The sequence below is a fragment of the Platalea leucorodia genome (assembly GCF_965183815.1).
Source record: "Platalea leucorodia genome assembly, chromosome: Z".
NCBI classification, from domain to species: Eukaryota; Metazoa; Chordata; class Aves; order Pelecaniformes; family Threskiornithidae; genus Platalea; species Platalea leucorodia.
The window spans coordinates 64,268,369-64,329,316 of record NC_138858.1 but is presented as its reverse complement, the minus strand read 5'-3'; the positions used below and the strand labels follow the sequence as shown (position 1 = coordinate 64,329,316).

General features: G+C 40.4%; 1 protein-coding gene across 5 annotated transcripts; it reads right to left on the bottom strand.

The window, feature by feature from the left end:
* Positions 1-3,364: 3,364 nt before the first annotated feature.
* Positions 3,365-44,949, bottom strand: WDR36 (WD repeat domain 36). Of its 5 annotated transcripts, none has more exons than XM_082336763.1 (24): positions 44,774-44,852; positions 44,010-44,122; positions 43,586-43,613; positions 40,572-40,672; positions 39,988-40,105; positions 38,962-39,094; positions 37,210-37,264; positions 36,232-36,364; positions 34,362-34,537; positions 33,659-33,779; positions 31,440-31,505; positions 30,386-30,469; positions 28,747-28,901; positions 27,488-27,602; positions 26,046-26,211; positions 25,656-25,764; positions 24,793-24,872; positions 20,861-20,968; positions 19,564-19,661; positions 17,902-18,044; positions 17,125-17,241; positions 16,801-16,882; positions 14,320-14,507; positions 3,365-12,554 (listed from the first exon to the last, which is right to left on the bottom strand). In XM_082336763.1, the coding sequence occupies exons 4-24, from the start codon at positions 40,626-40,628 to the stop codon at positions 12,405-12,407; spliced, it is 2,454 nt and encodes an 817-aa protein (XP_082192889.1). In that variant the 5' UTR covers positions 40,629-40,672; positions 43,586-43,613; positions 44,010-44,122; positions 44,774-44,852; the 3' UTR covers positions 3,365-12,404. The 5 variants fall into 5 exon arrangements, with proteins under 5 accessions (XP_082192889.1, XP_082192890.1, XP_082192887.1 ...); XM_082336764.1 differs by lacking the exon at positions 44,010-44,122 and adding an exon at positions 42,667-43,245 and having other exon boundaries at positions 44,774-44,816; XM_082336761.1 differs by lacking the exon at positions 44,010-44,122 and having other exon boundaries at positions 44,774-44,949.
* Between the last annotated feature and the right edge of the window lie 15,999 nt (positions 44,950-60,948).

The window sequence follows — 60,948 nt, the reverse complement described above, 5'->3', positions numbered from 1 at the left end:
TATATCTACATTACTTAGGTAGAAGGTTTTTCTTCCCATTACAAGGTCGTCTTTGCAACTGTTTCCTTTTTAATTTTACCCAAACTAAAGACCTAGAAAATCAAGAGGGGGGGCAGGGCAGGGGGAACCCAGGACAGATAAGGATTAGTTGTTTGCTGCTTTTTTTCAGTGAAAGAACTAGGGGGAATAAGATAGAGTTAGCAAGCAACCAGCCTCAAAGCAAGCAAGAGGAGGTAGCTGTGCGCAGGCAAGCTGTGGAACTCCTTGACATGAGATACCGCAGATGCCAAAAATGTAGATGGAGTCAAAAGATGCCAGGCAGATTCATGAAAGAAAAATCCACGGTTCAATATCACAGAACAGTTAGAAACCACCTTTGTCTCAGATAGTCCATTAATTTCAAATTGGTAAAGGCTGAGAAAATATTTCAGAGGAAGTTTCAGGTATGTTTGCTGTGTTTCACTTTTCCTTGGCATCTGCCTTTGGCCCCTTTGGTCAGATCTAACAGAGCCATTATTATTGTTACATACAAGTTTCACATTTATTATCTCAGCATAAAGCAAAACTTAGACAGCAGGCTGGATAAAAATATGATCTTACTGAAGTGATTTTTCCTATAGGTTATTTTCCTAAATAACTTTTCAGTTCATCACATCACAGAAAAACTTTGGCCAAGAAAATCTCCTGCTGTGTGGGCACTTCTGAAAACTGATGGCTTTGGCTCACAGTAAGGAATTTGCACAGTTAATTAGTTAGTTACTAATTGTTTATGTATATATCCTGAAGCCCACCAAGTTTGGAACTCCATATGGTGGCTCACTATGGCCTAAGAGTTGCAAAGAAGTCTGACATGGGGGTTCTGATGCCATGCGCTACATGTGTGATTGAAGTTATGTGCAAGTAAAACCAGAAACTTAGGGGAAATGTTAGGCCACTTCAATAACGCATCACACTACTAGATCTGCAGATAATGAATATCCTGAAAACGAAGCACACTGAAAAGTCAGACAAAAGCATATCTTCTTGCCTTTTTGTTGCTCCTCCATGTACATTTACAACCCTTCATTATATGAACTTCAGGGACATGATTTGTGGGCTCTCAAGCAAATAATCAGGGCCCCACAGCACAGGAAGGGAAGTAAATGCATGGCTACACTTCATCTTCAGGTCTTTGTCCCTATCTTCTAAATGTAAACTTCCTTTCATCATGTGTGAAAGAGTGAAATAGCTGAGGGACAGCAACACATTCTTTACTATCACTTTGGCTATCCAGATAGAAGTCTTCATAGGGGAAAAGGAGAAAGAGAGGGGACAGCTTTTAACAACATTATGACTAGATTTGTAAGCACTCAGATGACAACATGATGACTCACATGACTGAAGTGATTTGAATTCACAGAGCAATTCCTCATTCATTGCATTTCTGGGTAGAATCAAACCCAGATGTTGCTATCTATCCATCTATGAATATGAACACTATTATATGAACAGATCTTACTAGGAGACAGCCTTGACCATTTAGTATTCTTTTACTCTTGCTAGAAAGAAATTGGTTTGAGTTGAAGTACAGCAAGGCTGTAAGCATTTGACTGGGTGGGTAACTTATTTTGCATAATGGTGATGTATCACTCTATTTCCCCTACAAACCTAGAAGTGCTGTTTGGAGTTAATACAGGTGAGCACTGAAGGCTTTTGCCAGAGATGAAGATAGGTTGAGTTATTAGGAACTCCTAGGTAAAATGCTTGAGCAGTGATCTTCACAAAAACACAGTTGGTCAGATCTCAAAACCACAGGTCGCAACATGGAAACTGAAAGACGGGGTTTGCTCTTTTTCCAGCTTACCATGAATGCAGAAATTTTGATTTTCATCACTCCTCTTCTTCTAGCCCCAACTATCTCAAGACTGGACTAATACTGAGTGGTAGGACAAAGAGCCAAGAGTTGAAATTCCTCTGTACTATTTCTGATTGTTCTGCTGACTTCTTAGAGGACATTCAGCAACAACGGATCTATCAAGACTGCATGATGAAAAAAACCAAGAGGTAGCAAGCTAGCACCAAACTGTTTAGGCCTGGAAGCCATAACTGGGACCCCAACCTCTAGCTAACACTCCTATATGACAACATACAGCTGTTTCTACATGGTACTATACTACATGGTCCATTTCCCTACATGTCACACAGTTCTGATAACAGTTACCTATATTCATGGTTTGCTGTCAAGCTAAATTTATCCAAGTCAAGTGCTTTAAGTCTTTGGATGAAAGGACCTCCCATTGAGCAAGTGGAAATTATTACCAACATTATAAAATGAGTGGGTGCTGCTTAGACTGAGAATTAGCTCTTCAGAACACGGTTGCTAGCGAAATAACAATGGGAAAAGAAGCACTTGCCTTTCAAGTTAGTCTCTAACAGGAATAGAAGCAGACTGTAACAGAGGATAATTGTTACAGTTTGACTCCTAGAGTGGAAATTAAAGAGATTAATGGAACAAATAAGATTTTTCCTTTATCTTAGTACAATCTGTGGAACAATCCTGTCATTTTAGTAAGACACCCTCCCTTTTAGTTAAAGGAGAAAAGCATAACTAAGCAATGTAAAGAGAGAATCTTGTTTAGAAATATGGAACATAGATGATAAAATGCTGGATTGACCAGATGTGTCCACAATGTTTTATTCAGCTCTTAAAATTTCTGTAAATGATACATGGAAGCAGTGGGGTGAATACTGAAAGAACAATTTCACAGAAATTGAGAGAGGATTGGCAGAAATAATCGGAAAGGTCAACAATTAATGCTAGTAAATCTTTGCTTTTCTGGTTTGGGGAGGATGATAGTTATAGTTAAGAAGATGATCTCAAGAGTGTCTTTCTGGAAAAAAAGTAAAAGCTGATTGGAGAAGGAGGAAAATCATACAATTCTCTTAAGCACAGAATTTTTATATTTTATTAGATTTAAAATCTGTTTTCATTTGTCTGTTGCTATCTATACATATTTCCAATACCTAGTTAGGTTAATATTTGTGAGAGGCAAAAAGCCTGTGGCCATGTAGACTTATTTCAACAGAATAACAGAGACTGGAACATCATTCAAAACCGTCAGTTGTCCTTTTCTGTTTAAAGGCAATGGATTATTTCATTTAATACTCTCCAATGCACATAAAACAGTTACTTAGCTTTTCTGAATGTAGTTCTCAATACTGATTAATTAAGATTCAAGGATTTTATTTAGCAATCTTGTCTTCATAAGCTTTGCAAAAGTCTCTCTTGTTTAAAGCTTTTACCCCAATCCCTTTTCAAAATAACATACTATTTTATTATGGAAAGACAGTAGAAAATTCACTTATGGCTTATTATAAAAAATATTTTTTTTTTCCCTGTTATTACAGCAGACTGTCTTGTAGCATAGAAGCCTGTTTCTTGTCAGTGGCTAGAGATTCACTGTGGATATCTCTAATCAACAGGAATCTGTCATTCTAATTGACAGTACACTTAGGGCTGTCAGTTATTAAAAGCAGAGAGCTAACACAGCTTAATAGTTACCTAGACCATAGCATCTCTTTTAGGACTGTAACCAGTATTTAAAAGAGTATTTAAATCAGAAGAACAATAAATCTGGACTAGTATCTAAAGCTGTACTTCAGATGGGCTGTTGTAACCACCCTCTTGCTGATGGAACATGCTGAGATGGTAAGAATATTCTAGCACCACAGTCTGGGTTTGGCTCTTTCTCCACCATCAGTGTTCAGCTTAACATCAACACTCCACTCCTAGGCACCAGTCCACAGCTCTTGCTAGATTAATTCAAATGAGGTTAGATTAATCTTATCTGAACCATTTTCATCTGATGCCACAGTCACTGCATTATGTTTCTGTTTAGGCTGACCAGGCATACCAAGGACCTCATGGTCCATGTTTAAGTTGCCTGTCAACCTACAGGGCCAACTTCTGCTAATCCCAGAGCTCCATCTGTGTTTCTTGGTCCAGAGACTTAAGTGGAGTTGGGGTGATAAGGGCAGGTTACCTTAAGATTACTGGTAACATCTGTAACGATCTGCGGCTCCAGGAATTCCTCTTCCAACACATCAAGGTGATAAATAAGGTGAGGAATGAGTATCTGAGCTCAGCTATGGTTCTACTTGAAAAAATGTATGAGATTTTTCAAAGCCTCTCCTTTCAGCATGAAAGGAAATGGCAAGTGTCAGAAGAACAGCACCTCCTCAGTCATGTCAAAATAGCCTGGTTTATACACGTATGCTATAATTAAGATTTATTCTTTAACTGCCAGGCACTAGTCTCAGCTAAGAAATATTCTCATATGCATGGAGCAGAGAATCTAACATGGTCAAACTTTCATTAGCACATACTGTTTTCAGTATCATTATCCTTTAGGATTAAAGTTTACTTCATTATTTTACCTCTAATATTTCACTGATTTTTTTCTTTCATTTTGACAATTTCAGTATTTTCTTTCTTTACAAAGTAGATTAATCAAATACTTATAAAGTAGGTTAACAAATTTTCCAAGCTCACAGAAACAGATATTTTCATGAAAAAATAAATCTTACCTTAACCTTCTATTTTGTAAAGACAAACCTGTTCAGGTCTTGACAACCCTTAGAAACATTCAGTATATCTCACTAATAGGTTTCTGTTGGGGAAAAAATGGTACATTTTCCACATAATTTTATCAAGTAAATGCTTCAACAATATCTTTGTATTTGCCCACTACATCATTTTTTTCTGCCGCCATTTAGAATCTTGACAGTGGCAATCAAAATATGCAGACGTGATTCCCAGTTTATATAGAAAACAGCTACAGTTCTCCCAGAGGCTGAATTCCAGCTTTGGCTCCTCTGTTTATGAAGAAATCATTCCTGTCTGCTCCCCTAAGGAAAGCCAGGAGACATCTTGCAACTTGCATGTTACCATGCATACGATATCCTCAATGTTTAACACTGGGGGGCCACTTTTGGACTCTGTAACCCTGACTAAGCAGAATTGCCTGTGGGAACTATGTAAGTCATAGAGGCAAGATCTTGCAGTCACCTTGCTGTAAAGAAGAGAGCTTCTGCAGCATGGCCACAATGCTCCCACTGCTATGCAGGGAAGAGGAGGAACATGTGGATGCCTGCCTCTAGCCACTGTGGGCTTTCAGCAATCAGATCCTTGGTTCCGTGCAGGATCACTGCTATTTACTTCACTGTCTCCCATTCCTCCTGTGTAAAAAGAGGCTCTGTGTCCCTCTCTTCCTAGCATTTTTTTTTGTTGTAACTCGTGCTCTGGTATTCAGGTATCTGCTCTGATATTTTCAGTAATTATTGTGGGAGATGCTGCAAAGGGAACGGCATCACTAGAGAGGACATCCTCTCCTGGGCCAAGTACCACTGTACTGGGGTCCATCCTCTTCCTGAGGACTGACAATCTTTCTGACTTCTGACTGCACGGGTTCTTTACAACACCTCAGGTGTTATCTTTGCTAGGGAGTGAGATTTAATTGCAGTAATTCCCCAGCTCCTAAAAAGATACATCCTGGCCTGTTTCTTTTACAATTTTGAGGTTCCTACTGTCTCCAAGCCTAAGCAGCAGAGTCTTGCTCCAGAAATACATTTCTAGACATCAACTTTTCCCTAAGACTTTGTGTCTCTTTCTGAGCTGGCTACATGCTTTGACAGTCTCTCTTAACAGTGTTTCTTGGACCTCTCACCATTCCCAGACTAAATGCCTTGTACCCTAGGAAGAGGGTCTTTGCCCAGGCACAAATTGTGTTACCAAATGGTTACAAAACAGTCAGGCTGTAGAAGCTATTATAAAAAGAAGAAAAATCTATAGCTGCAGCAGGGGACATAATACGGTGGTGATACACGAGAATGAAACCTCCAGGGATAAAAGGCAAGAACTTGTAAAACGGTCAAATGTGTTGTGGCACCCACCAATTTTAGAATAATTTTTCTTATCAGACATTCAGTTGAAATACTTTCAACTCACTTAGCAGTCTAATTCTTCTACACCTCATGGCAAATCTCTCGAATGCCAGTAGCATTATTCAACATTGCTGCATCTAATTTATTGAGCTTCTTTGCTATGGGATATTTAAAAAAATAATAATGTATTAGGCATAATTAGAACGTGACTAAATTAGTTTCTGTAATGCCAATTAAACTGGATTACTACAAAAGTAATTCACACCTCTATGCTGTAGACCCAGTTATCACCCATAAGCTAGCTCACAGTATAAAAAGTACATGGCACACAATGCAATAAACAAGCACCAAAATTTGCAAAATCTTAACTGACAGCATGCCTGTTGACTTTAACAGTAGCAATTCGCAAGTTTTAATAATAGACTATTAAGTAATTACATACTGTTATACTTCCACTGAATTTTATCATTAAATTAATGGTTCTTCCTTTGTCCACCTAACCAGTCATTTCATCCTAGAAGGCAACCAGCTTGGTCAAGCACGATTTGCCCTCATGACTCTCTGCTGGTTGTTCTTCATCATCTTGCCCTTTGTGTACTGGACATGGATTCCAAAATCACACACAGCACATGCTCCGTGATTGTTTTGGAGACAGATAAGTTTGATCAACCAATAGTTCCCTGGACGCTCCACTTCACCTTTTTTAAAAATGGGCAAAACAGTCTCAATCCAGTTTTTGGGGACCTCCCCAATCACAATGCTTTTTTTATAGCTGATAGGCAATGCTATTATATTGGACAGCATCTGTGCCTAAGTCCTGTGCAGTCCCGTGGTTATAAGGTGACTTCAGAGCACTGTGCTCTAAACTCCTCCTAACCCATTACTCCCCCATTGTTGGCAGCTCTCCTCCTTCAGAAAGGATGCTGGTACACACAGAAAATAGAAGCAGGCTTTGCCTGTGAAGACTGAAGCAAAAAGGGCCTCAAGGATTTATGCCCTTTCCATATGCAGCAGTAGGATGTCATCCTCAGCCATCAATATGAAGGGAGCTACAGGAATTTCTGTACAGATGCTGCTGTCTACTCTAGCACCATGAATAAACCATATCACTTAAGCACTGATGTAAGCACTGCTGAAATAGCTTATATTTATTTTGATTTTGTTGAAATGGGGTTCTTCAAAAAGAGTTAGGCAGTCACCCCTCACCAACCCAAAGCAACAGGCAAATACCGAGGTTAGTCTCAAATGTGAGTAACAACCAGCTGCAAAACCCTGTGTGAGCAAACCTTACGTTCAACAGAAAATGTAACCTGACACACCCTGAGAACACATTTACCTGTGTAATTAAACTTTGCCCCACATGACAGGAAGGGACACCTTGTGTTACAACAGGCTGATGACTTTTCAGTTCCAGCTATGCCAAAGAGATGCTAACATTTCCAAAGCAGTAGGGAACATCACTGGTTGTAATAGCGGAATGTCATAACCACTTTTTTACTGAGCTTAGTTTACAAAATCCTTTTGAGATGTGCAAATCTGAGTAACCCTCAAGGAGAGTTAGGGGTGATAACGCATGGGATGAGTTGCTAAATTCATGTCTTATTCCAAGACCAACATTGGGCAACTCAAGAGACAGTAAGTGCTAGACCTTCAGCTATGTAGCTGTAAAACAACTATCAACTTGGCTACAGGCTAACACAAGAGAAAGGAATACTCTGGACCTAATTCAAGCGGTAACTTCCTTTTTATTTCCATAGCCTTTACAACCATAGCAACTGAGTAAAGATTCTACAAATACATTATTTTATTCTACCTTATTCTGATTTCTTCTATGGGTGATTTCAGGTAACTGCCAGTCACCGAGGTGGTCTGATCCTTCAGGGGGATGACCCTTAACACTGGCATACTCTTAATACACACTGAGCCAGCACAGCAGTCCTTTTAACACACTGGAGAGTCAGGGCAATAATATGCACCTCCACTTAGCCACATGGACTGTTTTGCGAGCTAGCAGTACATGCATCAGTAGAGAAAAGGTATCTTTCAGAGGCTGCCACTAACCGGCAAAGCTCCATGATGTGCAACAAAGCATCAGAGAGCTCACTCAGTCTTTCTGGGGAACATGTAACAGCCAGGGTAGAAGTATCTTAGTTATTGTGTCCTTCATTTTTCTTTCAATTTATCACTGCTTCACAAAAAGAAAAAGCACGGGTACTAAGGACATTTAACGACAGCATTTTATTCTCCTCTAACAGGTACTGCAAACCCATCGAAAAAGTAACACAGACTCCTTGCACGGACATCAAGTAAGGCACTGATTAGATTCCTCATCTCTGAAAAGGTAAATTATTTTTTTAGAAAGATAATTTTTCATCAAACAAGTAATTCTTAAGAAGCACAAGTTTTACAACTGATGATGTGCTAAAAAGACTGATATGCTAACATACCATGCTCAGCAACATCTGCTGATGTCAACAGTCGGAAGGAGAAACTACTTATATATTGGCTACCTTTAAACAATGCTAAACTCCTTCAACATGGATCAACAGAGTTCCAATATGCCAACAAATACTTTGGCTTTTCTCCTTCACAGAATGCAAATGAGTATCTTCCAGTTTCCTTACTCTAGGACAATGACACTTGCATTATGACAATTCGCAGACTCAAAACCTTTCCTAACATTTCTTTTGAAGAAGCAAGAGTGAAATTTGACATGTACAAAGTGTGCAAGTGCTTCAGGCCAGTGGTCTATGCTGGCTGCTGAACAATGTGTAAATATTTGCATCCGTTTACTCTCACTTCACATTTGTACGTTTTTCCTCCTAATACCTCTATTTTTACTTGAAAGAAAAAGGAAAGTAAAGATGAAGTGTAAAGATGAAGTGAAGGCTTATTATGGCTCACAGAGAAGCAACCTTCACCGGTCAGAGTTTGAATCCAGCCAGCAACAAATTCAGGGAACAAGGTCCAATTACCCAGTTTGATGTCAAAACAACCGTGAGTACCAGATCAGTTTGGAAAGCACAACACAGTCAAAAAAAAATAGTGGAACTACTGAGACCTAACTTGACAGGACTGCTGTGTACAGGAGTTGCTACAAGGAGCAGCTACGCTCAGAAGCCAAAAGAGGAGAGAAAAATCATGGTGAAAATGGAGCACAGGAAAGAACATAGGGCAGCAGAGGCGAGTAACAAGAAGAAGCTGGGAGGAGTGCTGTGACACACCATAACATGGAGAATTGTTAACAGCAAGAGTCAGAGCTAGCCTAAAACGGGCTTGGCACTGTGCAAGAATGGTAAACTCTTCAGTAGTTGTCCTGCTTGGAAGAAAACCTAGGGTTAACAACAACTATATCCCTTAATCCAGAAAATGATTTTTCTCACACCCTACTGCATATGCCATTACAATGTCAATAGGCTCAATTGAGTTCTTTTGGGTAACGCAAAGCCCAGTCTATCAAATTCAATTGTAATGCGTCTTACCACTTGTAATCAACAACTTTTGACTAGTATCACAAGATATTGTCCTTGATGTCTTAGGTGAAGAAATAATACAGGAAGTAGCAGGTGAAATATCCACTTGCATCCACTAGCAAGTGGAAATTATTTTTTATTTCTGAAGAAGTTATTAATGGCAGAAAGTTACTCATCATTTTGATACGGAGAAAAACAGGACAAAATAAAAGGCTAAGAACAAGAAGCAATCAGAGCTATTGGCGTAAGACTGGAAACAGCTTTAAGAAGAGTCAAACACTCCTGAAATAGCAGTGATGACTAGGACTGCTGAGGAAAAGACAAAAGAATAAAGGAGGTGGGATATCACTAACATCTAAGGACTATTTTCTGAAGGAAACGATTGAAGTGTTCCAGGTAGACTTAAAACACACCTGTGTATGATATAAGAAACTGCATTAACACATTTAATGAGATCATCCAGACTGCAAAAATTATGTCAACGGTGTTACACATAAATCGTTCACAAAAATTAGTGCACTGGTTCTGCTTTCAGAAGAATGGCCTGTTTGGCAAAAAGTATGTCTTTTTTTTCCTGATTACATCAAGTAGCCCAGAAAAAAAAAAAAAAAAACGAAAACAAAAAACCCCCTCCTCTACAAATCTCACAAGTTTTGTAGATAAATCTTGTACATACACATTTAAACATCTGTGCCCAAAAAAGGCTTTCGTGCATCAGTGAAAAAAACACATGTGCACACTCAGTAAAATGAAGTATCTCCTTCATAAGTAGAAACCAGTTCACAACTGCTCCATGGCTGAGAGGCAGTGAAACATGAAGACTAGAGCACAGTTATTATTTCTCACATTCAAGAAGTAGGAGGGGCATACAACATTAGAAGATAGCAGGTCTGGAGTATACAAACAGAAATACATTATTTCCCTTAGTATTTAATTAAATTGTAGGTCCCATTACAACAGGATGCTGTGAAGGATAAATGGGTTCTAAAAGAGATTAGATGAACCCAGAGAGAACAAACAGGTCTGTCACAGAATATTAAACACAACTGTTAGAATACAGCTGGGTCATGAAGCGTCTAAATAGCTGTCTGCTGAAAGCTGGTGTGATGTGCCTGAGAAAGGATCACTTTATACATGACCTGTTTGCTAGACCCTTTGCATCTATTCCTTGCTCCAGCTGGAGACACAACACTAGGCCTGACTGACCTTTGCTCTGATCCAAGAGGAAAGTTCTTTATCCACTGTTCCTTCTACTGAGGCAGGTCCACAACTCCTGACTTACTCATCCTTTAATATTCTAACGTCTTGGTTCAAAAAACGATTCATTAAGGTCTTCTACACTACTTACAGTAACACGTATAAGCTCAGAGGTTTATTATGTATTACATGGACGTTTGAGGGATTTGGAACTGCTTCAGATCCACTCAAGAAATTGGGAGTAATGGATTCTTGAGAATCATATCACCAGAAGCTAATCATTCTAGGGCACAAAGGATTTTCTTAAACCTCAGTAGTAAACTTCATTAAAAAACCCTCAGGTGTACATCATTCCCATGGACTACACACTCTCAGTCCTAAATGGCTAGAATGCCACAGCCTGTAAACTTCCATATTTCTCTGTTCTCTTCAGGCTTTAACATGAGTCAGTGATGGATAAAGAACAGTCAGAACACCACAGAGAAGCTGTAAAAGCTGACTTCCCATCACCTCTGCAATCCTTTAAAAACCTTGATGACTTTTCTTGCAAATTTGAGCACCCAAAGGGATGCTGATTGCAGGATACATGTGGAATTGTCACTTGTTTCAAGCAGTATTCTGTACTCTATGCTGCATGTACATGGTTGCAAATAATTTGTTAATGATACATGACTAATGGAATTCCATAATGTGATAGCATTAAAAAAAAAAACCCACATATAGAGAACAACAAAACACCGCTACTGTTTCAGACTTATGCCAAATGCAATGAACTCATCTTTCAAGTTTCCTCATCAAAATTGCATATACTTGTTTTAGTTACTCTGTTAGTCTGTGGCTGTAGCTGCAGCATGTGAAATACAGCAAAGTCCTTGTTCAGGAGATTCTCCTGCTGTGAGGCAGTACTCTCAAAGAGCAAAGTTTAAGATAATCGCATTCATGAGTTCCCAAACTCTGCCCAAACCTTATTATTTGAAACCTAAATATCAACTAATAAAAATAGCATCTGATTAAATTAAAAATTCCCCACAACAAAAAGCTTTTATTCCAGTAATCTTTATCTCCTTGAGAAAAGAATCCTAATTTTTGTAAGAAATTGAGCCTCCAAAATTAGAGCAAGAAACCTGCTTACAAAAAATGGGTGAGTCTTTTTGGTTTAGCTTTGTTTTTTTTCCAAGTTCCATAATTTGTAGTGCACCTAGAAATCTTTGCTTTCAGAAATAGGTGTCTGAGGCAAAATAGTGAACACAGCTTGCCAAAGTGAGAAGAAAACTAATTTTTACAAACTTTACAGGAAAAGCACTCTTGATTGCAGAGGACTGCAATTTTTATAATCATTTGCTTTAAACTAATGTAAATAAATTGTTAATAATTCAGACTTCTTGTTTTGTTTTTGCATCAACAATAATTGTTCATCAAGAACAATATAAGTTTTCATCTCCTGGACAGAAATTACATTACCACTGTTTTTTTTTTTCCTGCAGGTCATTTCTTCATTCTGATCTACGTTTTTGGTCATGAAAACACAAGGTAGCTAGGTACATTACCTATAGCTGTCCAACTGTTTGTTCACTGACAGCAGAAATTAACACAACATGAATATTTAAGCTGCACATATTATTTTTTTCTCTGACTGAAGTGAAAAAAAAAAAACTACTCAGTTATGCATGTTCTAAAATACTTTGCCATACACAGATGTATAAAATACAGCATCAGAAGTCCCAGTATAATTCTTGGAATCCAGTATTTTTTGGTAATAAATTGTACTATTATTCTGAGGGGAATTTTATGCAGACAAAACCCTTAGGTATTTTACAGCAAAGCACTTTTCATATATGTTAACACACACAGACTCTGATTGAAGAGAGTCCGCAAATGAATCCAAGTTTCCTCAAGTTGTGCTGACAATCTGGATACTTCTTCCAATAGGTTTGGCTCTGATGAGAGAATCTTAAGATGTAACTGAAAACGAAAACAAGCCGTTAGTGAAAAAAATACAGATAATAAAAAGATTTAAAGATCTGTTTCCTCATTCAATTCCAATACTTTGCTTTCAGGAATGTCCCAAGTAAAGGAAGGACACTTTTCCTTCAATTAATTACTTCCATTTAATGCTGCCTCCCTTTTGCTAGTCTATTACAAGCCATTTTACTCCTACATATGTATTAAATGGGATAAGGCAGCAAAATGCCTTGAATATGTTATTGCTTTACTAGATCTGCTGCTGCTGCTGAATCTATCCTAATCACACACTTCTTTAGAGGGTAACTTTTTCCTCTTTCCAACCTGCATCAGAAATTCCTCTTTAGGCTAGAAAGTCTAAAAGGATGCCCTGAGGTCAATTGGGATTATTATTTTAATTATCCATGTTGCATAAAGCAAGAAGAATGATGTCAGCATGCTCTATTGATACAGGGAGATGATGTCTATCTGTGTAATAAACAGTAGCCTTGGTAAAGCATAAAGCAAATAAACCTCTCAATCCTGTAGAGAGGCAACACATTATTAACACTTAATACATGGAATAGTTGTATTTTCCTGGCTCCAACTTAAACCTAGGAGTCTTGCTAAGCTCAGAGCTGTTTTACTGGGAACCTACAACAAAAGATATTGGTGTTCATGTGTCACAGGGTGAGTTTATATTATTCTACTCCAGTTCAGATCAGGAGTACATTTCTGAAGCAAATTACCTACCTGTCCCTATTCTAACCCGCAAGAACCACATTTCTTTTGTATGAAACTAAACAGAAAGATGAACTCTAACGTTTAAGATTGCAACTATTAATCACATCCAGTCCATGGGACCAGACTAAAAACAAATAGACATGATAAAAAGCCACTGGTGAATGAGTATCAAGACCTCAACCCCAAGTGTTTCACTCTACAGACCTACTCCTATTCGTCTGCACTAGCTGTTCTTGTGGAAGCTGCCGCACACATTCTGTTTAACCCCAACAAAAGGAAAAGAGCAAGTATATTTATCCAGCATTACACTCTATCTTTAAAAGCAACCCCTGTAATATTGCTATTAAGAAGTATTCAGTTAGACAGTATTACCTATGTCTGAATGTTTATAATAACTTTTTCCTAGTAAACTGTAATTAATTGCTTTCCCGTAGTTTCACAAATCAGAATATCTTGACATGGTGAGCATTTGTACATCAGAAGAGTTTGAATCTTCTGCAGAACCACCTTCTCTCTAAGAGAAACTGCTACTGTATTTTATCACAATAACTTTCTAACTTCCACACACCTAGGAATAATTTCATTAGCTCTGTGATGCTTAACAGGTAACAGAAGAAAGACAGCCCGCTGACATGAAAAGTAAAAGTCAGGCTTGCAATGTCTAGTAATAAATCCAACAAAAGGCTTATTTTACTTCCCCAAACATTGTTCATTGGATTTTTTTCTTAAGACATAGCATATCTTAGCAATTAACAATCATTAAGCAGTTAGGTGTGTTACAAAAAATAAAAACAATCCTAAATAATGAATACTAGAATAAAACCTGTCTAGCATGGTCCTCTTCGCAGTATCTGTTTTTCGCAAGTTATTCTTGACTGTGACCAGATGAGTTGTCAAATTATCCAATACATTCAGTTAGTCATTTTAAAACCATCCCCAACAAAAATCACTTAATTCTTTCGAGCAGACGATTTACATCCTTTTACCGGACACCCATCATTTTAAACAGGACTAACATAAAACTTTATAAGAAAATTGTTACCTTTAAAAATAGTGCAAGGTATGCCTGAGCAAGTTCAAAGTTGTACTTCTTGTTCAGCATCATCCCAATCATTCTCAAAAAGCTTAGCATCACCTCCGCTGAGCCACCACCTTCAGGGGCCAAACTCCTTAGTTCTATCTCAATATTAGATGGTCCCAAGCTTTTCAGTAAGTTAAGTGGAGCCTTATCTGTGTTAAAGCATCGAGGGATACATTATCAGTTAACATTTGCAGAAAAGAATCTTACAAATCCTTCATGTGGACAGGCTTATTCCAAAATTCTTAAGCAGAGGCTGTATTTTTCAAGTTTCTACTGTTTCCTTACTTTTTTGTTTTCCACAAAATGCCATCCTGCCTTGAATTTACTGTCCCGTCACATACTACAGAGAAGTACATCTCTAATAACACAGTTGCATTTTATTTGTAAATTCACCTTAAAAAATACAAGTAACATCTTTGTATCACTTTTTTCCCATTTCTGTCTTTCAAGCTGAACAAAATTTCTTATTAACCATATAACATTGTCATATTACACCTCTTGGCAAAAAGAATGTATATACTCAGGACTTCAGGCTGTTACTGCAAATATATCCTAGAAGAGATAGGGTACTACTTTTACTAGGAATCTTCACAGTGTTTAATCTTATTGACATCAAGCTAAGTCAAGGATCATCTGGTGTATCTAAGGTAATTATTAATTTTGTTAAGTGAATTCCTCCTGCTTTTCCTGGGACTGCGGGGGTGGTGGGGCGGGGGAAATCTTTTCCCTGGTAGAAATACATGCAATCTACAAACCCTTTCCTCCTCTTCATAAATGTTCTTCCTCAGGATTTCTACAATCCTACCTAATCTTTGAGAATTCAATCCATTTGCTTTAAAAATGCAGATATAAAAATATCTATGGTTGCAAACACAGCTGTTGGTAAAAACATTTTTAAAAATGTCTTCCAATTAATATTTCTTTTGCTAAGAAGAGCAATTTCTTATACTTTTATATCATGGTAACTAATAGTATCAGGCATTGGCTAATATTCCTTAAGTAGTATAAATCTGTTTCCATCTGTATTTGATTCCTATGAAAATCATTACTTAGTTTTAAATGTAATTGCAATATTAACAATACTAACAGATGCATTAACTCATTTTTGTGCTGTGACATTAAAAAAAATAAGCATGGAACATGCTGTGAAGTTGGTACACATGCAATATGGAAAAGGTGCCCAGCTCAATCTATGTTCCATAGTTCTGATCTGAGCTATGAAACCCTGTCTCCATTTCAATGGCAAGCCAGGATGGCTTCTAGTATAATACTGTTTATTTGCATAGCCTAGGTACCTTTACAAGAGATGCTTGTAAAGTAGCAACTGCAGAGCCATGTTAGACACCAGCAGCTTCCCGAGTCAGCATCAACAGGCTCTCTGGATTGGAATTACAGCACAGACCCTGGAGTGCACCCGCCTTGGAGCAGAGAGGTGGCCTGAGGGAGGCCCATGGGACCACTACTGCAATGCATCATGGAGTGCACTTGCTCCCTGGTACTGGCAGCCTCTAGGTGCTTGGTTAGGTTTTTAAATATTCACCTGATGTTTCATTCTTCACTGAGCAGCTCTGAAGCAGCTTAATAGAATACTATCAATTGAAATACTAAAAACACAGCATAAAAACACACCTTGTTTGTGATAGATAATGAAGTTCTGCACACAGACTGTTTTAAGTGCAGTTGAGTAAGCTGGTCATCTCAAAAGAGTTTAAGAAGAGGTAGAAAAATTCCCAGCAGAACTGCCTTGTGGACAAGCTACCAGTGACTGTCCATTTACATTTCCAAACCAGCTATATTAGCAATCATTTCCAAAAAATCTAAATTTCAGTGCTCCTGTAGCAGCACAAGTTAAACAGGAAAAACAGCAGGTGCATTCCACAGGCAATTTAAGTGACTGAATTTCAAAATTAATTGAATGTTAAATGAAATCCAACAGCTTTTTTTTTTTATATCAATTATTTCTTCCTAAGCTTTAAATTATAAAGCAATCAATTAAAGCTCTAAGTTTGCTGAATGTCTACTGAAGTAGCCCTTCAAAACAGAACTTGCTAGACAAATTATGTTTTTCATGTTTCAGTGAATCACCAGACTATTCCTTACCAGATCATTCCCTTCCTTTCTTACCCTACAAATAATACATAGCACCTTTTCTGGGTGAGATCATCACAATCTCAAAAAAAGTCTAACAATCTTCGGAACGTTACCTTCTTTCTCTAGATGGGTTTTAGCTAGAACTGAGCTTCGTGCTGCATGCAAGCTGGAGTACCAATGGATCTTTGATCTAGATTGGCCATCTATGTTATTAGCTTTATACATAACAGGTCACTCTCTTTGCCTTTGCTACTGTACTATGCATATTTTTTTTCCTCGTCATTAGAAATCAAACGTATATCAAAATATTATTAGTATCTACATTTTTAGTGAAATGTCTTGTTAACTTACATTCATTAGTGCTCAGGGCTTCTTCAAGATGAATGTAGAAATCAGATTTCTGTGCCAGTACTCCAAGGTTTACTACCTTCGACTTGACCATGAAAGTATAAAAGAGTGTACATGAATATGCAAACATATTTTTACATCTCAATTAGATTTGTCTCCTACTGACAGAATAAAAGACTTCAAGAAAGAAAGCATTAATGTAAATGTGCTAAAACTGGTACGTTAAAGTCTTTAGCAGGATTCCACTCAGCACTAAAAAGCATTGAAGATTTTATTTTAAAATATGCTAGATAAACACTATTATATTATATTGATTCTTGGTTTTACCTGTGTATCATTTTCTTCCTCTGGAGCAATGTATCTGGGTATAAGACCAGGAACTGTTGGGATGAAGAAAGGGGCTGACTTGGGAACTTTTGGTGGCTCTCTCGGTTTATTTTTTTTCTGTTAATTAGATATCTGAATTAGAATCATCATCATAGTAAGAACATGCAGGAATTTTTCTTTATCAAGAGTTTTACTTTTAAAATACTGTGAAAATTGTAAGGACAAACTGAAAAGTAAATACATTGGTAAGATGTTTTACCACTAAATATGAAGCTACTACTTAGAAGAAAATCTGTTGCCCCTCTCCCAAATCCCAGAAATTGTGAAAAGCACCATATAGTCTTCTACTGCAAAATCTTGAAAAATAACTGAAAAGTGGGATCAAATTTTCTGATTAGGTAAATGCAGCTCATAGAACAAGGGCAAATATATCTGGCTGTATACTACTATTTTTTGCACATTCCCTCTTTTTCTGGTTATGGGAATGCCCGACAGTGATTTGGAGGCATAACCTAGAGCACCTTTACAGGCACTCTTTAGCTGCATTGACATGGAAACACCTACCTTCAGACAGCTATTTTGCATGTTGCAGAAACAGTAATGGCAAAAGTTATGAAACAGTTCCTCCTTTGCAAGATTTTTTGAGCATCCAAGAGAATGGTTAAGACAACCGTCTGTTTTACATCACAGGACAAATAGCCCTTATTTTACCTCCTTCTTAAAAAATATAATCTAAATACTAGAGTAGATAAGCAATGGTGTGCCTAATATCATTACCTTGATAACATCAAGATTGAGGAGATTCTTCCACCTTGATTCTGGTAATGAGGAAAGGGTCACCAGCTGCTCTCCCAATTGCTCAGGTGAGACATATTCTATCATTTCATCACATGTTTCTTCATCTTCTGCCACATCCACATCTTTCAAGAACAGATACCTCTTATGAACATACATACTTCACATTTATTTTTTTAAAAATCAAAACAACATGATTATTTCTTTTGCAATTTTTGAAAAACACATGCATAAAAGCTATATATATGGGTGCTAGCATAACATATAGCTGAAAAGCTACAGAAACAATCTGTATTAACCCTGTGAAATATTAAGTTTAAATTGCAAACAATTATAACTAGAATGCAGAATTGGATAAACAAGATTTTAAAAGACTAACAGGATTTATTCACTTTGGCTGAAATGATATAAAAGCAATTTCTCAAAGTCCTAAAGGAAGAACAATGGATTACTTTTAAAATATTGTTAACTGTTTTAAAATATATACACAGCAATTTTAGTTCTGATTTACAAATCTGCAAACTCTTTGCATTTAAATACGCACAATATTCACAACTTGTTCATAGGTATGACTGAAGTGGCACATAAAAATGAAGAAAATCTCAACATTAAAGCACAACATCACACAACAAAAGATACGCAGTCTGTCTTTAGGTTTTCTCTAGACTTCCTATGTGGTCTTGACCAAACACCTCTACTGTCTCTTCCTTTTTGCAAAATATTACAAGGCTGAAACCATGAATGTGATAGAAAAGCCTTAAACAACAAAGAAATGTAAATCATTAAAAGCTCTGAGTATCTCAACAGGAACTTTACATTTGCTGAAGACAGAAAGTGAACTAAAGCGTTCAGCCAGAATCAGTTTATAGGATTAAAACATTCAAAGTTTTGGGATGAAATCCTGCCTCCCTAATTTAAGTATCTAAAATAAGTATGTGCTTAATAAAGCAGTCATCATCAAGTATGTTCCTGGCTCTTTTATGCGGTCAATAGCTAGGTATGTTTCTCCTCCAGACAGAGATCTAAATGTAGGCACCACTGAACTTGGGCAGACAAGATCTCCATCTAGGGGCCTTCAGAAGCACAACCATTTCTATTATTAAATGTATCAAAACCGCAATTTAGGCCTTTCTTTCACTGGCAATCTAGCACAGGTACATGGCAGGTCAGCTGAACCCAATTCTCCTGCCAACAAGACAATATACAGCAGTGAAACTACCATGGCATACAAGCAGACAATAAAGTTGAAGGGAAGTGGAACAAGGAACAATCCCCTTCCCACTGCCAAACAGTAAAATTAATTTCAAACTGGCCTCACATATGTCAAAACAGAAGATATTTACACAAGTCTGGGATTACAGAAAGCCAGCAAACAGCACATATGTTTTTATTACCTACAAAATCTCCTTGAAGATGTGGAGATCATCCCAATGTAATTCTTTATGTCTGAACATAGAAACATGACTAGATTTTAGTAAATAATATCAGCATATGAGTAAGTATGCCAAAAATGGTAGACACAATAGGAACAGTTCAGACAAAGAATGTTACGACACAGTAAGTTTTCACTGAGGAAGCAAACCATCTTCTATTTGAAATAGAATACCAAACTGAAAATAAAATACTCTTTCACCTGAAGATTACCTTGCACAGGGCAGGTGCTAGGACGTGTCACCAGAGAAGGTTCATAATCTGCCGGCAGTGGCCGTAAAGAGACAAGCGAATACAGAGAACGGTTGGACCTGAAAAATAAAGACAGGCATTTTAAAAACAATTTTCAGGTTGAGTGGCAACAAGTATTTTAGACATAATTTTTACTGCAGTCTAATACTACTGCACTATGGCAATTCACCAGGTTCTATTCAAGATTAGTTTTCCTCATCTACCAGATAAACAAGAAATGAAACGTAGCAATATACATCATCTAAAAGTCTGAAACATAAAACTTACGCTGAAGTATTATTGCCAAGAACATTTCATACACATGGCGTTATGAAGTATGATTACTTCAATCATTGCCAGTTACTGCATTTACTTGAAATTGCAAAATTGCCTATCTAAAAAGCTTGCTTTGTACTTAATATGTACAATACATTATGCAGATATAAATGATTCATCCTGCTTTCACAGAATTTCAGAGTAGTACTCTTAGCAAACATTCTTGAGGTTTGGAACATGCACACAAGTCATTCTGGCAAATGATTTTTTCTATCAACATAAACCAGGGCTAGGTAAAAACATTTGTCATTATTCACAATGAAGCACTTTTATCTAAGCATGGAAAGGTCTAACAATTGAACACCCCTCAGGCAAAACGACAGGCAACAAATGTAACCTGAAAGATCTATTTACCAATCAAATGAAAAAAAAAACCAAACCAAACCAAACCAAACAACAAACCACTTAAAAGGTGTGTTACTTCAGTACTGGACCTAACCAGTTATTTGCTTTCAAGCCATATCAGGAGGAAATTGAACTAAAACACATTTTACTTCTGTGCTGATCTATCATTAACAAACAGAAATAATCGCCAACTTCCAAATTCTACTCAGAAGTCTCAGACAGCATTGTATACCAGGACAAGAAGAAAAGCCCTTCAGAAAGTAACACTATATGAGCACTGACATTTCAAAAAGGGTAAAAGAAACCAGCAGAGTTAAAGAAAAACTTTAGGAATGGTGCAACAGGACTTCTTTAGAGTAAGAAAGAAACATTTAGAAAAAAGAGATAATTTAACTATCAGAGTAAGTATCTTAACGACAAGTGATTTCAAGATTTATCAATCACAACAATAGAGAATACCTGTCTTAATTAGAACCAGAGAAGACAAAACCTTGGAAACGATACTTTGCAGAACAATTCTCTATTTGCGATAAAGGTGATTAAAAGAATTCTTCCCCATCTGAAATTCTGTGTAGAAATAGATATATTACATACTCACCACAAATGAATTCCGAGATCATCCACATGTGTTGAAGCTAGAAAATCTCCTGTAGGAGACATAGTAAGGCTCACAGCTGCCGAGTCTACCAAAAAACAATCTATGAGGCTAAGGAAAGAAAACACAACAGACAAATTCTCAGCAAGATGAACTTGTTTATCTAAGCATATCTTAATTACACCACAAATATGACTGTATGCAAGCAGGAAACTGGAAGTATGTATACAAACCAGCATATTAGAAGTATTCAAATATGACATATAAACTTAGCAAATGAATGGCACTGTGCAATAAACCACTAACCTCTCTAAAATTCTCTAAAATCAGTTAAAGCTGGTACATTTATGTTACCTCCTTGGACATCCACATTCTGTGGAAAATATGATGACCCATCCATCCACATTCAACTCCTTATGCCTAACACTAACCTTTTTAGTGGCCATAAATTCCGTACTTCCAATCAGCCCCAGGCTGCTCTGACCTCATCTTTTAATGCTCTGCCGTTAACCCTCAATTCCTTCTCTCAAGATACTTCATATACACCTGATTAACACTAGGACCCAATGTTCCTAAAGTAACGAATTAACTGTACACTGAAAAATTTTATTATCTGCAACAGTTTGTTTTGACATTACAGCCTGATATACCATTCCTTTCACTATTGCAGAAAACTGAAAAAACACCACATAAAAAGAAAGTTAAAATATTCAGTAGTATGTGACTATTTTAACAACAAGCCACTTGAGTTCTGGATGATGCCACAAGTCCTGGATGATGCACACCCTAGTAGACTTCCACTCAAGCCCAGGTTCATAGCACTGCTTGTCACTTGTTGAGGTATAAGTATCAGTTACTTCAAATTTTAAGAAGCAGTTGAGTTTGACAACTAGTTCATTGAGAGAAACAAAAAGAACAAATGGAGAGCTTGAATACTTTGTTCTTGTTTACAGACCAAAATCAAAAGCAAAGTGAGAAGTGATGAGATCAGCTAGTTCTACAACCCCATTCTGATCACTAACCATAGAAAAAATATTGATGTAACACAGCAGTTTAAAATGCAAAATCTTGTGGGCGCATTTTTTCTTAGGTATTGAGCACTCCTGGGATGGTTTGACAAACTATGTTAAAAATAAATGCCATTTTTTTCCCCTGAATGGAATGTTTTATTTCTTCTGCATGCTATTAGACACAAGTTACAAGTAAAAAGTAATCAGGCAACAGCCATATCATTCATCACTTTCAACATAAACTGTATAAACACTAAACCCATAAATGCCAGAACATGTATAAGTTACACTGCTACATTTTGTACACACTGCACAATGGCTAGAAAATTTACCATACTGTTTTTAGTTTCAAATCCATCAATATTTATGAGTAACTGAGAAATACTGTTCAATAAAGCAACCATAAGGAACAACTGCAAAACAAAGATAACATTAAATTAAGTTTTTCCACTTACAGAATTTAAATGATTAAAATTACAGACTTGGGGGGGGGGGGGGGGGGGAGGCAGAAATCAATCTACTATAGGACAATGAGAGACATGCTTGTAATTTTTACACAAAACGTACAGTAATCACTAAATGAATCCTGCCTGGGGGCTGAAGGCATTTACCTTTACATTTCCTGCCTAACCGCAAAAGTCAGACAATGGAAAGTATAAAATTGTTGAGCTCACAATATCAACACGCTTCTTACACCACTCTGTCTCAACTACTCATCCGAACTATACAGTCAGCTTGTACCTTCAATTCCTTAATTTGTCTACGCAAGCTGTACTGCAGGAAAAAAAAAAAATTGCATAATGCCAAGGTTCCTGCTTGTAACTTTCTCTGCAGAAATGGGTAATTTTTTTCCCAATTCTCAAAAAGCCCTACATGAAAAACATGCACTAAGTATACTTACGTTACGTAAGGACCATTAAGCAGCACTCCCAAGTTAAAAGAGATGTTCAGTAAGTAAATGATATGACATCTATTAAAGTCAGTTGGTATTTTCTGTAACATAAGACTTAGTCATCTAAAAACATGTTTTCCATCCTTTTGTAAGGACAGTATCACAGCTGAGTCTTTAGAATACACAGTTTATAATTTGGTTGTTCTATTTATGAACAAATATACTACAGCAGAAGTAAATTGAGCATCTGGCTTTTTATTAAAAGCCGTTCTTTCTTTTCAATACACTCCTCTGCCTATAGTTATGGGAAAACCTTTCCTTTAAATTCCGGAAGAACAATTTAACCTAATTACTTTCAAAAACAGGGTTTGTCATGTACCTGCCTAGATTTCAGCTTGACCAGAACTTCTTGCAGTTACTTAGAGAGAAGAGACAAAATATTCACTTACGTGTTACATGCAAACAAGATCTACTGTTAGATTACTTTTAAAAAACAGTATGAATGGATTATTACTGCAAAGTATTATGTTATTAAAGAAATGAAAGACACAAGTAACATTTCTGAAGATCTATAATTAATGCTGCAATTTTTTGTCAGCATATAATTTTGAAAGGGAAAGAGGGTTTGAAAGAGGAAGTCCAAATACAGTGTTAAGTTCCCTCTCATTCATACTGGATGGAAGACAGTTACTGTCCATCCTGTCCCATTTTAGAGTAGTGTCATTCATCATGTAAGAATAGGTCAACTGTTTGTTGAGATTCAACACACTTTTCGTAGTAAAATGAAAACTTTTACAGTATACAAAATTATTTACCAAACCACCTCAACAAAAGTAACCAATCCGAATGAAACCATTCAGTCCCAGGTACGACCAGAACTGCACACTGCATAGCACTACTTTAAATTACTAAAAATCTATCTGATGTACTGTTAAAAGAATGCACTGGCACAACTCAAAGTTACTTTCCGGTCTGTTTTCTTCTGGGCTCCTGAACTTCTTGTATGTACTTGTGTACTTCTTGGTCAAATTTCATTCTGGGATAAGACTACTCCCAGTGGACCATAAAAAGAGTATTTTTGGCAGTTGCAGGCATGCACAAATGAAAAATAGAACTGAAGTAAAGCCTTATTGTGTTGCTAAAATGAATGTAAGTGAGAACAGGCTTCCATTTACAATACCAACTGGAGTACTGCATCCAACTCTAGGGCCCTCAGCACAAGATGGACATGAAGTTAGAGCAGGTCCAGGAGAATGATCAGGGAGCTAGAATACATTTCCTATGAAGAAAGGCTGAGACTTGGGGTTGTCCACTCCTGAGAACAGAAGGCTCTGGAGAGACTCTTGTGGCCTTTCAATACTTAGAGGGCACTTATAAGAAAGACTGAGAGAGACTTTTTAACAGGGCCTGTACTGACAGGACAAGGCGCAAGGGTTTTGAACTGAATGCAGGTAGGTTTAGACTGGATAAAAGGAAGAAATTTTTTATGATGAGGGTGGTGAGACCCTGGAACAGGTTGCCAAGAGAAGCTGTGGATGGCCCCTCACTGGAATTGTTCAAGGTAAGGTTAGACGGGTCTTTGAGCAACCTGATCTAGTGAAAGATGTCCCTGTCCACGGCAGGGGGTTGGACTAGATGTTTGAAGGCCACTTCTAACTCAAACCATTCTATGACTCTATGAATACTTCAGCATATCACAAAGCAATTCACCTTAAGCGATCTCTTGCCACTTAGACTATAGTGCTGCTTCTGGACAAAGAACAAAGTCACACTTATTCACACTACATGAAAACTCCAGGTGTCATCATTAGATCTTCAGGACATTGTTATTCTGTATACCCAGAAAAAGGCACATATTGCTAGCATCACGCACAACTACAATACTGGTTACTGAGTTGCTACACCATGTGCAATTTTGAATATCACATAGTACAGGTTGGTGACAGATAATCAAGCCAGAAGGCTTTTTACCACTTAACAAACAGAAAGGGGATTATAATAAATTTCTGCTATATGTTTCTCAACTGACTCACCATCCAGAAGGAAGGTCCCAAGTCTTAATGGTACAGTCCATGGATGAAGTTATTAGCCAACGACCATCAGGACTGAAAGTCTAAAATAAAATAGTCAATTCAATTACACAACTACAAGTCAGTCCCTACAGGAGGTCCAGTTTTACACAGTTCAAGATTAGATTGTTCCCTAACACCAGGATGAAATGGTCTGGCCATAAAACAAAACTGACACCACCTTAATGAAAGCAAAAAAGGACAAAAATGGAAGCTATTTCAGAACAGGTTTAAAAATATTACACAGGATACATCTACCTATTAGTAAAAGTACGTTAGTCGGCACTTTCACATTAATGATGAAAAACACTGAGCATAAAACTGAAGAAATCAAATAAATACTTCCTTACTAGCACTTAGAGTTAAATCAGAAGCTAAAAACTATTTCAATGAACACTACAAAGCACTATTACACAAGATGTAAAATAAGGAATTACCAGTGTGTTGCATAATCTCAGATCTGTTTACACCTTTTATTTACCTGGCTCATCTTTTCTGTATATACAGTTACGATCATTGCACAATTTTGCTCCTCAACATGGTTTTCACTATTCCTAATGCTTTATTTTGTAAAACCCAAAATTAGCTTGTTGCAAAGTTATAGTAAAATCCCAAAGCACAGTAAAAATACATGGCCATTTGAACACTATACATTTTAACTTGAAAATTAACACGGCCAAAACTGCTGTAGAGCTGAACTATAACTTTACTATTCACAGCTGAACATAATAGTCAGTGGCTTAATATATGCAGAGAAACCCATTATCTTTAAAATTAATTAGGTATTTGTATATGCCACCTGTTACAGAAAATGAGTTAACAATTACCATGTCATTAATCCGTCCGTGGTGTCCTGAGAACGTCCTGACAATCTTCCTGGTTTCTATATCCAAAACACTAATACTGAAGTCATCAAAGGTAATTCCCAGAATACCACTGCCAAGAATCATTAGCACATGATAGTGAATACTCAAGAGACAAAAAATAAAAACAACATCATAACATTGCTCCAAAAATCTTTTATCGTCAGATAATCTCAGATAAAGTTATTACATTCTTTCAGTCTAATAAAATGTCTTGTAGTCATTTTGTCAACTAGTAGTCAGTTGTATTTCAAAGCATCAGAAATTTAAACTTTATTAGAATAGTTGGTTGTCATCCTAGACTTATGTACTACAGCAAAACAATATGCACCTGAAATAGCTTCAGTTTCTTACCTGTCTCTGTGAAGCAAAACTCCACTTGGAGAAGAAGAAAGCTCAGTGGAATAAACTAGATCTTTAGTTTTGAATTTCCAAAATTTAATTAATCCTTCACTACCAGCTGTGATTACCAGCTGGTTTAATCCATCCACTGCCACCCCTCTAATGGCCCCCTTATGTGCTGCAAATCAAGGGAAAAGAAAGTTGTATTTCAGAATTTAAACATAGCATAGAAATCAGTAGAATGTCAAACGCTATTCTGTACATCCGCCTAACTACAATAAATGAGCAGTAGGCATGTGACAAACAATTCTAAAGCCAGCTGACAAGACTGCTCGAATATTAGAAGCCTCTTTGTCAGTACAGAAACCAAATTGCTTTCAAGTAAGCACCTAGAATAGAGTTCAAAAATTGTGAGTAATTGAAGCTGAATATTAGCTTTTATTTCTGCTTTCAGTTTGGGGGCCTTTTTTGAATGTGAGATTTGAGGGACTTTGGGAATCACCTATGGAATGCCTTCAGAGGATCCGACAACTCCAGACAAAATTTACAGCTTCAGTTCTGCCACAAAGTCTGAGAGTTTTCCTAGGCTACTTTACACTGCAGTGTAAAGATACGGCATAGCTCCTCTGTTTTCAGATCAATTTTGTTTCTTAATCTATGCCTAGGGTACTGGCCAGTAACCAAACTTACAAAATTCATCCCACTGTAAACCAATAATGTTATTAAGGTTGTAACTTCATGTTTGCTACGCTAGATGGCTTTTAGAAACCCAGTAGGGTTTAAGGGTTCATCAGGACTCTTTCCTTGTTTCTGCAACAAAAAAATTCAGATCACGAGGGCCCTATTATCAACTGCAGACTTACAAAGCAACAGCAAACATACATGAGGACGCATGACATGAAATATATATGTACCCAACAATTAAAAGGAAAAGTCTGAACACTGTCACATTAAGTCCTAAGTTTGCAGCTGGGTAATTGTAAATAACAGCATATGCAAAGAACTGGACTCACTTAGGATTTCAATTTCCCATGCGTGTAAAGTATTCTTTCATTTTTAAGCAGGGAGCACAAAACAGATGGGAAAATCTATCTCAGACATAGAACCCTGTAACAAGAAGCCACGCACTGGAAACGTGATTATCTCAAAAAGAGCGGAGGCCAGAGGATCTCATTTTAGTGCTAACCATTTTGGTAACTGACAATTTTGCATTAATTAAAACCAAACATATGCTAACATCAGAGCTGTTAAAACTAGCAGGGATCCTGTCCTTTGGAGTAGGTTTCAAATTACTTCTGATTACAGCGCAAGATAGGACAGCGTAGAGTAATTAGAGAATCTGAAAAGATTCCCAGATTCAACTCAGAAGCTATGTTAAACTTCCTAGATGACAAAACACCAGGTTGTTCCTGTTCTGTTAAGAGTCAGTATTTTAAAAGTGTAGCAATTCTTACCTGTTTCTTTGCCATAACACCCTCTGTGAATGCCAGACTGCATGTTATACACATCTACCCGTCCAGTTGACAGCCCAATTACAGCAAAGTTCCCACATGAGGTAATGTCAACTGCCTTTCAAGGGGGGAAAAAAAAAAAGCACCTATGGAAATAATTCTTTAAGTGTGTATCTAACTAGCAAAGTTGTTAGAAGATATATAACATATCAGGAATACAAAATGCTAATATCTTTTTATTAGACTTCTTCAAGGAAAACTGCACAGAACAAACAACAGATTACATCTCAAAAAAGTAGAGAGAGGAGCTCTTAAAATAAGCAAATAGTCAAAAAGTAATAAATATGGCAGTGCATGCTTATGAATGATAATGAAATACTGACTTAGTGACATCCATCAGAAGTCATATCTAATAATATCAACACTGTAACCTAAATGACTAACCTATATAATCAAGACATCCACAAATTCAATCCCTAAGATAAAGTCCAAGCAAGCCGACTGCATGCCTCTTTCACTGCCCGTATTGCCAATGGCACCCCAAAATAGGTTAAGTTCACACAGAGTTTAAATAGTAAAAAACATAGAAACAATGGTCTAGATGTCTTTGGAAAGATACAGCCCAAAGAATCCAGTAGTTAAAAGAAAACTAGGTATTTACAACTGAACTGATTTTGTCTACCGCTTAACTGCTAAGCATAAGGTCAGAAAAACAATTTATCACAAGACACAGTGGTAGTATGAACACCTAGCACATCAAGTGTGCCACAGCAACTACATAAGCCTCAGTAAACATTTATATCTTTCATTGCATGTTTGACTTTCATTGTGTCCAGCTCAAGCTGTAAAGCATTTTAGAGGGAATATTCTGCCTGCTATTTGGAAATACATTTTTCCATATTGCCAGAAAAAAATATCTTCAGCAACTTGCATTCACAGAGCAAGTTTATCATCACAGGTATACAGTCAACTCTACACCACTATGACAGATTAAAGGTGAACACCAACCACCTATCTGAATCAGAAAATCTGCACTTAACCCGGACGTTTAAGGAAAAAATGCATACGCAGCATTTTTCTTAAGACCATATGCATTACGAAACAGCTAGTAGGACACACTGAGCTGGCAGAAAGCACTTATGCAAAGTAACTAAAACATGTCTAGATGGTGCTTTTTCATTCCAAATGTTGCTTCTATACAAATAGAAATCAAAATAGCATATACTGCCATGCTGAAGAAACATTATCCTAAATAAACTTACTGTTGCATATATATCAATAGGTTTGTGTTTGCTAAATTCTTCTGGCCTCAGTTTATGAGCTCCCATTGAAGTTTTCTGATAGTTCCAGGTTGTACAGGTTATATACCCTTGATGGCAGGCAACAATATTATCCCAGTCACTCTGATGTGCCACTTCTGCAATGTAACATATACTCCTTTCAGAAACAATCATTCTAAAGTCAAATAAGCTCTTCTCATATCATAAGAAAGAGTACTTTGAAATACCTTTAGGCAGAACAGTTCATATTCAGTGTTCTTGTTGGACAGTCAAAAGGCTACCATTCATAAAAAACACCTGGCAAATCATTGTGCATATGCTAGTGTAACTAAAATGCTAACAAAACCACAAGCATTTTTTGGTATGTTATGCTTCATGTCTGTATAGTTCAGTCTATGCAGTTTGAAAAGCATATTTAAACTTAAATGGTTTAAAATGCTCAATCTGTACACATTTCCAGCTGAGTCTCTTAACTGTTTCTTCAGCTGCTGAAGCAGCAGAAGCCACTAGAGTAACAACTTAAAGCAGGGTTTAAGAGCTATGCCTGCTTCACATAGCAGAAGACTTTCCTGCACTTGCAGGAAAATCGTTCCTCAAAAGCTCAGTAGCCAAACTTTGTAGTCAAATATCATATGTGGAGATCTAAATAATGAGTAAGTTCGCTTTTTTCCCCTGGAATTTATACAGTAAAAAAAATTGAGAACTTGAAATTGGGTATTTCTAGAACTTCAAAGAATAAAACAACCAGATACAAACTGGTTCACTTCACCAAAGACAATGTAGCAAAAAAGAAACAACTCTAATTAAAATATACTTAAATTAATGTTTTCTTATGTCTCCAAACACATTTAAGGTAGCTCTACTACCTTAAATCAATCAGGCAGGCCTAATATTAAAAGTCCATATATATATATATACACACACACCTTTGCAACAAGTATGTACAGATAGTCTGTATCAGCGAAGTCTGCAAATATGTATCATATGTAGTCAAATGGCTACACAAAATTGTAAATCCAAACCTTTCAACATATGAAACAACCAATCATCCTCAGAAGACAAAACAATAGCTACACTTAAGACAAAACAGACTTCAAGTCTGAAGAGGAGGTCATTAAAAAAACACACTTTGATGAAGCAAAGATAATTGCAATTCTGCTTCAAAAAGTTAGGTTTACTAACTGCATGCTGAATTACAAATGAACAGAGTAATTGCAATTTGACTTTGAGAAGTGACTCAAAATAAAGGAACTGGGGAATCAAAATCAACCACTATAATTAAGATTTCCTCAGATGACAAAGATCTTCATCCCCCCCAATCTGCTGGTTTTCCAGCCTGGAATAAGATGTACACTAGAAGATTCTGTCTCCTGTGCTGGAGATTTTCAAGCCAAAAGCCAGTTAAACAAGACGTTTGAAATAAAATGCTCTTTTTTGAAATAACAGAAAAGTTTACAAAGTAAAATGTCATTTTAAACTGTCAGTCAACAGCTCACAAAGGGCCACAGAATCTCAATAGTCTCATCTTGATATTGCATGGGCTTTCAAAACAGTAGTGTCTTGAGGGTTAAAAGACAAAATGAAGACATGAGCTCTGTAATGTATCTCAAAGACTACTTACCTGAAGCAAAGACTGTAATTGGTGGAAGTGCCATCGTATCAAGCTTAAGACCTTTCTTCTTTGATTTCTTTTTGTTAATTGAACCTTAAAAAAAGAAGTTAAGTGTCTCAATCTCATGGCTGGATGTGAGAATAATGCTTTAAAAAGGACTGTTTACTAAGTGTAAAGTTCCTATTAAACTTAGAAAAATTTGGCTTACATTAATACAGCATTGCTGTTACCTAGGGCTTCAAGAGCTAAGAAAATTAATACAGTTCCTGTCAAAATTCATGTGATGCTGAGCAAATCACTAGCCTATTACATTCACAGATGTACAACTCATTTGTTCCAGGATCTTGTGCTGACATGCTGAGGCAGAGGTCCGCTCATCACAGCTAAAACCATGGTCATACAGACATGATTACATAAAGCAATATATAACACCCATCCCTGTCAATAACCAACGAGTCAGGAATTTCATATTTATGCCCCAAGGATATACATAATCAATTAATCTACATCTCTCTATTCAAATCTGTCTAAATACATATATATCAATACATATAGATATTTAAAAATAAGAATTATTTTAGTCTTTCTGAGCCTTGCTCTCTGAACTGCACAAGAAAGTGTCCTTTAACCGCACCATGGTGTGGAAGATGTGTTTTTTAAGTTAAACTCTACATTAAATCAAAGGAACTAAAATCAAGAAATAGGAATTCACTAATAATTTAGTCAATAGAATAGAAGGGGAATGGGATAAAAAGTTGTAATTACGTATGCTGAAATGTCAGCTACTGCTTTACACATTTTTAACACAAAAATCATGCCCAACGTTTCCCACAGTGAAGTAACATACACTGTCACACTACAGAAATTACTTTTCGTAAGTACAAACAAATTTGAGAGTACACTTTATATACATCAGGAAGGACTGAGTGTGCAGAACAACTGAGGTGAATAGTTTTCATACAACAGTTAAAGTGAAAATAAGGCCTACTTAATGTTTTAGCTCCTGTTCACATACTTTTCAGGGTTTTTTCACCAATATTTGTACTTTCACTGAAATACTTACCACGTCCTAAACTTTTATTGAACTTTTCATGCACTGTTGAAAAAGACTGCAGTGTTCCATCTTGCCCTGACAAAATATTAGCAGAGAGCAGTGAAGGGCAAAAATCAACTTTCTGTTTACTCATAAGCTATCTGAGCAAGAAAAGCAGAAGATAAGCACTAAGAAACCTCAAACATCATAATAAAGTATTTACTAAAAATTCTGGTCCAAGAAAAAATACAGATACACTATAAGCAGCAGAACTAATGGAACCTAATTTTCTATGGCCTATATCCCATTCCACACATGATCAGAAATGACACCTCTCTTGCGGACATTTTCTCCATGTTCAATTTCTCTGCCCCTCCCTCCCCCTTCTCCACCACAATATCTAGCTGTTCCCATCTTTCTATGATTAAAATCTTAAATAAACTGTTACATCCTTCAAATACCTCCATAATACTTCCAAAGCTTTCCCATGACCCTATATACTCCTTCACTAACTACAATATTCCTTTCTTTATCCTTTGTGTAACAAACACATGCTGTGGCTGGTTAAGAGCTACACCTAGGTTAGCCAGTAAGCTAACCCAAACAAAAGTGGTAAAAGCTGAGTTGTCCATCTTTCCTGTAAATGAGGACACTAATAGGACCTCCCTCCTCTACCCAGTGACCAATGTTCACAGAACTGACAGAATTTAATTTAATTTAATTTAATAGAGGGAACAGAAGGCTCAAATTTGAAACTAGCAAACAGGTCAATTTTGTGGGGGAGACATGGACAAGGCAGAACCAGAAACTACACAACGCATGTAAAATTAAAGGCACTGAGATGATTTTTAAAAATCACAAGGACCACAAAACATTTTTACTGGGCCAAACAAGTAAGGCAACAGAAAATTAGTCAAAGTGAACTTAAAGAATCTGAAAGACAATGGAAAACTTATAGTATTCAAGCAACCTTTCTTTGCTCCTATGATACAGAAATAAGGCAGGATGCATATACTGGGAGAAATGTTAAGCAGGATGAAAGCCAGTGACATTGGTGAAATTTTACAAACTTAATTTCTGTAGATGCCTGTTCTAAGCAAACCACTAGCACTTGAAAGACACCACACAGCATTGCTACCTCATTTCTGTTGCACAAAGTTTTACCACTGGTTCAGAAAGGAATGTATAGTCCTTACACTGCAGATATATCAGATCTCAAAGCCTGAGACTCTTTTCATTTTAGTGGTTGCCTCTGTGCCCTCTCCATATGTTTCAGTACAGTTAACAAAGCAGTAAACTGCAAAAGCAAGTGTGAGGATTTGTTAAGCAACTCTTGATTGCTACTGTGGTTCATCTGGTGTGAGCTGAATTACTGTCAAGTGACTAGTTACCTAAATCCAAGTTACTAGTTGGACAACCAGCAAGAGATTTTAGCACAGCTGGTTTTAGCACAGTGTATTGCTGTGCCGTGTTAGGTGTGACATTCATCAAAATGTACTGTAATGTTCTCAAATGCTGCCCATGTAGACAATTTCATTACTTCAGTGTAATTAAACATTAGGTGAAGAGTCTATTATTCCATTACTGAAGTGTCCTGGGCCACAAAACAGTCTGATCTAGTACTTAATTTCCTAACGGGTCTATTTATAGATTTTTAAATATGCTAGTTTCTAAGGAAGCGTAGTCACTTAGGCATTTTTACACTTTCAGATTAATATCTTCATAACAAGCAACCTTGGGAATATATATTACAGACACAATTGAGCTGTAACAAATTACAAAGACATTGTAACCCACAAAGCTTGCTCAAACTAATGGGAAAAGTGGAGTGGCTCCTCTAAGTTACTAAATGCATTATGCTGCTTATTAACAGCATTATTTTTAGCAGAATTTCCCTAGTTGTTACAGGTTTTCATTTTGACCAGCTGATAGTTCCTTAGGAGATAATGAAACAATTTTTATTCATCAAACGTATAAATACGGATGACAAAAGCAGCTCCTAAGCTTTTCTGCTTGTAACTACTTTTCAGTCTATCCACAGATATATGTTCCTCTAGGGAAACTGTGAACAGTTTGATACGGTAATAAATGATACTGTCTACACTAACCACTTACTATGTTTTATGAATACACATACCTAACACATGAAATATAATCTACTGTATTAATAAAACAAAGATACTTAACTCTGCATGTTTTCTTTATCACAGCAGGAAATTAGACTGAAGAATAAGAGCCAGAATTCATACCTGCACTAAGAATTTGTTCTCCATTTTGCCCATAGTATCTGATTTTTGTTGGTGGTGCACTGTGTCCCATTCGGCTTCTCAATACACGTCCTGTACCACCAGGCCCATCAAAAATCCACACCTGCCTCCCAAACAAAGCAGAAAAACGAAGACGATAAACATTGCCCTCCCAGTAACTACACCTCTTGGCAGTGGAACATGCTTAGCTGGGAGCTGGTGCAGCAAACTTCATACATTGGCTTTCATCCTTGACCCTAAAACTCTGGAAGTTTCCACCACGGCAGCTGATTGCTTCCTGCTGTTCATTCTGCCCCTCCACTAAAGGCTAATCCCATCAGAGGACATGCAGCACAAGGGACTTTTATCAACAGCAACTGCTCATGACCCAGAACATAATAAAAATAGATCAAGATTTAAGATAGTGCACCAGGATAGAAAGTGTGGTTCCAGAAAAGTGGATCCAAAGCTTTGTTCTTCAAGGCTATCATGAAGCAATAAATGAAGCAATGACATCATGGTAGCAAATCTTTAAATTGTCCCACTACAGATCAACTGAGAGTCAGCAACTTCAGTAACTTGAATTTTATTGTATTTATTTCATTTGAGAACTGCTACTTCAATCCAAACTAAACATTTACGCTTTGGAGGACTACAAGAGAAAAAAAAAAGGTAATAGCAGATAGCAGCAGCTATTGTAACTTACCCGTATAGCGTTATCAGCACCATTAGTAATAAGAAGTGGCTCTCCAGGGACAAACGACATACCAGCTATCGCTGTGGAATGGGCATCTTGCATCTGACACATTAGTTTCTTCTCTTCTAGATCCCATAAAGCAATGTGTCCAACTGGGCTACCAGCAGCCATTACTGGGTGTCCATCTGTTCAAAAAAAGAAAAGTTCAAAAGGTCTGCTTATTGACATTCAGCTCATTCTTATTGACTTCTCACATCTTAAAACTGATGCAGGGAAAGGCTACAATCACAAGAAAAAAAATTCTGAAGCTGATTCTAAAAATAGGTTTTAACTGAAATATTCTAGTATTTCAAACAGAAAAATAAAATTCACTGATAATAAAACCAGGATTTTTTTCATCTTAGATAACAACAAATATATCTAAATCCAGCAGCCAATGCTAGAGGTTTTGCTTGAAAGCGTGAGAGGTATTGTACTTGCACCATTCTCAAAAGTTACTCTGTACCCCAGGTTCTTCCCCAAACTTATTAGCTTTCACACTTCAGGATGTGAGAGCTACTGTATCATCACTCCAGAAGTTATCGGTACTTTTTTAGAATCCTCTTAAGTTTTTGGCTCAACAGCTTGCAAGAATAAATTCCAGAAGTTGATTACATGTTTATTCAATCATTCCAAGCAATAATTAAAACCTTAATTCACAGAATTTCTCATTTTGTTCTATTTGCTCTATCCTGTCTAACATTAAGGAGACAAACACGTACTCACTTCTAAAAACATACTACAAATATTCAAGTAAGTTCTAAAACTTACGATAACAAGACAAAATTCCATCAAATATCCTGCATAATTGGTAACTAATCTTTTCACTCCAACAAAAGAGAAAGCCACTTTCCCATTCACAATTACACACATCATAGATAACTAAACCCAGACAGGCCTAGGGTTTTCTTTTTTGGTAAAGCTTCACAGATATGGAAATTTGCCAAGTTCATTTTAACTGAAATGAAGAGCACTCTCCTCAAAGACTAAAATGAGTACATGAGTTCAAAACAACCAGGTTATATTTACGCTAATTTTCCTAACTATAAAGACAGGAAGAGAGAGATTAGAGAATGTCTGAAAGCCACACAATCAAGCAGGCAATGGAAGTTAAATAACTTTATTAACATTTTTAGTTAAATGACTGATGCAAAAAGGCACTCTTTCCACTTCTCACAAGTCTTTCCACAAGTCTCTCCAGAAGCATTCTTCCTCAACAGGGTCTGCATCAATCTATATTCTGTTAAGATTTTCAAGTTTGTCTATTCAAGTGAGAGACTAGATTCAGTATCAACAGCTCTGCAGGCAAGATCAACATTAAAGTAGCTAGCTTTAGTAATTAATACATGCTCATTAGACCAAAAAAAAAGCTGTGAATATAAACAGCGTTCCCCAGTAACATCTACTCAGTAGTCACCCAACTATTAACATTCTAACTTTGTTTTGGAGGGGGAAGACACTACTGAGAAGTAGGTTTGGATACTAACTTACAGTGTACCGATTCCTCTGTACTAACTCTGGTAACCGTGTACTGTGTTAGCTCCTGGCACATTGGAAACAAACTGTCTTACTTTTCTTTTCTTTGAAGAAGGAGTACGGTATGTCACACTTCCTGTGCACTGAGTCAGTACACAAGAAAATGCTGTAAAACAGCCAGTATGATGAAGACGCATATCTCCCTTACTTATTGGTAGCTTCTGTAGATTATCTGCAGCCTCTGAAAACTAAAATTCTCAGCCCAAATTTTTATTCTGAAATGCTTTATCAAAACATATTTTCCTACATTCCACTTAGTTTTAGTGATTTTATATGTATTTTCACTAAAAATGCTAAGACTTACCTGTACGAAAAGATATTGCTGTGATGGGACCCCAGTCTTGCTGAAATTTCATCAGAGTTTCATCAAACTTAATATTATGTACAATGATATGTCCAGATACAAGACCGACTGCAACAACATCCACTGCTGGAGCCTGCAAGAAAAATTGAAAAGCAATGGAAATGAAAAAGGAAAAGCTTGTTGCTACACTACTAATACCAATACATACAAGACAATGTATCTAAGTTGAGGACAAACAGTAAGGAAACAAATAAGGCATCTCACACGAGATCTTCTATCTATATTACCTTAACGCACAACTGAACATCTGATAAATCTAAACAAAAAAAGAGACATGCAAGATTTTGCACTTAGTCTCCAGTGGAGGAAACAATTCTGTTTCCAGAAGCTGGAACTCCTTTGAAAAACACCTCACTAAGTTTTCAATAGTTTGGGTAGACCATTATACACCCTGCCACACCTCCCCATATTTAGCAGTTTTATCCAGGACAACTGCGGACCGTTTTCAAAGCTGTCATCAATGCTACCAAAAAGTTTTAATTATTTTTTATATCTACAAAAATACTGCCAATACAATTACAAAATCTTTTCCTGAATCAGCAAAATCTACATTTTATTAACTCCCAAAGCAAAATAAATTTGGCAAAAAGCTACCAGTGTATCAGAAGTTACATGATACACATGCATCATGCAAACTGTTTCTGTGAACTCATTACATCATTCAGTGAATAAAGACTACAGACGTGATGAACACAAAACAGCTGAGACACTAAATGCAACAGAACTAGGACTAGAGGAAGGGCAGATTAATAAGCCTTCAAGTCTACCTCTCTTCAATGTCTAAAACGCTCAAGAGAGGGTTCTTAAAATTACCTGAGAGAATACAAATCATCTTTATTGCTGTAATTTTAAACAACGATATTTTGCCTGCTATTCTTCACCAGTTATGTAAGGAAATAAGATACCAAAACTACTAACTTGTTCAAGAGTTGTGACTGCTGATTTCCATCCTGGAAATGAGTATAAGAGCTTGCTGGAAAACAAACAAACAAAAAACATAAATCAATTAACCCCTGGGGATTTTCCACAACAAAATGGATGCTTTACATGCACTTACACAGAAAAGTACCTCAGCTTTCTGTCCTTACAAATCAGTTAAAAGGAAAAAAAAACTGTGATACTAATAAGTAAGGTTAAGAATAAAACTTATTGTTAATTTTTTTATTGAAAAAGTTAGTGTCATGCATTAATACCTCAAAGGTGACATAATTACATAACATGAATAAGGAGGAAGACCCCTTCTCTGCTAGTTGCTCCCCATGCATTTCTGCTCTGAACACACCTCTTCAGAATTCTCAACATCAACATAAAAAGCCAATCTTGGTCCAACTTCTAATAAAAACAAATCCTTCATTTGCAGAGTAACTTCCCTAAATGAAGACACTAACGCATATTGCAAGCACATGACATCTTGTTTCTTTCAGAAACGGTAATAGCCAAAATGTGAAGCAGGACTGTTCACTGACAAGGCAATCATGCAGTACTTATTAAGGGTGAAATTATGAAGACAGTTTTTAAGAACAGACATGATTGATTAAAAAACTATTCTATCACCACAGATACACATTGTCATTCTTAAAAGACTGCTAGCAGCCATGCGTTACTGCCTCTCACTTTCCTTCCTTGCCAGAGACCATCAAACTTTCCCATCAGTTCTTCCAGTTTTTTTTTTTTTTGTCTAATTGTGCCTTTACCTATCTACAAAATAATCTGTATAGGGAACAAGAAGTCAAATAGAAATTGCTTAACCCAGCAATATGGCTAAAAGAGCAGTAACAGTTCCATAAGTTTTTACACAATTAAAAAAGAAACTAAGCCATCTAAGAAGACCTTTTGTCATTTAGGATGTATTGCATCTCAGATGCTGTGACAGGCATTGAAGAGACATAAAAGTACTATGAGTAGACACATTTACTTTTCTGTATTTTCAGGTTATTCCTATTTCCTAATTTATATAGCATATACAGCATCTCCAAAAACATTAGAATACGAAACAGAAAACTTAGCAGTGATATCACTGGAAGTATAGAGTAGTTATGAGAATAAAACTGAACTATGCAAGCTGAGTTAACACCTATTTGCAGTATGTACATTAACATGCAGGAAAGTTCACTGTGGCTCTAACTTTCACGAGTTAGAAAAGCAGCTGATCATGATAGGCATGAAATAATGCCATTATGGACAATGCTCTGGGACATGCTCAGAGACAACTACATGTCTACACGTCTCTTATCTGAGTATAAGGATCAAATGCTAGTAATTACCTCCACACTACCTGCCAGCATTTCCTTGGACCCACAACAACCAAAAAATTAAGCTTGGAAGAAGGGAGGCAGAAGGCCTGAACATGCATTTACTACTATTTTAATTATTTTCAGGGGAAAGCTATGTGATTCCAAGAAATAATAATAATAAAAAAAAATGTAATAAAAAAATTCCTGAACAATCCCTGACATTTTGCACGGAGCGTAAACAGCACGCAACTTGAAAGGCATCAGCATGTGGGGAGCAGCAGCATTCTTTGTTCCTGGAGACAGACCAACTGAAAACTTGTGCCAAAGGACTCACTAAAAGATTCCATGTTCAAAACCTACTGTACTTAAAAGTACTGTTTGTTGCATATGAAACTACTTGGAGCATGAAGTACACCCACATTATTAAGAATCTTACTTGGATCTTATATTCCAAAGCTGCAAGCTCCCTTGTTCACTCCCAAGGAGTATTTTATTCAAATAGGTGCTGGGATGCAGAATTGCAGAAACTGCAAAAGTGGCCTTATCAAAATCCACTTGAAGATACTCCTCTGCAAAAAAGTAAGAAACAATGTTAGTGTGGCTACCCCTACAAATCTGCAGGCTTATCATTCCTTGGCAAATGTAAAGGCAGAAGTGATGTTTACTCTGTACAAATCCCTTAATTGGTGTTTCTTGCATTAAAGAATTAGCTAATGCGTAACAGGACAGGCTAAACTTGTTTACGTTATAACATCTCTTGGCTTGAAGGTATATTTTTTCCCTATAAGCCTAACTAGCACAACAATGCTGGCAAAACTGTAGTGATTTATATCTTTCTGAAGGATTCCTGCTCCTGCCTGAGCAAAACTCCTCATCTGATTAGCATGCCTTTTGTTTGTTATAGCAACTTCAAATCTCTAAAGCCTGCCCGCAGCCACTTTCGAGACCAAGCATCCAGGGAATGACACTGGTCACACGAAGGAGAATGCTTTCTAGAGAAAAAAATTCAGAGCACTGAAGCAGGATTTCATAAGGCACTTTACAATGGCACGAGAAGATGCTGACACCATCAAAAGATTATTTTTAAGAATTTAGTCTTACCCAGAGTGGTAAATATCAAGGAACTACAGGATTTCAGAGATGGTGTCAAAGCTGCTGTACCACACTCTTTACCAGAAAATGGGACACTAAAATGCAATTTCTGTATAAGTGTATCTCTTTACACCTATATGGAACCTTACTGCGTCTCTGCATGTGGTGCAGGATCCATTCACGAAAAATTATTGCAGGACTAGGACTTCAGATTACCATTTAAGCAGCACTATGATTTAAGGATTTTTTTTTTCTTTTTTAAGAATAAACTACTTCTGAACATGTGCATTTAAAAAAACTTTTTTAAAAATTACTGAATGTTTAACAATGTTGTCCTATAAAGTAATAACAAAAATAAAGTGCCTCTCACCTTCTGACTGTATATTCCAAACAATAAGAACATTATCAACATCCACAGAGATGACATGATCACCAAAAGGCTGCAGAAGGTGTATCCTTGCCTTGTGACCTTCATAGGAATGAACCACCTATAATTTCAAAATAGAAATGTTTTCAGTATAAGCTGTTAAGGCATCATACCATGTTAACATAATACCTGAGGACACATGTCAGCAACAAGGTTAAATAAAATACGTGGAAAGGCCACACAACTTGAAGTGAAAGAGACATAATTTTCTCTGATAATTAAAACTGTTGACAAAATATTTTTAATTATTTAGTTTAATTCATTTAATTTATGTAAATTAATAATTTATTTTTTATCTTTAAGTAGCTACTTAATTATGATAATTAATACATAAAATACAAGTCAGCCATTACAGAATTTGCTCTTATATTCTCCTATCTTAAGCTTTTTGTTCCTCCTTCTACAGCTTTTATTGAAGGTACTAAACATCTAGGGAAATAGACGTTTGTAGAAAATTAACTGTCATGAAAACACAAACACTACACAACTGTTTTGTACTACTAAGCAATAAATAAACTAATAAAAACCTCTTTGTTCCTGGCGAAAGCATGGAGAATATTGTCGTATGAAGCAAATATCAACATGCGATCTGCCGCCAAACATGTAATGTCTTGTGGCAAAGCATTACCTGTTAATCAAACATAAGAAAATTTCAACAATTTTCAGGTTCATAACAAAAGAGAAAGCCTAACAGGGTATTTATTTAGCATGGTGACCCACCAAGAAGAAAGCTCTCCTGGTGAACGTTCTGTTGAATTTCTTAGAGAAACGCATGCATTTCAGATGCATGCAAATACTACCATAAATAACATCACACTGGTAACGACAGCATAAGTAACATCATACTGACAGATCACAAGGTGGTTATTTTGAAAAAGACTTAACAATAAATTACTGAGTTATCACTGTAAGTGAAGGCACACCTTAGCTTATAAAGAAGTTACCCCAACATAACACTTCTACGAACTGCCAGATCCCCACAGCCCACTGGACCGGAAACACAGATGATAAATCAAAGCCTCAGCGTTAGCAATGCCTATTAGGTTAAGCCATTCTGCAGACCTGGAAGCTAGTGACCCACTCCTGCACCCGTTTCCCGGTTACAGCTAAAGACACCGATAATTTACTGCCCTAAGAATACATCTCACTCCCCACCTTGTGACTGCTTCACAAGGAGTACCTACTATTGTGATCTGCTACTTTACTAGCTCACGTGGTAAAAGAGTCAAAGCCCCAGACCACATTGAGAAGCTGCTGGTGTGGTCCCACGTGCTACAAAACTGAAAAAAATACTCTAGGGAAAAATACTCTCAATCTAGGGAAATGTAAAAGAGCAAATCACAGCGCTTAACGATTGTATAGAGAAAGACCAGATCAAAAATCAGTCACATGGGAATGCGCCTATGATACAAACTTACATGATCACACAGCAGCCTTCCCCACAATGTTGCTTTGTATTATGGATTATTATCAGACACCAAGAATCCTGTACCCTTTGCTGTATTGCAGCACAGCTTCAACAGGAAGAACTAAACTAAGAAAATAAAAAAGGTTGCACTTTGAGAGGTTTCATTTGTTTGAACATGTTAGGCATCTTCCCATAGCGGCTCTGAAGTGACTTAGGCCTACAATTAGGTTACATATACCTGGTACTCTGCATGAGCTGTATGCAAGTCTGCTTGCTTAGGCCAAGACAGTTTTAGGCACACCTCAGTTAAAAAGTTCAGAGCACCAACCACATAACATCAATAAACCAACAACACCGCAGAGAGGCACATCGTTTATTTTTTCAATGACAATTTTGTATGCAAACATCTCAATTTCTCAAAAAGCTTAAATGATTAAGAAGAAAAGGATTTCACAGAATATGCAACGTTTTTACAATTTTGTAAGCTGAAAACAGAAGTCGTATTAATGTGTTTACAGCCATAACTATTCACAGCTCGTCTTCTAAATCTAGTCCCGGTTGTGTGACAGTTATTCTCAAGTTTATAGGTGCTCTGTTAATGAAAAATATTTTGCTTTACAAGGTCTGTGTGAAAACTTTGTGGTATACAGAAGTAAAAAAACCTACTTTTCAAGACAGTGTGCATCTCACTGAATCATCTAAACGTCGGTTGGAAGGGACCTTTGGAAATCATCTGGTTCAACCTCCCACCCAGCTCCTCCCAAAGCTGGATTATCACCAGTACTAGATCAGGTCAACTGCAGCTAGGCCCAGCCGAGTCTTGAAAACTTCTGGGGAAGGAGATTGCTCAAGCTCTACACTGTACTACAGTTCCCTCTTAGTCGGGGCCATTTTCCCTAACCTCCACTGTGACCCTCCCAAGCTGCAATCTGTGGCTGTTGCCCCTTGTTACTCTGTCTACCACTACCACCACAAATTCAGATCTGCCATCTTGGTAACTGCCCTTCAGGCAACAGGCTGCCTATAGGTCGCCCCGTATTTTTCCCCTTCTTGAGACTAAACAAATCCAGTTACTCTAATGTCTCTTCTCATACTGTGTGCTGCAGGCCCCTGACACTTCCCAGTTCCTCAGCATCCCTCCCAAGAGAGAAAGGGGAGCGGTGGGAGGGGGAGAACCATGATAACTGGGTATCGCAGTCCAGGTATGGCCTCACCAGCACGAAGTACAGGAGAACAGCAGCGTTCCCTGATCTGCTGGCCGCGTTCCTGACGTAGCTCAGTACACGGCTTGCCTTATTCACGGTTACTGCATTGTTGGTCCACGTTCAACCTGGCACCAGCACAGCCCCAGCTCCTTTTCAGCAGGATGCCACGCAGCCAGTCAGTTCCCGGCTTGTTCTGTCCCAGGTGCAGGATTCTGCTCTTGCCCTCGCTGAACTTGGCAAGGTTTCTGTTGGCCCAGGCCTCGTGTTTTGCAACACCTCCCTGGACTGAAGCTCTGCCATTCTGGGTGTCAGCTACTCCTCCTAACATAGTATCGTCTGCAAAATTTCACTAAGAGTGCACATCGCCTCATCACCCAGGCTGTTGGTGACAATGCCGAACAACACAGGCGCTGCTGTTGATACCTAGGGTGCTGTGCTTTGTTACCAACTGCCAACTGGATGTCAAGCCATCAATTAATATCCTTGGTATCCAGCAGTGCAGCCAATTTTTAACACTCCCTGAAGACTTTTAGTCCCATCCACACCTGTTCTGTTCCTGTAATTATTTTCCTCCTATAACGCAGCCTTCTAGTAAACACAAAAACAATTTTAAAAAGGGACCTGGAATTAACAGCTTTATTCACTGCTCACTCCTTAAGGCCTAGGGGTGTTCTTGGAAGAACAAGGTGACAAGAATAGGAGGTTCACAAGGTATAACCCTAAGAGAACTAAGTTACAATTGCAACAGCAGTCTTATTTCCAAATTGATATCTGATATTTCTGAGGCTCCTTTCAACATATTTCAGTGTAAATATTATTACATACAATTAATTCTCCATTTTTGAGTTGAGAATCAAGTGCAGATGTCAGATATGTTTAAAAAAAAAAAGAAAAAAAAACCAAGAAGGAACAATCTGTGCATACTTACTCACAGCAACAATACCAAGCCTCTTCACCTGCAATCAAAATGTTAAAAAAGGCATTTTTAGTGATTGGTTGCAATGAATTTGCTATGAACAGAAATTTAAAATTCTAGGAACCAAGCTAGATGAGATAAGGAATTTGCATGCCTCACAAGACAGAAAAATTATTCGTCTTAGTTTACAACAGCATCTGCAGGAAAACCCACAGATAGCAGGTCAGAAGGAATGGGACAATATATTTGCCAAAAGACAACCTTTCAGCAACAGTAAATTGTGCTTCTTGATATGCTTTACGCTAACGCACCAGAAACTAAGCACATATTTAGACACCTTGCAGAGCTTGGGCAAATTTGTTTTCACATTGTCTCTGCTTCTACTTTATTCCCACTACAACCACACTACGTTATTATCTTGTCTCTATTCACATACAATTTGCTTCAGTTATATTCATTTTGCTTCAATTACATCTATTCACGTAGAATTTGCTTCAGAATTTGCTTCATCTTTGCCCAGTGATGATCATTACCAATTCATTTCAAAGTCTGTGGAGAAGATTGACAAAAGTGGACACTAAAAGAGTACTGTAAAGGCACAGGAAGATCTACACTGTCTGCACTCTGCTGTTCACTACAATCACTCGATTCAGTTCTGGTTTGTTACTGTTTCTAGACACTAAAAGCGCTTTTATCGTACAGCAAGCATTGAGTTGATACCACAGGCTTTCATCATGCAGAACTGAATTATGCTTATCTGTTTCTGTACAGGAGAAGTTTTAATACGATCTAATGGATTGCCCCCCAAAATTGGAGCCCTCAAACGCTAAACCGCAGCTATCCAAACTGCAGGCCACCTCTGGTTTACCTAGCAACGAAGGAAAAGCCTCAGCATCTGGGCGCTCCTCTGCCCGATGGCTGGGCTGTGCCGCACCCCCCCGGGGCACACAGAAACCCGCCCGCACGGCTACGCACGCCCCTTCTGGCCCCTTTAACCAGCAGCCTCCCTTCCTCCCAGCCACCCGCCGGCGAGCAGCGCCGCCTGCCGCCGCGGCCTGCACCGGGGCGCCGCGGCCCTCCCCACACGCTCCCGCCTCATGACAGCGAGGCCGGGGCGGCGGCCCGGCCTTGCCCCGCGCCCGAAGGGGCCTCCCCGAGGCTCAGCGGCCGCCCGGCGGGGCCAGGGGGCCGCGGACTCACGTTGTAGGTGTGGACGCTGGGCCCGACGGCGGCGGCCAGGTAGAACTCGCGGTGGCGGCCGTGGTACCGCAGCACGTGCGGCAGGTGCCCGCTGAAGCGGCCGAGCACGCGGAAGCCGGCGAACAGCCCGCCGCCCTCACGCGCCATCCTTCCCCACGCGCCGGCTGTCCGTCCGCAGGAAGCGTCCCCCCCTTTGCCGCTTCCGGCTAGCCCGCTCACACGCACCCCGGCGTGCGCCGCCGAAAGCGGTCCCCGCCGCCGCCCCAGTTCCGCTACCGGGGCGGGGCTGCCCGGCCGCAGCGCGCTCAGCCGGCGAGGACGCGGCCCCCCGCTCCGGACGCGGGTTTGCCCGGCGAGGCGCGGAGAGGAGCCTCAGCGCCGCCGACCCGGTGGGCGCGGCCCCAGGCACCCTGCACCCCCCACCGCCCCCCGAGGGCCCCGCAGCGGCCGCCGGGGCGGGCAGGGGACCGGCAGCCGCCGCCGCCTCCGGACACGCTCCCCACGGCCACCGCTGCTCCTCTTTGCTTTTATTCTTGTTTTCCCCCTCCCGAGGCACCAGGCCCGGCTCGGGCCCTGGGCGCGGGGCAGGGGCCGGCAGCGAGGCAGCCGAGCGCCCGCGGAGCCGCCTCCGGCGGCGCCTCCCGGCCGGCCCCCGCGGCACTTCCGAAGCTGTTTGTTTGTTTGTTCGTTTTTTAATAAATTATATCATAAAAAACAACCCGCAGGATGATTTCGTTGCGGTGACTGCGCGGCGGACAATAAATACTCGGCAAAGCCCGGTGGAGGGGGAGAAACCCAAAAAGCCACCCGCCAAACGCCACCTATCCCAAATTGACGTAGCTCCTCCACACCGCCATCAGCTCCCGGGCCTTGCTCTCGTCGCAGGGGCCTCGGCTCGCCTTCCCGGCGGCGGCTCCCTGCCCCCGCACGGGCGTTAGCCTCCCGCCGCCGGCCGCCGCGGAGCTGCCGGGCCTCCCCGCGGCAGGGCCGCCCCGCCGCCCCCGCCCCGGCCCCGGCCCCGGTTCCGCACCCACCTGTGGCGGCCGGTAGCCGGGGCAGTGCCGCCGCACGACGGAGAGGGTGCTCCGCCACAGCGGCGGCGGCTGGCCGCAGCCCCGCGCCCTCTCCAGGACGCACTCCAGCAGCCGGCCCGCCCGCTCCGCCCGCCGGGAGCCCTGCGGGCAGACGGCCGGTCACGCCCCCGGGCCGCGACCCCGGCCCCGCCGGAGCCCTCAGCCCCCTTCCCCTTCAGCGCCTCCCCACGCGTCCTCAGGGAAGGTTGCCCACCCACCCCGTCTCCCCCCTCGCTCCCCATCCCCGCTTTCCCCGCCTTTTCCCCCTTTCCCCCCGTTTTTTCCCTTCTCCCCCCTTTCCCCCTCTTTCCCCCCTTGTCCCCTCTCTTTCCACCCGTTTTCCCCTTTCTTCCCCCCTCCCTCCCACCTCCCCAGCTTTTGCTTTTTTTTTTTTTTTTTTTTTTTTCCTTTTTTCATGGCAAGGGAATGCCAGCTAGCCGCCGGGGGATGCGTGCACCCGGGCGAACCTCGGACTGCTGCGGGCCCGCCGGCGGGGGGGGCGCGTCCTCGCAGGTGTGAAAATCGAGTTGTGGCTCCTGGAGGGAAAAAAACAACACGGGACGCTGGTTAAAAGCCACGGCCACCGCTGCCAGCCCGCCGCGGTCACCCCGTTGTTAGACCTCCCCGCCGCCCCCCTCCCCGGGGCCGCGCAGGGTGTGGGCGGCGGCGGTGCGGGGCAGCCGGTTGCGCGGTGCCGCTGCGGCCGGGGCAGCGCCGGGCCGGGCCGGGCCGGGCCGGGCCGGGCGCGCCGCCCCGGGGGGAGCCGCCGCCGGATCTTTCCGCTAAGCGGCGACTGCGCCTGCGAAGCATCCGCGTAGCTTCTGAAGCGCTGATCACCTTTGCAACTGTGACACCATCTTCAGCGTCGGTGAAGCATTACACACGCGACTTTCAGTCCTACGGGTCTGCAAGGCGGCGGGAAGGGTCGGGTAGCGCTCTGGCAGCAGCCGCCCGGGCTCCTGCTCTCCGTCCCTGCCAGTCCCAGCTTCGGCGAAGCACGTTTTAGGAAGGTCGCCGGGGGAGAGTAGGAGATAACTTCCCCGTCCTGTTTCGCAGGCCCCGGTTTACTACACTAGCCAACTCCCGGCTTGCTAATCGAGATTTTCAGAAAGTAGCTGCCGGCGGTCGAGGGTAAAATCGTGGAGGCAGTGCCGTCCCGACAGTTTCCCTCCGATGCCACCAGAGAAACCACCAACCTCTTTTTGAAAGGGCATGAGTGCATCCCAAACGTTTAGGAGATCCTCTTGTATCTCGTCGTGGTCACAGAGGCTGAAATTGTAGGTGGATCCCCGCGGTAAGTCGGCGATCTGAAGAAAGATGATCAAGCCACAAAAGACTGTGTAAGAAAAAGCCAAAGGTTAATTCTCCTGCACCGCTACATGACCCGACGAGGCACGGAGGACAGATCTGAAGAGAGGGATGCCGGTGCCTCGGGAGCACTAGAAAAACTGGTTGGTTACCCTTGTGATTATCCATGGTGTCTTTACACGTTGTTTTTCTCCTGCTGGGCTTCAGATCGTTGCTGGCTTCATATATGTACCTGTACGCCTACGGAAATGAAGGTTTCCAATTCCATAACCGGGGCTCATTTGGATGTCTCATGCACTTCTTTCCAGAACTGTAGATAATAATTATTCAGACTTGAAGTTGTGTCACTAATTCGAAAAGAAAAACGGGATAATGAATAATAATCCAGACCCAAAACAAAACAGAAGAAACGAAAAAAATTCCACAACAGCCAATCTTGCATGCAACAAGGGTGAATAGCCCTCCGTGTAACTGCGTGCGGTCCACCTTCCACGTGGACTATTGCAGTAACACGCGATTTTCCCTCAAAGTCGAGGCAAAACGCCTCAGGGCACCTGCAGATGGGCAGCCTAGGGATGGACGCTCATACCCTCCGTACCCTCCACACTGAGGTCGCAGGGGCATCTCTAGTGCATCATTTTAACACGCAAGCACGGTAGTGGGGGGAGGGTAGTGGTCATTTCCCTGTGCCGCTTACAGCTTTTTTTTTTTCCCCCCTCGAAGGTGAATGTTGTACCTTACAAACCACTGTCCCCGGGGAGCCCCTTTGCTTGCGCAGGGAGTGCAGCCGAGGGGCACTTGCTCTGCCGTGGGGAGAACCTAGCTGACAGGGCAGCCGGCTGCCCCGGGCGCTGGGGACCGGGATGCCCGGGACGTCGCGGGAGGCTGGCGAGAGCAGGCATAGCCCCGCTGCCTCCCTCGCCCCGAGGAGACCCGGGAGCCCTTTCTCCGAGGGCGGCCGGCACCGCCGCCTCTGCCACGGTCCCCACCAGGTATTCCCTGGTCCCGCGAAAATGGTTCACGGAAAGTGCCCCGGGAGGCGCTGCGGAAGCCCCCGGTGGGGTGGCGCGGACCCCGGGGCCCGGCGGGGCAGGGGCAGGGTCGCGGGGGTCGCACTGCAGAGCCCACCCAGCCCGGCCGAGCCAAACCGAGCTGCACCGCACCGCACCGCACCTGGCCGCGCCTCCCATCCCGCCGCGGGCGCGGCCGCGGAGGCTTTAAGCCCAGCCTCAGCTCAATTTCAGAGAAAGTTCGTGCCTGTTTTCGGGGAATGCTCCTCCGGCATGAGTCATTAGGGAAGCCCAGGAGGACTGTCACTACCGCGGGAGAAAGGGCTCATTTGGCCAGCCGCGCTGGGGACGAGCCAAAGCCGATTAGCCAATACTGCGTGCCTGTCCGCCTGAGTGGGTTCCCCCCCCGCCTCCCCTCCCTTCTCGCTGTCCTTTTTTCTTCCCGTCCCTCATCTCGCAGCCTGGCCGGGTGCTGCCTGCCGCCCTGCCCGGGGCTCGGAGCGGGACAGCGGGAGGCGCCCGGCCCCGGCCCCGGCCCCGGGGCGGCGCAGAGCGGACGCGGCGCCTCTCGGGCTCCGCCGCGGAGAGCTCCCGGCCGCTGGTTCGCGATGTGGCATCGGTCCCGTGACCCTGTGCGTGGATATAAATCTAACCCTAGTCAAAACCGACCTTTTGAAATCGATGCCTTCAAAGCTATTGCGCTAATTGAGATGCAATTGCAGAGCAGGTGCACCGAGCTTTAGCAGAGCTCGGGTAGCCCTTAGCACTTGAGACAGTCTTATCAGGGTGCTTCCCTTCATCACTCTCACAGTGTTGCCTAACAAACAAACAGAATCCCAGTTTCCTAAAAGACGGCTGGTTCTCATAATCCAGAAGCTGTTGGGGTTTTCTTAACTTGCAAAGTCATGTGCCTTGATCTTTCTCCGAGGCTTTTTGTCTGAAGTTGCTAATGGGCTTCATAAAAGTTAGTAAGTTAATAAAAATACAATTCTTCTAAATAGCTTTGTGTTTCGCGGTTTACAGCTGAATAAGCAAAGGCGCACCCCAGCATAAAGGAAGTCACTTCAACTGAGGTTTACTGTACTCATGAAAACCAGCAGCATAATCGGCAAAAAGCCCGTTCCTGCCATGAATTCAGTGTAATACTGATCTAAGGGAGGCATTCAGAACCAGGAACAAGTTTTGTTTTGGTTTTTTTTTTTTCTTTCCATCGTTCATTTGTCTTTACTGAATGGGACACAACAACCCTGTGAATAGTTAAATAAAGTTGTTTATTTGTCCTTACTAAACAGGACATACTAATCCTGCGTATAAGTAAAGGGTACCGCTTGTTTAAATGCAAATAACACTGAGCTGAAATTCTTTTCCATCACTGTTAATATGCGCATGCTTTTATTTCCGCAGTTGTGTCTCTGAAGTTAGCAGTAGAACAAAGTTGCAGCAGACGCTGGCAATATAAGCAGATCAGCAAATGAAAAGTGTATTTATTTCATTAAAGGAAGCAGAAAGGTATACGGCTATAAAAGACAATTTGACATTGAACATTGACATTTTTTAATCACTTTTTTTGTATGTGAAAAGTTCTGTGAATAAAAGCAGTATCTGTCAACAACTTTGCTAGTCTCTAATTTCCACCCAGCAGTAACCTCAGAACTGGCAAATTATGATGAATATGTTTTAAAGTTTGTTTTCTGTTTTAACTTCTTCAGAGATGTAGGTTCAATTACTGATATATGAACAAGAGAGGCGGGGAGGTGGGGGGGAGAAAGGAATTTAGAAAAATCTGTCCATTTTTATAACTACAGCAATTCAACAGTTTTAACTTTTACTTGCTCCAGCCATAAGAATGCTGAGCCCTCACTTCTGACACCAGTCAGAATCCCCAGATTTGAGGGATTTGGAAGTGGTTTCCATTAAGAGACATTACTTGTGATGAGGCATTTTTCTGATGGAGCTTTATACTTACAGCACATCTACTTTCTTCCTTAACCCCTGCTGCCTGGTGGCATCGAAGACCTCACATTTGTGACAGTGCTTGAGCAGCATAAAGAAGGGATTGAGAAATAGCTGTTGCTATTTTGCTGCAGGTTGAGATGGTATCTGTGTGGGTAGGACTGCTGCCAGCCCTCACCGGGAGAGGAAGAGTTCGAAGCCAGCAAGGACTCACTGACTTTGGTAGACATTTCTGATCAATATTATTATATTACTGGCATTATAATTTGTGAGCTTGACTTGTATTTGCTGAGCCAATTTTTGATTGTTACATCTTGGTACATGTAGCTGAAGGCAAACCTTATGGGTTTTTTTTTTTACATATGAGCAATATATTCCTTCCTAAAATACCTCACTGCTATGGAAATGCTGTCATATCCAGGATGTTTAACATAATTATACTTTGGATACATAGGATTTGGGAGTTCCTTAAATTATGAAATTATGTACTTGGAAAGGAGAGGTGGGGGGAGACAGTGACTACCCGTGGGAGGCTGGGGAGGTAGGAAGGAAGTGGGTAGGTGGCTGAGGACATGCAAGGTGTATCTTACAGCCCCAGTGCCCAGTACAGGCTGCTCCGGGGTGAGGCAGACACACGCAGCCTGTCTGCGACCTGCCCACCCTTCCCAGCAGCCACACATGCAGGAGATCCTCCATCTGCCTGGGCAAAAACTGCTCAGGTTTCCATTTTCATGGATCAGGCTGCAGCTGAAGAGTTCCCTGCTGGTGCCTCCAGAGATGCAGAAGGCACTGCATACTTCAGTGGCACCCAGCACTATCTAATTGCTGATGACAGCACCCAGCCAGCTAACCAAAAATGCCCTGCCTGAAGCAGCTTGGGTGTGTGAATGTCACCATCAAGAAACCTGTACTTAAGAAAAGATGAAGGTGATTTTAGAGATAGCTTTCATGCACAGAGTATGGGGGTAAAAGCTCCAGTAGCTTCATGTTTTTTCGTATGTTTTTGTTAAAACAGTTTTATCTCAGAAAATGATGTAAAAATGGTTTTGAAGTGTAATAATTTCCAACATAATGGAAATTCAAAGTGTTAGCCACATTTTTTTCCACGTTCCCATCTGATGCCTGGACCCTGCTCTTCCTGGTCCCAGACACACAAACCTGGCTGGTTGTCCCTACTCATGTTGAGGAGTTTATCTTCTTGAACATAAGCAGCAGCTGAATGCTGATGATGACCTCCACATGCCACTTGGCAGAGGTGTGTGTATCCCCGTCAGGAGCACCTGAGGTTGGCTGGTGGCTGGCAATGAACCAAACAGCTCTGAGAGAGTGTGGCAGTTGTTCCCTTTGGTACTCCTCAGCTTTCCCCAGAGATCAGAAGACATGTCAGCGGAACACAGGAGTATGTCACATTACTGGAAAAAAAATCTAACCTTTTTGATCTAATAGGCCATGATGATGGTATTTATTTGGGTAGCTGCTGACTAGACCATCAGCACATCCGCAGGACTCAGGCATGTGGGTGCTGAGATGAATACAGAATACCTTTCTCCCAAACCTCCCAATGCTGGTGGCTTCTACATGGCACACAGAAAACCCCAGGTTTGAATGCCAAGGCATCTAAGTCCCACAACATCAACAGCTGGCACATCCTTTCTTTTAAGAATTTCATACAGATCTTAACATTTTTCTCAGGACTATTTGTTTCTAAAATTAACTTCCTGGCTTTTTAGGAAAGCGAACACCAATCAGGAAAAGGACCTTCAGCACCAGGAGCCAGACTGATGGCCACCTTGCTTCATCAGGATCCAGACTCTCTGCTGAGGTCCTTTCCATCCAGGCTGGCTAATCATAGCATTGGAGATTTGTGCAGGTCAGTTGCCAGAAGGAAGAAAATATACATTCCCAGGAGGAGTCACACTGATTCATTGCCAGAAGAAGACGGTGAAGACTCAGCACACTTGCGGTTAATATTAAGGCCCTTAAGAGATTGTGGTCTGTGGGTTAAACACATTTGTCTCCACTGTCCTACCCACTGCCATCCCCTGTTCTCTTGCCGTCTCCATTTCATCTGTCCAAGCATCTTCCGCCTCTACGTCTCCAATGTCAGTCTCTGAGTCTTTTACCCTTTTATTCTCATCCAGTCCAGACCATTTTCCAAGTCTACCCTTAAATGCTTATTTTTAAGATTTTACCTTTCCTAGGTAGAGAAGAGTCTACCTGCTGTCAAACTCCTTCCTTGTTTTCTCCTACTCCTCATCTTTTGAGATTGCATGAGAAGTTATAAACAAATGTCTTAAGTCGTCAGCTGCATCTACTCTGGTTCACAAATGCTAAAATACCAGAATTGTAACCATGTCATGATTTTGAGGATTTTCAGCTCATCTGAGATAAGGTTGTTCAGATACTTTAGTCTTGCATGTTCATACCTTATTAACATGGTTAACCTTCTTTGAAGTGTAGCTTGCATTTCCTGAGTTAATGAATGGTCATTACAAGAGTGCTACCATCTTTTTTACCCCTTTCTTTCAGTAGTACTCCAGTTTAACTCTGCTATTCTTCTCTCTCAAATTTAATACACTTACACTGTAACTTAGTGTCCCCACACTTTGAAATGTAGTGTTTAAGGAGAAATTGAAAAGAAACATCTGGAAGTACTTCAGTCAAGTCCAGTGTGAATGCAAAATCTGAACAAATCACTTCAAACCGATAACAAAATCACCCTCAGCCTGCTGCTGGAGTATAATGAAGTTGCCTTGCACCAGAATTGGATATCCACTGGCTGTCATTACAGCTGGATATGCCTGACCATACAAGAAACACTTTTTAAATCACCAAAGGAGGGTTAAGAAACTCATCTGACCTTTTACTTCTCAATCATTTTTCATTCAAACCCTAGCTTTGAAGCCATCACATTTAGCTGGAACAGTCAACGGTTTTCCAGCTAGCAAAGATCAGGAAACAGCAGTTCGCTATATTTGAAATATTTCACCAAAAACTTGGGGTTTGTCTCATCCAAGAATTATTTCAGTAGAAACCCAGTTAGATTATTGATGTGATTTGTCAAGGGAGAAACCCTGAGGCCCTTATTCAGCAAGGTGCATGAAAAACTCCGAATTCTCGAGAAAGTCAGTCCCATCGCTGTTGAAAGCAGTGAAACTGAAAGCACATTCTTGTCATTGATCAGTCACCAGATCCACAACTTCCGGAGAAGATGAAGAATGACATATATCCAACTGGAAACACTGATTGCTAAATAACATTACATTTTTCTGAAACACAACTGATAATCTTTAAAAAAACAACAGTAGCCTATTCCTTCTCCTACATTTGCTCTTCCATTCACTTTGCTGCTTACTTTTATGTCATGCAATGATGATTTTATAAAATGTTTCTGAACATTTCAGTTGCACACTGTTTAACAGGAATGTAATCAGACAAACACTGCTATGAATTTGACATTGTCGGTGTAATTGAAGGGTACTGTAAAGAAAAAGATAAATTTGTAAGATTTCTTTCTCACAGGTATTAGTAAAGTAAGTAAATGATTTAACTCACATGTGACTGAATGAGAAGATAAACTCTAAATTAAGCAGTAATAGTACTGAGATATCACATTTGCTGTGGGGAGCAACATAACCTTAATATTACAGCTTGCTACAAAACAGTTTCTTATCTTGCCATTCCTAACTGAAGCACAATGTTAACAGTCTTGTGCCTTTGTGAGGATTGGGTAAAAATTTGGAGCAGGTCTAGCCAGTACCAGAAGGTTCAGATCAAAATGGGATTAAGTTGTATTTCTAGGGCTGCAGAAATGATCAGAATTAAGCTTCTTCATAATCACCTGATCAGTTTCATACCCATCTACAATACGCTTTACTTTTTATTAAAGGAACCTGGCATTTAGCTGCATTTTGTCTCCCCCTCCTCTCAAAAAGAGCAATATGCCAGAAATCTGCTCTATGTAAATAATGCTGAACTATATTTTGCCAGGAAAGACTGCCAAGTAGAGTAATGGATAGATGTAGTACAGCCTCAGGGAAAGCAAGTGGAAATTCCTGCTAACTAGAACCAAGAGGATGTCTAACTGTCACGTCACTTCTATTTTAAAGTACCTTCAATCAGAACTGCAGTCCTCAATGCTGCTGCTCAGCTGTTGCATATCCAGGGATACTCACTCCCTATAGGAAGCCCTGTGCCCAGAAGCCTTCCTTAACAGTATCCCAAATAATGTCAAGGATTCCTTGCATCTCATGGCCTTGGATTTGCATCTGGTGCTGCAGACGACCTATGGTCTCCAGACAGCGCAGGGAAGATACAGCACATGTCAGCACCTTACAGGACACTGTTTTAGACTGCCCTACTTGTCAGCCTGAGAGAGTTGGAGGAATACCTGCACTGAAAGCACAGCAGTGTGTTTATTTGTTCCTGCATTCATGGCTCTCTCCTTCCCTTGCCAGCCCAACAGCAGAGAGAGGCAGGCTGCCTGTCCTGCACCTGGGGAGGGCAGCGGCATTTCCCACCCACCCTGGAGCGCAGAGCAGAGATGCAAGGAGCTGCTGCCTCTCCTGCAGAGGTGGTGGCTTCTTTGGCATTGCTCTTGGGTGGACTGGAGCCTGGAAATGGAGCTTTTGCCTCCTGCCAGAAATGCCGCCTCCTGCTGGTACTACCTTCGCTAGCTGGCCTTGTAGCATGCTCCAAGATAGATCTATCCCAAAAGCCACTGGAGTATTACATTGGATAAGGTAACCTGTAGCTTGTCTGAGGCTGGTAAAGCTGGAGTCCAGGTAAAATGTGGATATCCATTTCACCTTATTCACCTATTGCATCCTGTTCAAAGTTTCATGTCCCTGCTGATCCCTGGGTGTGCACCACATCTCTGTTCAGTCCCGGCCTGCCAGCGCTGAGCTGCTCCCTGTGCCCCAGCCCAGCCACAGGCAGCCAAACACTCTCTCAGCCTTGCTGTCATCCCTGCTTGCTCTTTCCAAAAGTCTGCTTTCAGGTAACCTAAATGTCTCCCTTCTCTCTGTCTTTAACTTTCCTCCTACTTTTCTGCTCATGCCATCTGTTAGCACAAGCCAGGTTGGGTGAAGGGCAGAGGGTAGGGGATGACGTGGCTTTTGCACCCATTCCCAAGTGGGAAGCACCAGTTGAGACCTGCTGCTTGTGTGGGTCGGTTGCAGTCATGGTTTGACTGGAGGAAAACATCTCCCACATGAGTTTTGTGTGATTAGGAAACATAGCATATGGTAGAGGCATTGAAACAGAGCTTGAACCCAAGACAAGTTTAATTTGGCAGAGGGGGTGAACCCTGAGCTCAGGCAAAGAAGAGCTCAGGTCTGTGCATATTCTTGACAGCTGCAGGACAGAGGTGCCCAGCATTCAAAGCAGGGGGCAAAGTAAGTGGGATGGACAGGAAAATGAGACTTTGAATTTAGATCTCTGCTTAAGCGGTGCTAGGGGAAGGTTCTTCCCTGCAGAGAGACAGAAACTTCGTCCCTGGGGACCCACAGGACACACGATGGGAGCCACGCAGCAGCACAGTGCCGACTGACTGCATGCAGCCTGATGGGTGGCCACGTAACAAAAATACCCGTGTGACGTACAGCTGAGTAAACCTGCATCCTCTGCTGTCACAGCGAGGGGGCTGTTTCGCTCGAAATGAAGCTGAAAACAGGGAGGCAGTAGGCAGAGGAAACGGAAATCACAGGGATTTTTTCTGTCTCCTTCCCCGTGGCATAGGAGATGTGGGATGCCTTACTGGGAATTTCCCTTGGATTGCAGGGCCCTGACCCACAAGGAATTAAAAGCGGGATAATTGTTTGACTGCAGCTGCTCTGTGGCAGCTCAAAGGCAGTGGGGACTAAAAGGAAACTGGGAGCCAGTCCCTGCTGCACATGGGAGTGGGGTCTGGCAGGTTAAACTAAACTGGGGGGGACTGTTCTTACAGCCTAGATGAAAAGGTTCAAAAAGGCTCCTACTGGGAAATTCCTGCTTACTCATGCAAGTGTATCTCTTTAATGTCTCTTGATGAAAATGATGAGCCAACTCACTTTGGCATTTTAAAGTTATGACTATTTGTAAGTTGGCAACCAATATCTTAGTTACACTTTTAAGGGCTGTTTTGAAAAGAACGTAAAGCCCTCTGGCATTGACATTTGTGTAAAACCAGCCGTTTTGGTGGCTCATGAGTTGAAAGACTGAGCCAACCTTTTTCCTGGTCTTGCGGATCTTGATTCACTGTGTATTACACAGTGTAAAATAAATCAAGGCTGCTGCTTTCAACTCCAGCATTGTTTTAAGTGAGCCTCACTCTGATTTTCCAGTTATGCGAAGAAGATGGAGATGCAGCAAAGCCATGGTTTGTGGAACTGGAAGGGACCCTGCTGTCTGAGACTCCACATCAAGCAGGTACTTCACATCCTGTGTGCCAGCCTTCAGTATGTGCCACACAAGCATTCACACAAGAATAGCTCAGTCAGAGATTGATTGACAACAGGTCTTTTCCTTTTTCAGTTCAAAATACTCTTTTCCTATTAAAAAAAAAAAAGGCAAATAAAAAGAAAAAAAAGAAAAAAGAGATGATCGAAACTGAAATTCACCCTGATCCTATTATATTCTATATGTACTTACGGTCTTAAAATAGAGAGCTACTGAAAAACAGGCAGAAATATTTGTGACAACAGGCTTTGGAAAGATTAATGCAAAGTTTAGCATCATGTTGTATAGGGTGAAATAGCGCAAAGGAAACATTAATAAATAGAAGTATAGCACATAGATTTAATAACTTCAAAGCAAGAGATACTAGAAATGTTAACAAATGTTGTCCAGAAAGAAACATATTTTACTGGGAAAAATAGACTGCAGAGTATAAATCTAAGTACACTGTTTCCAGTAAAATGCAGTGATACATATAACGTCAAGAACAAAAAACTAGGAGGCACTAGGGAATTTAGATGTTGTAAGCTTTTCAGATAAACACATTTTTTAAAAAGTTAAATTTTTTTGAAGGATGAGCCATCATTATCTATGAGTATTTTCTAATTTCTCAGTTTACAAGTTATTATCTTTGTGCTAGAGCATGTAACTCCTATTTATATGAAAACACTTAGATGTTAATTGCCAAGATATTTTGCACATTGAAATGCAATATTTCTCATTTATATAATAGCAACTTCCTGAATGGTAAGATTTATTTCTCTTAGGAGAAGAAACATAGGTGGTACCAATTAATTACCCCTTTTGCGTAGTTCTATTTAGTTCCAAGGAATGTATACGCAATCTAATTTTCCTGGAGGCTGTAGAAACAAGGCGTGGAAAGAAGGAAAGAAGTGCTTGTACCTCTGCTCTTATCTCATGATAGGTGTCAGAGCAGGAGTCTGAACCCACTAGTTTTCCAGCTGTCTCAGAACTTCCTTTTTTTTCTTATGAACCTCAGAGAAAGATGCTCAAGCACGTCTCCTCTGGTTTTGCACTAAGGACCAGCTCTGTGGCAGAAATTACTATACGGTCATTGTAATATCATACCTTATCCCAACTCTATCCATCTTTTTTCTGTTAAACTATAAAGGTGATATTCCTAGCGGTTTGCAGATCTGAAATTTTTTGGAAACATAACTATGTGCAGTTTTAGATTTCATGTCCTGGTAGGCTATTTCTACCAACTTTAAACTTTGAAAATCATCTCATCCTGCTCAATTTCCTTTAGAAATGCAAGTATTAAGCGAAGAGTAATTGCCAAGACTATTTTCAGGTTTTGAAATGGTAAAATCAAAAATAGTTTGAGCCATTAAAGCAGCTATTGAGACCTTGTGCAAAGGTTTTGCAGCAGGAACAGACATTATGAATGGTCCCCTATAAAAACACTGTTTCAGGAGTGCCTGAAAAGCTGGCAAGTCATGCACAACTTCAATCTTCTTTTAATAATAGACATAAATTCTCTCCTCGGCACTTGCACAACTGATTTTATTTTGGAACCATTCCCATAGATATTGAAACCTGTTTTTAGTCCTTGTCTCCCTTATAATCCTCCCTTATAGAATATTTTATGATCTTTTTGTCTCTTCAATATTTTCCAATTGTCAGAAACACTCAGAAAATTAATGACAGTCTGGCTTAGATACACAAGAATATCGATAGCTGAAGTTCCCCAAAACAGAAGTTGTAAAGTGGGTTTTAAATACTCCACCCCTTTCCCTTGCAGAGTGCTGATGATATCATACTTTGTCTTCAGCATTAGAGCAATTTTGTCAGTGTGAATCAGCTGCTTCTAAACTATTTAATTCACTTCTGGTTGCAGAGAAAAAAGCTATAGACTTCATTTATAAAACAACTTTCCTGGTATTTAATACATTATCTATTAACTGCATTCAAGTCCAGACAGTTATTAGCTCAAATAGCATAAACTCTGGCATTTTGTACAAATTCCAGAGGGCCAAGTTTTGCACACAACTTTCCCATAATGAACAGGTAGAAATGCCCACTTGTGGGGAATCTCTGCATAAGAGCTATCGGGAGGTCAGTTTCAAAGACCTGATTTTCCAGCCATTTCAAATTTTTACCAAACCTTTTTGGCATATCTGACCTAATTGTGTGTACCTGATAGTCTTGTGAATTTTACAAATTCTCATGAATTTTACAAATCTAACTACTCTTTCAGTAATCAGCATCTGTTTAACTAGTAAAGTCTAATGCAAATAAAATGTTTTACTCTCAAACTTTGATGATTGGGTTTGCTGTTCCTGGTTTAGAGTTCTTTGTTTAGGCTTCTTCTCAAGTTTGTTCATCTTTTCTTGTGGCCTTTTCTGGCCAGAATTGCATTTATCTAAACTACTCTTCTTATATCTGCATGGTTCTCTGGCTCCCAAACCACGTTTAATGTTTCTAAAGCTTCAAGAAAGCCATGGCAAGAACAAAATCCCCCTTTCTAGCCCATGTTTTGAACACAAACCTGGATTCTCAGGGTTCAGAGCTGTCATCTTCCATCACATGCATTGAAAGTGCTTCTTTCTCTTCCTGGCTGATAGGAGGAAAAGTTTTATGTTCCATGACAAGTTGCATAGCCCTCCAAAAGGATTTTGTCACTGATCTTTCTCATCATCTCAGCATCATACTTTGCAAGTGACAATTTTCTTTGAAATATTTGCTGATATCTGGAAAATTAGAAGCACAAGTTTCCTCATACCCTCAGCTATGATATGTAATTAGATTTATCTTCTTTCTCCAATTAACGCTTGGAGAGGTCAGATAGCTCATGGATCCCAAGACGTTTCTCATGTTCTTAACGCAAATGTCAGAGTTAGTCTTGTTAAAGTTTTGCCAGTCCATCAGCATGTAGATTTATTGTCTAGACATGTCCAGTGTTTTAATAACCGCTTAATGTGGGCTTTCTTGAAGTTCTTTAGGAAGTACAAAATATCTGCCTGGTCTGCCTCTAAGACACAAACTGAATAAAGACATTAGCATGTTAGTGAGGCATGTCAAACAAGCTCTACCACAAATGTGCTCTTGTGGCAAAGGTGGACAACGGTGTCCTGGGCTGCATTAGAATAAGTGTTGCCAGCAGATTGAGGGAAGTGATCCTTCCCCTCTTCTCAGCACTGGTGAGGCCACACCTGGAGTGCTGGGTCCAGTTCTGGGTTCCCCAGTTCAAGACAGACATGAGCATACTGGAGAGAGTTCAGTGAAGGGTCACAAAGGTGATGAAGGGACTGGAGCATCTCTCCTAGGAGGAAAGGCTGAGTGAGCTGGGACTCTTCAGCCTGGAGAACAGAAGGCTCAAGGGGGTCTCACCAATGCATATAAATACCTGAAGAAAGGGTACGAAGAGGATGAAGCCAGGCTTTTTCCATTGGTGTGGGGTGAAAGGACCAGAAGCAATGGGTACAGACTGAAACACATGAGGTTCCCTCTGAACATCAGGAAATACTTTTTTGCTGTGAAGGTGACTGAGCACTGGCACAGGTTGCCCAGAGAGGTTGTGGAGTCTCCATGCTTAGAATCATAGAATCATTTAGGTTGGAAAAGACCTTTAAGATCTTCATGTCCAACCATTAAACCTAACACTGCCAAGTCCACCACTAAACCATGTCCTCAAGCACCATGCCTACCCGTCTTTTAAATACCTCCAGGGATGGAGACTCAACCACTTCCCTGGGCAGCCTGTTCCAATGCCTGACTACCCTTTCGGTGAAGAAGTTTTTCCTAATATCCAACCTAAACTTCCCCTGGCACCACATGAGGCCATTTGCTCTCATCCTATCGCTTGTTACTAGGGAGAAGAGACCAATCCCCACCTTGCTACAACCTCCTTTCAGGTAGTTGTACAGAGCAATAACGTCTCCCCTCAGCCTCCTCTTCTCCAGACTAAACAACCCCAGCTCCCTCAGCTGCTCCTCGTAAGACTTGTGCTCCAGACCCTTCACTAGCTTCATTGCTCTTCTTTGGACACGCTCCAGCACCTCAATGTCCTTCTTGTAGTGAGGGGCTCAAAACTGAACACAGTACTCAAGGTGTGGCCTCACCAGTGCCAAGAACAGGGGGATGATCCCTTCCCTAGTCCTGCTGGCCACACTATTCCTGATGCAAGCCAGGATGCCATTGGCCCTCTTGGCCACCAGAGCACACTGCTGGCTCATTTTCAGGTGGCTGTCAACCAACTCTCCCAGGTCCTTTTCCACCAGGCAGTTCTCCAGCCACTCCTCCCCAAGCCTGTAGCATTGCATGGGGTTGTTGTGACTGAAGTGCAGGACCCGGCACTTAGCCTTGTTGAATCTCATACAGTTGGCCCTGGCCCAATGATTCAGCCTGTCCAGACCCCTCTGTATGGCCTTCC

Bases quoted from the DNA above. Each gene is read 5' to 3' on its own strand.
- WDR36 (XM_082336761.1), bottom strand. From the start codon at position 44,920: ATGGCGCGTGAGGGCGGCGGGCTGTTCGCCGGCTTCCGCGTGCTCGGC. The intron at 33,780-34,361 runs GTAAGTTACAAT...TTTGGGAGGCAG, and splicing joins GTGCTGATAACGCTATACGG to GTGTGGATTTTTGATGGGCC. The intron at 16,883-17,124 runs GTAAAACCAAGA...TTCATGGTCAAG, and splicing joins AGGAAGAAAATGATACACAG to TCGAAGGTAGTAAACCTTGG.